General features: G+C 33.9%; 6 protein-coding genes across 13 annotated transcripts; 3 read left to right on the plus strand and 3 right to left on the minus strand.

Moving 5' to 3' along the window:
• The first annotated feature begins 735 nt into the window (after window positions 1-735).
• On the plus strand, window positions 736-1,314 carry LOC7469121 (uncharacterized). Its single transcript, XM_002306568.3, has one exon. The coding sequence runs from the start codon at window positions 736-738 to the stop codon at window positions 1,312-1,314; it is 579 nt and encodes a 192-aa protein (XP_002306604.3).
• Window positions 1,315-2,263: 949 nt separating this feature from the next.
• On the minus strand, window positions 2,264-7,966 carry LOC7469122 (histone acetyltransferase of the MYST family 1). Of its 2 annotated transcripts, XM_002307375.4 has the most exons (9): window positions 7,590-7,964; window positions 6,671-6,759; window positions 6,439-6,498; window positions 5,810-6,019; window positions 5,278-5,346; window positions 4,703-4,864; window positions 4,265-4,358; window positions 3,537-3,679; window positions 2,264-2,705 (listed from the first exon to the last, which is right to left on the minus strand). In XM_002307375.4, the coding sequence occupies exons 1-9, from the start codon at window positions 7,903-7,905 to the stop codon at window positions 2,502-2,504; spliced, it is 1,347 nt and encodes a 448-aa protein (XP_002307411.1). In that variant the 5' UTR covers window positions 7,906-7,964; the 3' UTR covers window positions 2,264-2,501. The 2 variants fall into 2 exon arrangements, with proteins under 2 accessions (XP_002307411.1, XP_024458038.1); XM_024602270.2 differs by lacking the exon at window positions 5,810-6,019 and having other exon boundaries at window positions 7,590-7,966.
• A 10,643-nt stretch (window positions 7,967-18,609) lies between these two features.
• On the minus strand, window positions 18,610-33,674 carry LOC7460927 (uncharacterized). 7 transcript variants are annotated; one of them, XM_024602105.2, is made up of 20 exons: window positions 31,966-33,674; window positions 28,785-28,870; window positions 28,454-28,598; window positions 28,209-28,351; window positions 27,973-28,056; window positions 27,484-27,870; window positions 25,006-25,057; window positions 23,437-23,581; window positions 23,208-23,314; window positions 22,849-23,097; window positions 22,414-22,661; window positions 22,090-22,311; window positions 21,793-22,008; window positions 21,639-21,692; window positions 21,379-21,444; window positions 21,149-21,289; window positions 21,018-21,071; window positions 20,303-20,362; window positions 19,512-19,910; window positions 18,610-19,413 (listed from the first exon to the last, which is right to left on the minus strand). In XM_024602105.2, the coding sequence occupies exons 1-20, from the start codon at window positions 33,353-33,355 to the stop codon at window positions 19,246-19,248; spliced, it is 4,416 nt and encodes a 1,471-aa protein (XP_024457873.2). In that variant the 5' UTR covers window positions 33,356-33,674; the 3' UTR covers window positions 18,610-19,245. The 7 variants fall into 7 exon arrangements, with proteins under 7 accessions (XP_024457873.2, XP_024457876.2, XP_052308674.1 ...); XM_024602108.2 differs by having other exon boundaries at window positions 28,209-28,598; window positions 32,146-33,674; XM_052452714.1 differs by having other exon boundaries at window positions 18,610-19,373; window positions 23,437-23,560; window positions 28,209-28,598.
• Window positions 33,675-42,556: 8,882 nt separating this feature from the next.
• Window positions 42,557-45,099, plus strand: LOC7460928 (uncharacterized). Its single transcript, XM_006383419.3, has 4 exons — window positions 42,557-42,894; window positions 43,001-43,088; window positions 44,133-44,285; window positions 44,784-45,099. The coding sequence occupies exons 1-4, from the start codon at window positions 42,762-42,764 to the stop codon at window positions 44,815-44,817; spliced, it is 408 nt and encodes a 135-aa protein (XP_006383481.1). The 5' UTR covers window positions 42,557-42,761; the 3' UTR covers window positions 44,818-45,099.
• Window positions 45,100-47,771: 2,672 nt separating this feature from the next.
• LOC7469123 (glucan endo-1,3-beta-glucosidase) lies at window positions 47,772-49,521 on the plus strand. The gene is made up of 2 exons (XM_002306570.4): window positions 47,772-48,122; window positions 48,331-49,521. The coding sequence occupies exons 1-2, from the start codon at window positions 47,972-47,974 to the stop codon at window positions 49,272-49,274; spliced, it is 1,095 nt and encodes a 364-aa protein (XP_002306606.3). The 5' UTR covers window positions 47,772-47,971; the 3' UTR covers window positions 49,275-49,521.
• Window positions 49,522-50,188: 667 nt separating this feature from the next.
• LOC7460929 (uncharacterized) lies at window positions 50,189-57,168 on the minus strand. The gene is made up of 5 exons (XM_024601565.2): window positions 56,074-57,168; window positions 55,195-55,943; window positions 55,011-55,100; window positions 51,028-51,738; window positions 50,189-50,728 (listed from the first exon to the last, which is right to left on the minus strand). The coding sequence occupies exons 1-5, from the start codon at window positions 56,180-56,182 to the stop codon at window positions 50,600-50,602; spliced, it is 1,788 nt and encodes a 595-aa protein (XP_024457333.1). The 5' UTR covers window positions 56,183-57,168; the 3' UTR covers window positions 50,189-50,599.
• Between the last annotated feature and the right edge of the window lie 14,339 nt (window positions 57,169-71,507).

Consider the following 71,507-nt stretch of genomic DNA (forward strand, 5'->3'; position numbering starts at 1 on the left):
ATAATTAGTCTCCTACGTTAGCATGTTTGTCATTGTATATTGTACATTTCTCATTTTCTTAATAAAAAAAGTCATAAAAGTATTTTCTTTATATTTACAACACAAAATAGTTTTTCTATATATTTTTTCTTAAGCAAGATAACACTCTTTTTTAATTTGTTAGCTACACGTTAATCTAGAACACAAGGGGACATAGACGGGGTCAGCATATGATTTTTTTACCAGCAGTAGTAGGTTAACTTGGCACAAGGGACCCTTAAGAAATCATCACCCTTATTTGGCTATCTTTCAAGTTCGAATACTGCAATGTAACAAAATAATGGCCCCTGTCTGTCTGTTTGTGTGAGTGTGTGGGGTGGAATTTTCAACAATGTTCAAGAGATTTGAGTTCTGACTTCTGTGTTTAAGTTCTTAATCAGGAGTTAAAAGACTTGGTAAAACAGAAGAAACAGGGCAAAGTACAATACACTTTAATAATTCAAATTAGATAGTGGTGGCAGAATCAAGATAAGTAGCCACATATTGACATTAAACATTAGCCTCTTAACTCTGGAAAACTCAGCTCCTATCTCTCCCCGCTTATGAAAATAAAAAACTAAAAACATGAGGAGCTCGATGATGTCTTTTTAACAACCCTTCCCTTTTCACAGTCTCCAAAACTTTCTAGTCCTGTTGGCCTCTTTTTGTCTCTGTAAAGGCTTGAAAGAAGGATCAAGAGGAGCAACAAGAAAGATCATGGGTAATGGATACAACCACCATTTTCACAACCAAAACCTTCACCTCCAACACAAGAGCACATTCTTGCCTATGTTATGCTCAGGAGCAACCATCAAAGATGTGACTCTTCCAAAATGGGAATACCGGTCCATGTCCATCTCTAGTACTGACCCTTTATCTCCAGAGATCGGTTGCATGGGGCAGGTCAAGATAAACAGCAAGATAGATGGCTTCCCTACTTCTAACAAGCTCACAGTTACTAGCAAGAATAACAATAATGTCAAGTACTCCAAGCTCAAGAGGATCTTCTCTGGCAAGAATCTTCCTGGCACCACCGCATCAATAGCCAGTAGCACTGCTCATAGAAGAAGAGAAGTGAAGGTGAATGGTGCGAGTGGACCCAAGATTGATGATAGTAAAGAGAATTCTGTTTCAGTTAGCATAGAGAATATGGATCCTCCTTTGCCTGTAATCAAGAAGGTCCAACAACCAGCAGATGGTGGAGAAGCGAGTAGTCTTTGGAAGAGGAGATCCGGTGGGCTAGCATTGAAGAATTTGCAACTTAATAGGAATAATCTTGCACCAACCACTGTTTAATGAGCAGCTCCAAGCAGCAGGGGAGTTAACATAAAGCACAAGCACACATAGGAGATGTATATGGTTATTAATGATGTATTTGTAAGTCCAGTTTTGCTGTTATTAATTTCTTAATCCTGCGTTGTAAAAGCAAACACAGTAAGGTGGTGCTGTTAAGGATGTATATGAATCATCTATCAATGATTAGATCTACAGACTTTTACTGCACTCCCCTTTTCTTGTGAAATATTCGATATTTAGATCATGTCAGTTGGATTTCATGCCAGTAGTTTGGGTGTCAATTGTGGGTCATATTCAACACAGGGACTTGAGCTTCTATTAAAGTTTACATCGTCAAGTCACAGACCTAAATTCACATAAAAATAGGGGTAGAAAGTTTCTTAAATCATGTCATCATGAGGTGACGATGGTGGGAGAGAGAAAAATGGAAACGTATATATAAATGCCGACGGAGCGAGCACAGAGCACATGCCTGTAGAAGAAACAGGGAGGTCAACATTCAAATATTTTAAACACCACGCAACTCATGAAACAAATAACCAAGTAATTTTTTAAATATCAGTGCAAGCGGGCAAGTCTAGATCACGACGAGTGCATACGATTGCTCGTCGACCATATCCAAGGTTTGGCCTTCTCGCACCCACACCTCCGAGACCCCCTGGCATCTCATATATGAAGAATGGATTAATATCACCAGCATACTAATAAAGGTCATAAAGGCGGGGTTTCCTCTGTCCTGTCAGTAATTTTCCGAATGGGTAAATGGGATCACTGTTTCTGAAACTGTTATACGAAATCTGGCCGGAGCCTTTTTGTTCCTGGTCAGAGGAAACTACAGAGTTCAGCACCTTAAAAAAAACAAAGCGCCAAGATCTTGTGAGGATTAAAGCTTTGGGATATCTAAACGTACCTTAAATTCAGGCCACTTCTTGAGAATGAAAAAAAAAAATTTCTCAGAAGCTCAGGTATCGAAACATCTATTTTAAGCATAAAGTATACAGATTATTTTCATTACATGTATACCAGATACCAAATTGGGTGGTGTAAGAGAAACGGATTAATTCACCATAAAGCCAATGGCTCAGCGATCATTACATTCTCCTAATTTAATTTCGTGGCATCTACATTTATACAGCTAAAGGTACAAGTCGAAGCACATGGCAATCGATTAATACGAGTATCAAACATCAACCTTGTTCTTTGTAAGGAGTCCAGATCAATTTGCTAACATCAACCTCAAGACCACCCCGACCAGCAGCTTTTAGATGACGATCCAGGACCTTCGGATCCGCACATATCACATGCTGCCCTTTCCTGTACTGAATCAGTTCTAGGCTCTGAAGGGTAGTCAAAATATCCTCTGCCTTTATTGCTGTCATGTCACTAAGCTCCTGAGAGAGTATAGAAGTCACTCAATAAAGAATTAACATGGCACCTGCTACGTGATCCAAATTGATGGGAAAATATGTAAAACAAAGAAGAAACTATTGGAGATGATTTACCGATACTCAGCATCAGAATGACACTGAAGGAACATTTCCTTTCCTCTTCCAGTAAAACTTAAATAGAAGTCAAACCTATCAAGTAAGACTACACTTGCTATACAGCACATTTATGGTGTCTTTGCCAAAGTGTGTAGGCATTGACCTCAGATTTTCAAACTTGGTCAGTTATCTCTTGGTTACCAGGACTGTCCATGGACCAAATGCTGGTAGACAGACGGAAAATTTCACTTAAATTCAACTGAATGTACCAATAGCTGAACACTCTGACAGCTGATCAGAGGTTGTCCAACATGCTGTCAAGTGTGACTGGATGTGGCATCTTTTGGTCACAATGAAGGCAATAGCAAACCCCCCCCCCCCCTGGAAGCCACCGACCACTGACATTCTAATATTTCTTTTTTGTTCAAGGTGTGGTGCTGGCAACCAATCCATACAGTGCACCACCTTTTTGTTTTTACCATCCTCGAGCCTCACCTGCTCATGCACACACAAACACCCACAACCATTGCTCCTGCCTGATAACTAAGTCCAAGTTTATAGTATAATTGTTGAATATCGAAGGTCCATTAGGAAAGGCAAGAACTTGCCCACAATGCTAGGGAAAACAGAATGGACGGTAACAGCCATGAATTTCTCAACACAATCCAAATAAGTAGATGATGGCATCAGTAGAACTGCAGAAAGAAAACTGTCTTGAGCTCTCAAGAAAACGCTTACCTTGATAGAAATATTGCCCTTGTGCCTTTTCAAGATGTCTAAAAGAACTCGGGTCCAATATCCTCTGTAGCTCAACAACCCCAGGTCAGAAAGGGGTCTTTCAGGTGTGCCAACTTTACCTTCTTTCTTGGAAAGTTCATATGCTGTACCATGATAAATACACATCAATCAATCCCATATACAAAAAAATATTTAAAATAAACAGAATAGCCATCTTTGTGCATGATGAAATGAAAACCATCAATGTGAAAAAGGATCTTAGAATTTGGAGTTAGCACAAGAAGGTGTTTGCTGGATTATTCAACTACAGCTACTATGATCCACTTAAACAACCAAAGGGTTGTCACAATCTAAACACTCAGTAGCATAGGTGATAACTACTCTCCTAATAAAGTTGTTTTTCACATTATAGTGCCTTCCAAAGACCTGCATCAATGGTTCTGGATAAAAAAAAAAAATCCAGCTGCGGATAATTTACAGGATTCAAGCAATCCATATTGATTTCTCTATCCAATGGTAAATTCATCTTTTCCAATTTACTATTCTCTTGTCTTCCATAATTTAGATAAGAATTGCTTACAGCATGCCACATCTTATCTCCCAACAACACTAATCCCTTCACTCCTCCCCACACCCAATACAAAAGGACAAAAAAATGAAATTGGACACATAATCACAGTTCTATATTCGTACAGTAACACAGGATATTAAAAAGGCGGAGAGCTTACAGAAGGCAATTAAGAACTTTCCATAGCCTTTCCTTTGATAAGGAGGAAGGGTGAGGATACATGCCAAATTATAGGATTCCTCAGAATGCTTTTCCTGCATGATCCATTAAATACAATCAGCTACAGAATTATTTAAAGTTTCTGAAAATAACAGAACCACGATTTCCAGGAATTCTATCTTAGAAAATTGCTTTGCTGACTGATCAAATGTGATGAATACAGAGGATTTGCAAAAAAGAATGATCAAATGAATATCCAGTCCTTAAAGCAAAAGAAGCTGAAACATTAAAGGAAAACAGAAGGTGCGCCAATATGCACGACATGCTTTTCATGTCAATTTTGGTGTTCCTTGAAAAAATTTACATAGAAGCTCTGAGATGTAATTTTTTTGGTGCCACATGCACTATAGCATAAGAAATTACAAGCAGCAGCATTTACCTTGGAAAAATATCCAACCATGTGGCATCCTCGATCGTCACATTCGCACAAAACGTAAAATAGAAATAGGTCAACATCATAATAAAGGGTCTTGTGATCAAGAAACAACTTCGCCAAATAACAAAGATTCTGCCCATAAACCTTGTTCTTTTTGCCATCTATCTGAATAAAAAAAAAAGTAAAAGAAAAGTCAAATCAACTACAGAATTCAAATAACTGAGTCATAGCATGTGGGATAGCAGAGATTGAGGGAAAAAAGAACTGGATTACTACATTTTCATAACCAGAATCACCAACATAATGCTTCAAGGTCAATTGGCTTTTTTGCAACTTGCAAAAATCAAAATCAACTAGGTTGTGGTGAGTATCATTTATGCTGTGAGAAGTGTAGATTATAAAAAAGAATTGAAAACCACCAAAGCAGGAAAATATAAAAGAAAGAAAACAATTGAGAAAAATACTAGCAGTCCAGTAATGTGCTATGAAATCTGAGCAGGTACCAGCAAACTCAGAACAAGATATTTAAAAATCAGATGAGAGAATAACAACATATAATCAGCAACATTATGACATACCTCAAACATTGATAACGTGCCACTTCGATAAATTTCATCACCAGGCGGGTGCTTGAGATCACACTTCTTCTACATGAACCATATAAAAAAATTTAAAAAGACAACCAACATCATAGCATCTTATGACTGTCAAAAATAAAGATGCTGATTTAAAAAAGAAAGTGATCAAGAATTCAAATAACTGAGTCAAAACATTTCAATAAAAATACTGTTTCGTATACTATTTCAAAATTTTGACCTAAGCATAATTAGGCCATTTGCATGCAGAGTACATAGTGAAGCTTTTTGTGAACTAATAGAAATTTGGCTTAATAAAAACTAATTTTTTTGTCATCATTTCAAACAGATCAGTGGCAAGAAGCTGGTTAAAAGAATAGCACAAAAAAAATCAGGAAAATAATATCTACAAGCAGACAGATCAAAGAACACTCAGTAGTCGGTACTCAAAATTTAAAACTCTATTTGCAACAGATATACCACAACTGCAGCACCATAAATCAAGGCAAGCACAAGAATTTGAGGTACGGCTCACCATATGCCTTTGGAGCTGCTCTTTACGCTTCATGAAATTGAGGCAAAATTCACAAAAGTACAGCTGCAGACAATCATTGTATTCTGGTGGGAAAGGCGAGAAGTACCATGTCTCAATCTCATATCTTCCAAGCTCAATCGTGGCTATATTTTTTACTTTTGTGAATTCCTCATGCTCACGTAAGCTGGCAGCATCAAGCTCCTCATGGCCCTAAAAATTTGAGAATGATATCTTCAAATTATAAAATGCAAAATCTCAATAGTACTTTGATGGACCTACATACTTCAGAGGTTCACAAGAACTATACATTAACAGTCAATAGTTTGCTCTGTGCCTTACTCCATCAATTAAATCATGAAATTTTGCACGGCAAAAGTTATTGTGGACACCAGTAGTTGTATGTGACATTCAGACGTTTGCTTATGTTAGAAATCATAGAATATGTAAAAGGCCATATTTTGAAAGGTAAAATTTATGCATCATATATTGCTTAAGCTTCTTGCAGGTGTGAAGCATCTCATTTTTGTGTCTTGTAAATAAATTGAAGACATGCTTCCTATGGTAAGTAACTACCAGAATAATTCTATAAAGCAACCTTTCAACAAACAGTTAAGAACAATTTAAGATACCTCCACATGTGTCTCGTCAATCTTCCGTTTCTGGTGGCGTGTCATTTTCAAGCTTGTTACCTGGAATATCAATCACAACATTTTCTCCAATCATTTCAATAGAAAAGAACGATAGAGAATACTGCAAGCAAGATTCTAGAGCAAATGGGTCTCAGAGATGGACAGCATTTAATGTCAATGGCAAGGGGCACATCAATGACTCATAAAACTGTAAAGAAACAAAAATGATTACCTTGTCCTCCACCTTTTCATCAACAACAGTCTCTACTGAATCAAGATCTAGTTGTTCAAGTTTCACCCACTCATCAAGCCTCCTATTGACTGTCAAAGAGTAAAAAAGATTGACTTGAATAAATACAACTCCCAAAATCACTACAGTGTATGGTAAATAAACATGTAGAAAATGAGAAAGTAGGCACACCAAATAATTTATCACTGTAACAATATTTGCATTGATGGAATTCCAATTCACATCTATTTACTAGCTAAACAGAGACAAGAAAATGAAATTATATCCCAATACTACTGGAAATCGCATGCAAATGCACATGCCAGTCTGAGCGCATAGGTTCATGTGCATCAACTTTTTGCAGTTACTGTCTTCCTATGGAATCGTGTGACACAGTTCTACCCTTGAAGGTGTGAGCAATACGACTTTGAACACGCACACCGAAGAACTCAAGGTGTAAAAGCTAGAATCTTCCACCGTACATAATATTTTGCAAGCAAAATCACACATCTCAGATCTGAATATCATGACATTTTCCCTCCACTTGAGAGGGGGAAAAAAAGAGGATGGATGTAGCTGGTATTCACAGATTCTTCACACACAACTCTTAACAGGTGTTATTCTGAAGAAAACTCCAAAGAATCAGTTCCTTTTTAGGAAAAGACATTTTCCCTCAAATGCAGCAACCATTCTCTTCCGTACCAGAATTTGCCCCAAATCATACTCTCATAGAAATATAATTAGACATTACAAGTTGATAAACCAAGTTAATTCACGTTCTAAGTTTCACTTGCATAAATCAGAAGAATCAAAGGCCAAAAATGACTCCCGCATCAATTAAACAAGCACCTAAATTCCTAAATTCAAATACAAAAACCCTAACTCTAACCATTGAAAATGCGCAATTAAAACCGACACTTACACTCTGTATAATGCACGTAATACTCGTAATCGTTGGTCCCACCAGACTGCATCTTACGGCGCTCGATGACCTTAACCGGATGGTATTTGCAGTCTCTCCAACGGCACAAAACGCGAGTGCCTACCTCGAGCGGTAACATACTCGTTTTCCTCTTCTTAACCACTTCGGATTCGACCGGAAGCGTCATTTCGGTGACACGTGGAGGCATTCCGTTAGTAGGGTTTTGATCGCCGTCGTAGGTAGCGGAAGCGTCGGTGGTGGGAGGCAGAGTTGTGGAGCCGTTCTCTGGATTTTTGGGGGTGTCAATCGAACCCATAATCGGTTGGTGATGAGAATTTGAGTGGGCTCTTCAACCCTTTCACAAGATTTCAAAAGTTTGAGAGACCTTGTGTCGGCTCCTGGGCCCATGGTTGTTCCTCTTTCTTTCTTTCTTTCTCGGATTACAAATATGCCCCTCAAGCTTTTTTTCCTCTTTTTTTCCCCAACTAATGTTCGATTTTTATTTATTCATAAAACCGAGAGTTTCTTGCTCTATTTTTCTTTAGTTTCTTCTTTTGATCCTCCTTAGATTTGAATTAAGTTTATAATTTAATTAATAATTATAACAAAATCCAATTCAATGTTCATTTAATTTATAAAATATTAAAAACAAATAACTAAAACCATTTTTATATATATTATCAATCATTTTATTCAACTTTTTGATCCTTATGAAGGATTTTCTTTTTTTTTCTAAGAACATTATGAATTTTATAATAATAACAAAAAAAACATTAAGTGGATGCACTCTTTTGAATACAAGAGTTAACAAACATGAAATAATTTTGGTAAACTGAAGTATATACAATAAAAATTCTTAGCCAAATTTCAAGAAATTGAATTTATTATTATCAACGAAACCACCACAAAACACATTATTATATGAGATTATTCCAACAATATCAATATATATATAACAATAAACTATCATTTAATCCCTTTATATTTAGGAACGTAATGTAAGTTAGTTATGGAAATGGAGAGAGTGCATGATTCACTTGAATCAACCTTAACAATTATTCATCATTCTTCTTATTATTCTTTTTTTTATAAATTTTATTACATATAAGCCAAAGTATTCTTTAAAAAAAAAATGCAATTCTACTCGTTTATTAAGCCAACACATGGCATACATTATGGGATACTAATGAAAGGAAACAACTAAATAAAATGATGTGTTATACAATACATAAACATGAGATCACAAGGAATGTAACATAAATATTCATTTGAATTAATTCTTCTTTAATTCCTCATTCTCATTCACTAATGTTCCCTTCTTAGAATAAACTTAAGACAATTTATCCTCCTTCAAAGTACCTTTATCCTTAAGGGAGATTTTAGAAAACCTCAAATACAGATCATCAATAAACTCTCGGGTTGCATGCGACGATAATAGACCTTTCCAAAGAACTAGGATCTGTGTGGCAACCTAATTCTTTATTTTCACCATTTTTATGTCCAACACAACTTGTGGTTGAGAAACTAGAGCACAGGGCAAAACTGGTAAGTCAGCTTGTACCATTTTATTTTCCACATGCATTTTCAATTAAAAAACAGGGAAAACATGGTAAATTGCAACAGAAGAAGGCAAACACAGCTTGTAAGCCATTACATCAATTCACTTCATAATCTAGTAAAGGCTATAATACTTAATTGCTAGCTTTTATGAGCTTCTCTGAGTCACTGATTTTTATCTATAAGGTTGTGATTTAAAGTAGACCAATCTCCAATAGCAAATGCCCTCTCAATTTTATTTTATTTTATTTTATTTGTTGATTCTTGCCTATAAGGTTGTAATTTAAGGTAAACCCAATCTCAAATAATAAGTTCCCTCTCACTTTTTTTCTTATTTGCTAATTATGACAGTGCGTTAGCTAATTTCAAATTACTCATGATTAGCTTGACCATATCCTCCCTTTTAGTTAGGAAATCGTCAATTGAAGCAATTTGGTCAAAGGGAATTATGGAATATGAATTGGAGGAGTCTCACTACAGAGAACTTCGTAAGGAATGGATTTGGTTGTGGTGTGGCAATTTGTATTATATCACCATTCAAACAAGGGTAACCACTTTGACCATTGAGCAGGGGTCTCACCAGTCATGTATCTTAGATAGTTCTCTAGGAATGTTTTTACTTGTCTCTGTCTGATTATCTATTTAGGGATGGTAAGCAATAAAGTAATGCATTTCCACACCTTGTTATGAAAAAAAAATCCTTCCAAACCTAGCTAAAAAACATAGTGTCTCAATCATTTACTATAATGGCAAGTAAATCATGGAGTTTGTAAACATTCTCAATGAAAGTTTTAGCTACTATAGAAGTAGTATATGGGTTAGTGAGAGCCATAAAATATGCATATATACTTAAACGATTCATTATCATATAAATGACCTCTTCACTATTGAATTTAGACAGATCCTTCCACAAAACCCAATCTAATATCAGTGAATGGTCTATGAGGTATGGGTAGAGGTTGCAATAACCCAATAGTGAGCACATTCTTAGTTTCAATTTTTCTAGTAGATAGGGCACTCCCTAACAAACTGTCTCATGTGCTTCTACCGTTTTTTACAATAAAAAAGACTTCTCATCTTTTTACAATCATAACAGCACCAGAATGTCCACTAATAAATGAGTCATGATACATTGAATCACCACTAACCACTATCTCTCATTTCCTGTTTAGATGGTCATTCACCTACTTATAATGGGGTAAGAAGTAGAATCCTTCTATAAATAAAAAGAAATGATGGTTTGTATAACAATATTTTTCTTCATGACCTTTTGTTCTCTTTTATAATGTTATTAGAGATTGTAGACACTACCATTGCATAAACCTCACCACTAGAAATCTTAGAAAAAGCATCAGTTACTACATTCTTTTTTTCATTTCTTGTACTTAATCTCATAATCAAACTCTAATAATTTAGTTAACCATAAGTGTTGAGAAGGAAAAAAGATATCATTTATTCTAAGAGGTATTTAAGACTAGCATAGTCTGTGTGAATTTTAAAATGTTTATCTCATAAGTAATTTTTCTATTTTATAATTGCATATAGTAGGGTCATCATCTCCCTCTTATAAATAGATAGAGCATGTTTTTTTAGTCCTAAAAACTTGTTAATATAGGTTATAAGATGTCTCTCTTGCATTGACAATGCTCTTATACCCACTATTTAAACATACTCCACTGCAGCCAACTTGTTAAGATTAGGTAAAGCTAAAATAGGTGGTTGAGTCACAACCTCTTTTAGATGTCCAAAAGCCTATAAAACCTCATCAGACCATACAAAAACATCTTTTCTCAATAATTGGGTTGATGTTTACATATAAAATTACAGCCCTTTATAAATTATTTGTAGTACCTAGCGAGATAAAAAAAACACACAACCATTTAATGTTTTGAAGTACAAGTCAATCAATAATAGCTTGAATCTTTATGGATGAATAGCTACCTTTTTTTGAAAATTATACGGCTCAAATACTCTTTTTAATCACTACCAAAAACATATTTGCTCTTATTTACAACTAATTAATGAGATTTTAGTAGCTCAAACATTATTTTTAGATGTTCTAAATGGTCTACTATGAAATTATTATACATTAGGATATCATCAAAGAACACTAGTATAAACTTTATAAGATGCCTTTTGAACACATTATTCATCAAACTCTCAAAAGTGGTAGGTGCATTAATTAACCTAAAGGACATGACTAGGAACTTGTAGTGACCATTATAAGTATTAAATACAGTCTTGAACACATCTTATGAGTCATTCTAATTTGGTGGTAGCTAAATCTCAAATCTACCTTGGAAAACATTATTGAACCAACTAAATCTTCCAACAATTCATTCACCAATGGTATAGGAAACTTATCTTTAATAATGAGTTTGTTAAAGGCCCTATAATCCATATAAATTCTTCATGAAAGTGTTATTCTATTGAATTATACTTGATTCCAACATTTCAGAACCTGTTTTCTCTATAATATCTTTTTACAACCCAGAATACCTATAAGGTCTCAGGTTAATAGGTTGAGCTCTATCCTTAAGTGAAATAGTATGGTCATATGCTGTAAACCCCGGTAAAAATAAAAATAATATATATATATATATATATATATATATATATATATTTGAGAAAAAAATGGTCTCAAGAATTGAGTAAATTAATTGATATGACTTGTACAAGTATGAAATATAAAAATTTGAATTTTTGATGAAAAATCACAAACCGGCTAATTTTACATTATAGCACATAACTTTAAATCTGGTCATCAGATTAAGTTGAAATTTTGCATGGAGTCTTATAAAATATTATTTTAACTTAGGTTAAAGTTTTAAAATTTTTGGAGTATGATAAGATTTTTTTCAGATAAAAGAACAAATAACACAAAAGAGTGTCTAGAAATTTCTTTAGGGACCAAATTGAAACTTTGCCCAAAACAACCCTCTTTATAAGCTGCCAGCAATGAAAAAAAAAAGAGGAGTGTGCAGCCGGCCAAGAGAAGAAAATGTGAAAAGAGGGCTTTTGTCATTTTTCATGGAAATTGCTTGAAACAAAAAAGAAAAAAAGTGTAAGATAGAAAGAGTGTTAAGTAATTAAAGAGAGGGTTTGATACACTAAAGAGACTACAAGGAGTTTAAAGATTTTAAGTGTGCTTTTAAAGAAGGTAAAATTGAGCTTAAAGGGAAGTGTGAAGGAGAACTTGATTCAACTTGTTTTGGCTTTTGATTCTTCATTCCATAAGGGTAAGAAAACTCTTCATAATGATCCATTGTGTTGTTTTTCATGTTTGTTCTTGGATTGAATAGAATTGGTATTATGTGAAGATGGGTTCTTGATGTTAGGGTGGTTTGAACGCATGGATTTATATTGATTATATATTTGTGGGAATAAATGTTTGGGCTTGTCATTAATTATGTTAATTTGTATAAAAAAAAAGGAAGAAAAAGGAGAAAAGAAAAGAAGATGGAGGGGGATAAAGAGTGGTTTCCACCTTGGATTTGCTATTGATCCCTTATTATGTTATGAGTATATATGATCTTATTATGTTGATTAGTGAAGTTTTATACACTGATACTTAGTTATTATTATGTGTGATTATGGAACTTTAAGGCTTTGTATTGATTATCGGCAGCTTAATAAGGTGACGGTGAAGAATAAATATCTGTTACCACGGATAGATGATCTCTTTGATCAACTCAAAAGAGCCAGGGTGTTTTCAAAAATAGACCTAAGGTTAGGATATTATCAGTTGAGAATTAAGGAATTGGATGTGCCAAAGACTGCGTTTAGGACTCGTTATGGATATTATGAGTTCCTAATAATGCCATTTGGATTGACGAATGCGCCAGCAGTGTTTATAGACTTAATGAATCAGGTATTTCGACCATATTTGGATAGGTTTGTAGTAATATTTATTGATTATATTCTGGTCTATTCTAGTTCAGACCAAGAGCCCGAGCAACATTTGGGATTAATACTGTAAACTTTAAGGGAGAATCGGTTGTATGTTAAGTTAAACAAGTGTGAGTTCTGGTTGAGGGAGGTACCCTTCTTAGGACATGTGATTTCAGCTGATGGTATACTTATTGATTCGTGGAAAGTCGAGGCAGTATTAAAATGGGAGAGGCCAACCAATGTAACTGAGATTCATAGTTTTCTCAGATTGACGGGATACTACATGAGGTTTATAAAAGGATTCTCCACCATTGCCATTCTGATGACAAGATTGACTGATTATCAAAAAAAAAGATGACAAGATTGACTCGGAAGGGAACTAAGTGAGAGTGGACCAAAGAATGTGAAAAGAGCTTCTAAAAGTTGAAATAGAAGCTAACTACTACTCCGATATTAGTTCTTCCATCAGGGATAGGGGGTTTGTAGTTTATAGTGATGCGTCAAAGAGGGGACTTGGACGTGTGTTGATACAACATGGAAAGGTTATTGCTTATGCGTTTAGGCAATTGAAGCCTCATGAGGTCAACTATCCAGTGCATGACCTAGAGTTGGCTGCAGTTGTGTTTGCCTTAAGAGTGTGGAGACATTATCTATAAAGGTCTTAAGTACAGATTTTTACTGATCATAAGAGTTTAAGATCTTTGATGACTCAGAAAGAGTTGAATAAGAGACAAAGACGTTGGGTAGAGTTAATTAAAGATTATGATTGTGTGATAGACTACCATCCGGGAAAAGTTAATGTTGTTTCTGATACCCTTAGTCGTAAGAATAAAGTTGTAATAATGGATTCAGATGAATGTGATAATAGAGAGCTAATTAAACTGGAAAAGATAAATGCTAAAATAAAGGTTGGGCTTGGGGATTCTTTGTTGGCTCAGTTAAAAATAGGTCAGTATTCCAAGATAGAGTACTGGAAGCGCAAATAAGGGATGCTGAGGTTAAAAAGGTAAGGGATAAAGTAGAATCAGGAGCTGAAACTCCTTTCCAAGTACTGAACGATGGAATGATGGTGATGGGAAGGCGAATGTATCTTCCTGGAGATAAAGTGTTGAAAGAAGAAGAAGAATTTACCCCAAATTTTTATATTTAACTAAGAAATTGTCCCGAATAAAATAGTGGGAGTCTTACATTCATAATCTAAGTTTTTATTGTTTTTCTTAAAATTAATTAACTTTGCAAGTTATGTAAACCTTAATATTATTTATGTATTTGTTTTTATTGATTGCATCTTTATTATCGGATAATACATGTCTATTATTTTTGTGATGTATTGATTGGGAAAGAGGTTCAAGATGATTGGACCATAATTATGATATGAATTGTGTCAGGAATAAAGATGTCGATAACTTGGTATGATCCTGTTACAAGGGAAACTCTACCGAAATTTTTGTTAAAAAAAATTTACACCGAATAAAAATTAACACTTATAAATAAATATTTTTTTTTTGTCGTGACATATGCCCTTGATAGTGGTAAGTAATTTGGTTCCTTGATCTCTTCTTAATATGACATAAACAACTTTTAAGGCGGGGTTTTTCTACATACTAGGTGATAAATTAGCAAATATTTAATATATTGCATTATTAGCCTCATCAATAACCCTTAAGCTATATAGGCCGACTTTTGTTAGTTGTGTGGAACTATTAAGTAAGCTATTAAATTGTTCAAACCTAATGGTTTATATCTTAGCTAGATTATTACCCTTAAACAACACTTCATAGCATTATTAAATGAATGAAATCCACAATTCCATGTAGTTAGATGTTTTCTAGCATGACCAACCATTAGATTCCCTATATCGTATCATAATTGTTTAAATCAACAATAAACAGATGAACCACAAAGTTAACTCCCTGCATTTTCCACCTAATGTTTTTTGCATATAGTTGTCAATTTATTATTCCACCATTTGTTGCCTTTGTTGTCAAGGGCTCAATGGTTATAAGATCATTTTGTATTTTGCTGGCTATTTAAATGTTAATGAAGTTATGAGTGTTTTTTGAATCCACCATAACAAAAACTAGATGCTTATCCACCTTTCTGGTTACTCTAATAGTATGAAACCATATGATACCCTCCAAAGCATTAATTGAGATATGAGGAATGATTGTTTCAACAATAAATTCATCCTCATTAATACCATCTTCTTTGGTTTCATTTTTATCTTCTAAAATACATCATGAATAAAGCCTCTTGTTTTTACAATTGTTCACATGTATAAACTTCTCATCACACCAAAAACATATGTTATTTGCTCTTCTTTCATCTAACTCCATATTCTTTAAGGATTTTGTGGGTTTAATGGTTGATTTATTGGTGTAGTTTTGGGTTAAGGTGGATAATAGGCTAGTTTGGGGTGATTTTTAAGAGTTAGTGGTTAAAAAAGTTAGGGTCTTGTAGTGCATTTGATATGGATTAAATTTGGTTTAAGTGGACTATGTTACAGTTTGAGAACGTATTTTATGCTTCTCTCGTGGGGACGTCTATAAGAAAATATAGTCTTTTATAAACATGCTAGATTATAGACTTGCTTCAATGCTTTAAGCTCAAACATCTTAACCGAAATCTTAATATAAACCTCCCATAAAAAAACATCAGAGCTTATTTCTCACTAATCTCTTCTATATTACACCATATGTGAAAATCCTGAATATAGGCCTCTAAATTCCCTACTTGCTTAAGAACCTTAATTTATTCTAATGGGTCTTTGACCCTTAAATCTACAACACAATGCATCCACATATTCATTTGAAGTAATTTTCTAGGCTCCTCATAAAATTTTGGTGCTAGTAAAGAGTCATACCATTAAGGTAATATGAAACCAACATAAGCCTTTTAGAGTCATCAATTTCTTTAACATCAAAGTACTAGTTAAATTTATAAAGCCATTTGTATACATCATCACCATCAAAATTAGAAAATCTATGTTTAGGCTTATGTACCTTGTTGTGGTAATGTCTCTCTTCACAAGTTAAACATGTTCTTGAAGCAAATTCATCATTGTGAGAGGCTTGTTTGTCCTTTGTAACACTGGTTTCACCTATAAACTGTTACAACTTATATGGAATAGAGCTTTATTGATAAGATATCTCATTAATGAGGTCCTTTAGTTCCTCAAATTTAGATTTATACCTAGATTTAGTGTTTTCAATTTTCCAACCATATGCTTCCATCACCTTTATTACTTACTCATACTTTTTATGCATGCTTTTTATTAGCAGATTCAAAGAAATATATCATCTTTTGAAATATTGGGATCGAGTATCAGGTGTCATGTTTTGAATCCAAAGATTTATGGCTCTAGTACCACTTGGAACAAGCTTAATATCAATGGACCTAACTTGAAGTATCTCCATGATTGTTTGGATGGAAGGAATGACTAGTAACCAATTCCATAAGTGTGAAATGTAATTTAATTATGGAAATGGAGAGAATGTGTGATTCACCCGAATCAACCTCAACAATTACTCATTATTCTTCTTGTTATTCTCTTCTATAAATTTTGTTACATATAAGTGAAAGTATCCTAATAGAAAAAATACAATTATACTAATCTATTAAGCCAACGCATGGCATACATTATAGGACACTAATGGAAGGAAACATCTAAACAAGATGTTGCGTTTTACAATCCATAAGCGCGAGATCACAGGGAATATAATAGTCATATGCAGTAGAGTTAATTCTTCATAATTCCCCATTCCTATTTACCAATATTCCATTCTTAGAATAAACTTATGACAAGTAATTAGTTGAAATCTTTAATTTGAAAAACCTAATATTAAATCCTTAAATTTTTCTATATGGTTATGCGACTTTTATTGAATGTTCTATAACAATTTAATTGTTTTTTCTCTGAAATACCCTTCATTGAGCTTTCCATAATAATTTAATTGTTTTTCCCTTAAAATGTCTTATATCTCTAATCACATTTTTCAATCTCACTAACTATAAACAAAACCAAAAATGTATTTAAAATGGAATTTATGGGTTTTTTTATATATAAAAAAAAGAGGAACAATTAACTTGGTTAAGGGACCAACAAATAATTTTCAAAACTATACTATAATCCTCTAAAAAAAGTATCATGCCTCGAACATCACATATAATACATATAATAAAATGAAAGGAAACTTCATCTGAGAAGCTATTTGTTTTGCATAAAATAAAATAAAAAATATTTTACATAATATGTTTAACGGAGCATAAGTAATAACATGATAAATACAATGATAATGAAATACCAGTGGAATGATGATGGCTAATAAATAATTATGCTAGTAGAAGTAGAGTAATGACTGGGGATAAAGTAAAGGTTATTATAGGTGGAGAGGTGGTGATAGAAAAATGATTGGTTATTGTTGCAAAAGCGAAATTGGTGGCATTGAAAACAATATAGGAGACGTTGGTGTGATGTTAGTTAACGAAACAAGATGATTTTGGAGTGAAGACTGACAGCATCAACGATGATAGTGGTAGGATACCAGTGGCAAAGAGGGAAAATTTAAATAGTTCGTTGGGTAACTAGATTATTTACTCGTATTATGTTACCAATATATTAATTTTTTAAAATAAATATTTAGATATTGTTAATATATTTTTTAAAAAAATATTTAATCATATAAAAATTAATCCGATATAACCTTGTTAATATGACAAATCCAAAAGCACTATATAGGAATTGACTTGATGTGACTCAATTAACTTGATAAGCTCAAAAATAACATAGACAACTTAAAAAAAACATAGATCGACTAAAAACAATTTCTAAATATTTTTTTTAAAATATATATATTGAGATGAGAATATATTGGATTGACTCAATTCAACTTAGATTAATATGTAAATTTTACGACTTGGACCATGAAATCAAAATAATCTTCCAGAAAACAAATTGAAAAACATATTGAAACTTAATTCTAAATTAACTTGAAGAATAAATTTGAAAAAAAAATAATTAAAAATAAATAAATAAACTTGAATCAATCCTGGTTAATCTGCCAAACTTGAATTAAGAAACAAGGATAATTCAATAAAAAACAAATCAAAACAAATTATAAAGCTCAATTCTCAATTAATCCAATGTTTAAAGATGAAATTAAAAAAACATATTTAAAAAATAACAACAAAAACAAACCGACAAAAACATTAACTTTGATTATGAAACTAAAATAACCATATAGAAAACAAACAAAATAAATTATGAGATTTAATTTCTAATAACTCAAATATTAAAAGATAAAATTAAAAAAAAACAATTACAAAAAAAACCCAAATTAATCAGGTTAACCCACAAAATCCACAACCTGAATCATGTGACTATAATAGCCTCATAGAAGAAAAAAAAATTATAATACTCAATCCCCTATATATTAAAAAAAAATAATTTTTTTTAAAAAGCTAAATTTAATTATTATTTTTAAAATCTATTTCAATTAACAATATTCTGTGAGAAGGGGAATAGTAATCTCCCATCCTAATAATTAATAATAACAATCCAATAAACAGTAGATGAAAAAGGGAATTTCCTTTACCACCAAATAATACACTGTTGGATTAACAGGACCTGGCACAAATCAGATGCCATGTTGACAAAGGGAATGCAACTTCCTACAAAAGAACCACTACCTATTGAAACTAAACCTGATTGAATCACTAAAAAAACCAGCAGACAATGAGTAGGTCACAATGGGAAAGATAACTTCGACGCTCCATCAAACTAGATGAGCGAAATTTCTTTTGAGAAATAATGCTGAGAATATTTACATCGACGTTACGGCGAAAGCCCAGCAGGCAACACCTTCTAATTCCTTGGATCAGGATACAAGAAGCGTTGCTTCCCAGCCAAGAGGGACAAGCATCTACTTGATGAAATATGAGCCGCTTGGAATACATGGTGTAATGGAAGAGACCCTCACCTATTGTACAGTTATTCTCATGATGAATACACAACAACGATGCCAACCACTCTCAGAACATTACATCCAGCCAAGCTGCTACACAGCCCAGAAACCCACCTTGGCATCTTTCTGCCATTCTCCCTTCATAAATCAGGTAAATTTGGTAGCTCCAGGCAGAAAGCAGTTGTCCACAATAGACAGCTGTTGATTTCCAGTGGGCAAGTCCAAAATCCAGAATTGGCCCTCTTCTACCTATCATGTTCCAAGGGTTCACCAGAACAAGCATCCTGATTGATCTGCTTCTCCTTTGGAAGGCAATCAACAGGAATATAGAAATATCCTTTAGGTAATTTCTGGTTCTTCATCGATGCTTCATCTGAAGTCATTACCAACTCTTTCTCAAAAGTCTCATAATGCTGTTATTTGATATGGTAGTGAGTATTGGTCTCAATTTATCCCTAACAGAGAAAACCTCGTGGAACAAAACAGTCAATGATGCAGAAGGAACACGCACCTTTGATTTTGAGCTCCATTCTCCCTCTTCCAAAATACTATAAGATGCAGAAGAAGGTCTTTGAGGTATTTGCTTCCCAGCAAAAGGCATCCTCTCTGAAGGTTTTGGAGTAAAATGACTTTGAGATGTGGAGCTGTCATCTGTCTTTTGGTCAGTGTCCATGGTCAAAGTCACCTTAATTCTGTGCTTGACAGAAATGGTGCTGTCTACTGTGACATCATCTGACCTTTGGACAGCATCACCAAATGACTTGTACCCATCTGTATTCCCTTTGAGGGATGTTGTAGCTGATTCTGAACTAACATCTGTAGGGAAAAAGGGACTGCTAACAAGCACCGATCGAGCAACTTGGTCTCGTTTGCAAGCAAGTATGCTGTGTGAGCATAAAACCAACTCCCGCTGCAAAACAATTATATGTAAAAGGCACTGCTATAAAAGTATATATTCTTCAGAGAATGGTTCACTTAAAACTGAAGCAGTAAGCTAAAAAACAAAATGAACTTCTAGCAAATGAATGTACTGGGGTGAGTGTTACTCCAAAGGATAAAAATACAATTTAGCATATTTTACTCGGTTCAAAGTGTAAATATCAAGTAAGAATGGGAAAAAATTCACCCTGAAGTCTCAACAAGGATGCAGGAGGAAGTTCGAGAGAAGTTAAAAAATAAAGAAGCAAACACAGACTTGAAAGAACACTTTCAACATGGTATTTTCTTAGCTGACTTGCCTACATAATACTGGGTAAAAATAAAAATCACTTGCAACCACTTTGCTGTTACTGAGAAAGTTACCTTTATTTTTTCACGTCTAACAATTCTTTCACAAAGAAGACGCAATCTCTCCAGTTGACCCTATAGAAATAAATTTAAAAACAAAGTTAATTAGGTCACCGTAATTCTACCCCCAAGAATATGATTAAATCTGGACTATAGTACAAATGCAATCAGAAACAAAGTATTGGCTATGAACTTCCTATAAACACAAGATGATTCCTTCACAATCAATGCACATGACATTAGGAAAAATTGCTTAATGTTTCATCAGATTGGAAAGAAGCAAAGCCATAGATTTAAATCAACCTCATGAACCAGTTGCAAGAAAGTTATAATGCCAAGAAAAATAATTAAGCCACCCGGGCTTTCATAGAAAATAAGACCTCAACCACACACAAAAATAAAAAATCACTTTAAAAGAAATAATGTCATGACCAATGTAAAATGTTATAAGAAATAAGTTGACGAATCGCAATGATCTTATGCAGTACATGCCAAGAGGATAGACATGTATACAACATCTATGGCATTAAAAGTTCTCAGAAAGACATTTTTCTATTCAATTTTACAATTCAAAATAGTAGACCAGTTCCAAGGAAATAGACCACTGTAAACATACAAAAGTCATTAGCATATATAGTCGAACCAATCTTGGAACAAGAAAAATAGACCTGAGTAAGCATTAACATCCACCTGAATGAAGATTACATGATTAATCAGAGTGCATGCTTACCCTGACTTGCCTCATGCTCTTTATCTCCTCTTCTCCATGTTTTTGAGTTCCAGTCTACATAAATCAAGCAATGCAAAATTATAAAATGACAAGCTGTCAATACTTTTTAGGTACAAACAACAAATTCAGACCTTTGCCTTCTGCTCCAAGCTATGCTTTTCACAATATGCCATGTGCTGCATCTTGCCATTAAGAGTCTTAACATTCATGTAAAAACCCGCACTTCTAGCGCAAGTTGGATGAAATGTGGTCTGACAGTGACCAGCGTTACACTGCATAGAACCATTAATATTTTATTATATGACTTGATGCTATAGAAAAGAAAAGGGTAAGTTCTGAAACAATCAAAGCTGGAACTCACTTTTATGCAGACACCATGTCTATGACGGCAGACACAACAAATGTTAATCTCCTTTGCAATCGTTTCCTGGAATTACATTGCAGATGGTAGCAAATGTCAGATAAGAACAATACAAGAATGGTCATAAACATGCCTAGTCAGAAAAAAAACAAGTTAAATTAAAAATATTATATTCCATCCCAAGAAATCTTCAGAAATGTATTCAAAACTCAATGGACTTGAAAATTTTGACAATATGACCACCTAAAATATGCACATACCATTCCTTCAACAGGATTTACTTGTCCCCTTCTGAATGTTGGTTCAAAGACCCACTATAAGAAAAAATAGAAAAATAATCATAATAGCATTTCAACGAAGATAAGAAAAAATAATCATGAATTGGCCATTGAAGGGTCAAAGCAAAAAATCAACCTCTGCACAAAAGGCATGAACCCATCTACCATCAGTAGATTTCCTGAAAGCACCAGTAATACCACCACATAAACCACATTCCGCACTATTTGCCCTGTCCCAGAAATTGACAGGAGCTCCAGAGCATCTAGATGACAATAATTCTTCACATAATTCACAATGCCATGGACCATTAGATTCCTTCCCACAACGATAGCAATCCAAGTGAACCTCAACCTGTTGGCATAAAAGCTTTTGTCAACAAGAAGTAAGCAGATTGTGCACCCTTAACAGAAAAGATGGTCCATTCTAGAAAACCTTGCAGCCAGAGCAGACTAGGATGTGGTTCAGTATTGTCTCAAATCGTCTGCATATGTCACATGATCTAGGATGATCTTTAGAAAAACCTGAAACTGACTGAACAAAATCAGAGTACTTCTCTAATGAAATCCTTGGAATAGCCACCCTTGAAAGCATTTCTTTTGGACGTCGCGTCAACAGAGAAGAAATGCCAGCCCTCACACTAGCAGTGTTATATTTCTGGAACCAGGTAAAAATGATAAGACAGATTACTGCATCGAATAATTGCAAGCTTTCTTTCGAAGGCAAGAAAAAAAATCCAAAAGTGAATGAAAAAATTACCTCCTGACAAGCAGATTCATCAAAGGCATCTTTCCTAAATGATGAAGACCGAGAAGAAGCTGCTGCTGCTGCAGTTGCAGCAGCTAGAACAGCCTGGGCTTCCTTGTGCCTTCTTTCTTTCCTGCCCCGCTTCTTTGCTTCTCTAACATCACAAAGATATTGGCTAACAAGCACTTCATCCCAACTTTTCCCCCTAGCTGCATCCATCTCCTGGGGTAGATGCCTGGCAACCTTAGATATTAAATTATCTGCAAGCACATTTCATCAGATAAAAAAATGTCATGTGGATGTACATATCAATATGAAGCTGCCTTTTTCTTAAATAATTTGGGATGGAATATGAGAATAGTGCAAGAACGGGATGGTAAAAAAGAGTGCCAGCATATCACATAAAAAAAAAAAAAGAGGAAAGATAAAGGCGAAAAAGGAAAGGACCAGTGAAGTGCTTCCTTGCAACTGCATTGCCAAGTAGCCTCTTCTGAAAATAAATAATTTCTCCTTCCACTTCATCCACTGGAGACAGTTTGAGAATTCCCAGTTTCTTAGCCTTAGCCAACTGCTCTAAATTTACTTCACTTGAATTACAGATCAAGTCATTGCATTTTGAGTGTTTATTCTGATGATTACAGAAGACACTGGGATTGCAAGAGGCCTCCAAATGAGAGATTTCTCTGTCTTTTGAACCTGTGCAGTTAGGTTTACACGTCATAAAATGGTAAATAAGCTTGCAATTATAAGCAATAAAACAGAAGTACAATTCTTGACCATAAAATTCATGTTAGCGCAGCTTCTACCTTCAAGTTCAGAAATTCCTTTCTGTAAAAGCATTCCAATTTGTATCTGTGACAGCTTCTCATGGACACATGAATGGACATAAAAATTAGAATATTCTTCTGGTTTTCTGCAGCAAGAAATATATAATTTTGCATAAGAACTCATCAGATATTGTTAAATCAGTGTTAGAGCTTCCAAAAAGTATCAGCAGCACAAAATTCTGCATTAAAGAGCTTTCAAAAAATTTACATGAAATTAGGGATGACTAAATTAACATCTGAATAAAGAGGAACTCCCCCATCTGTGTTAATTGAATTGCTCTTCTCTGGAATAGCTGCATGAACTGGCTTGATTTTTTCAGAAAGGCTTCCACCTGAGACATTATCTGAACTGCCTGAGCAACATAAAAATGCCAACATGTTCACTTTCATACAGAAGGGGAAATCGGAAAATACATGAAAATTATGGCCTTCTATTATCTTTTCTTTCTTCCATTTGCTTTTGGTCATATTAACAGAAATATCTGGCTTTTAATATCACTAAATCACATCAAGTAACATATGAACTAAGGAGCAAACAATACTTGACAACTGAAAAAAAAAAAAAATCTTCATATGCATATCGTCATCCATGAAGAGAGAAAGGAATAGATGAGAATGAAAACCTCACTTCCTCAATATGAGATGCATACTTGTCATCCTTCTAGAATAAAAAGAAACACTAGGGGTTTCCAATCCCTCCAGAAGGACAGCAAGCCTCCTCAAAATCCCCCCACTATCATACTCCCTAGCAAGTGAAAACAAGAGAGCACAAAATATTTAATCCCATAACAATTACCTCATGATTGATCCTAGACGATCATAAAATTCCAATCCCCCTCCCACCAAAAAGAAAAGGTGTTTATCACACATTTTCACAAGATTATAAAAAATGCCAAACCTTAAAGTATGTGCATACATAAGATTTCCTTCTCAATTTGGTACCCGCCCAAAACTCAATCAGAAAGATGAGGTCTTGCAAGAGAAATTTCCATATGAAGGGAGCCCATAACTAAGATGGTGTTAGTTAAAAAATCACCATCTCATTCCACGACATTTTCACCTAATCTATATGCTTGATCCATTCCCTTGAAAGAGGAAGATGGCTGGATTTTTAAAACAAGTAACATTGCTCTTATGTTCACCAACTTTATGAGTGAAAAAAGAAACACGATCTGATAGTAAAATTTAATTATATCCTAGACTGTCCAAACACTCATCCGATCAGTGCAGCATTCGAATTTAATTATATCCTTCTATTCTTTTTCTACTTCATCTCTAAGCTTCTTATGGAGGAAGGTGGAGGTTTGGGAGGAAATGGTTGTAAATTAGTTAGAAAGTATCTAGTAAGCTTCCCCAAGGCATAGAGCACCCTTTCTAGAGCAGGAATATTCTTGTTATTTTCTCACTCCAACAAAACAAATCCATCAAGGCAGTAAGGGGCCAACAAAGAAATACATCTGCTTGGTAAAACATCAAACAGCCAAAGAGGATGCTTTCCTAATTTATCAGCAGTAGCTTTACTCTAATGTTAAGACTATACCTTGTCATTGTCAAGAAAAGTAAAGAACAGGTTTAGAGAGTTGAACTCTTCTTCGAACCAACCAATTTCCAGGAAGTTAAAAAAAAATCAACTGCCTTCTCAAGTAAAGAAAAGTAGAAAAACTCACAAAAAAGCAGTCCAAGCAAAACCAATTAACCAGGATAAGGCAACCTTCTCCAATAGATAGGGCATTGATTGGAAAAACCAAATGCAAAAAGATGATTCTTACAATCATACCTTCACTTTTAGGCAAATGCACCACTGAAGAGTCTTGAAACGCATCAGCGATCTGCTTAAATAAAACAAAATGGTAGAAATATTATTAAAAGAGAAAGGTAAGCAGAAAGGATTCATCTATATAAGCACTCAAAATCACCAAATGGTGAGTAGAACCTAAAAGCAGAAGGAACGAATAGAACATAAAGGCAGACACATTGGATCTCAGTACAAATTTACAAATCGCAGTAACTTCCACTTCTGTATAAGATAACCGCACCCTGCTTCTTCCCACTCCTTCCAAGATGATATCTTAAAGCAGATAAGTGATTCAGAAAAGGAAAATGATAAATTATACCATAATCACCCTCTCCCAGTCCAGCATAAAATAAACCTCACTGCTTGCTCTTATCGCCATCATTACAAAACCTTCTGAAAGTTGCACATTTAACTTGTCTAATGAATGGACAAGGCATCAACTCTATGTCCAACAAACCTCAGATGAGAAACCAGGAAATGTCCATAAAACAACATAATGGTTCTTCGAGAGGATTTCACTACCCAAACTTCTTTCGACACAACACAGCATTGAACACTTCAATTGCTACATGCTTTTTTTCCTTCTGTTTTTGCGTGCATATTTTGATGCTAAAATAATTCACAATTTAAATTTAGCAATTCTTATTCTCTCTTTTTCTATTTGCATATCAAAAGTGTGATGACAGCGCATTCATAAGTTCTACACTGTTCACAAGTGTGAATATCATCTATATTTTAGCAAATACAGCTGAATATATGGATGCTTAAGCAATCCGAACAACATATGCACAGGTCACAACTGCCTTAGCTCACAAATGATAAGTTGAACAATTTGGGCAGAAACAATAAATAGACAAAAGAATGTATGCAGTCTAGCAAAACAAATTGCTGAGCAATCAATAACTAGGAAATGAAAAAAGAAGCATAAACTATCAGTAGAAAAGAAATAGCTTCAGTCCCTAACACCACGCCATAAAATGATAGATGGAAGACATAGAAAACCTAATATTTTATAGAAATGAACCACAAATGGCAGGTGCCTCTGGCATCAGTTTTGCAATTGTACACAAGCATACACTGTTAATAGGAGAAAAAATCTAACTACAGGCAGATGAAAACTACAGTCTATTAATTCATACCTTCAACAAATACAAGTAAACAAAAATATAAAAATAAATACTACACATTGAAGCATACAAAAATTGAAAGGAGGATAGTGCTGATGTGTGATAGCTTCTGCATTCTGCCTCATACACGAGGGAAAAAATCGAGTTCACAGGTGCCATCAACAATGTAGTAGTCACCAAACAAGATTGCTGCAAGGGCCATATGGAAAGTCAATTTTGTTCTCAATCGCTATGCTACAGATGTTTTGGAGGTGTTTCCTAACAATATTTCAGAGAGACTGAGGAGCTTTAGTATTTTATCTTGGTATTTTTGTGTTTCAGATTCTCTTTCTGCTTTGGGGAAATTCCCCTTCTTTTTCAACAAAAAGTTTTTTCTATATAACGATGTTCTGGATTACCTAATATTTTGAATAAACAAAAAAACAAGTCACTTGAAAAGAAATATAAAAAGCATGACATGAAAAACAAACACTCTTCAAGGTTCTTCTTGGAGCCTTATAGCATAGGTAGATGAGAAGATTTCAGGAGGATGGAGGATGAGGTTCTTAAGAAGGAAGATAACTGGCAAAAAAGAGTTGGCAGAAACCAACTTTCCAAAGACATAATAAATCATATACTTACAAATAGAATCTTCATAATATAGACATCAAAATTAATATCTATACCATTGATTAGGAAAAACAATTACAAGAAACAGAAGCTACCAGAGTTTTCTTTTTCCTTCCAAATCAATGTGGTAAACACAGAAATTTCATTTAAGCAATGGAAAAAACATGTGGTGGTCATATCATCCTTGTTATGCAAAGTATTATTTGTATTATAACAAGAACAAGTTAACATGAAAGAATATAATCAGGATACTTTGAGAAAGGATGGCCTACCATTAAGAACGAGTTACAGTAAGAGAAAAAACTGGAGGAGAATCAAAACACAAAGGAAACCACTCCTTAACATCTTCACCACATTCGCATACACAACTGCCAAATTAGAGATCTTTTCCGATACTTTAGTTGTGTGACACAAAGGTAAACTAAGGCAAACAGGAGAACCTAAATAGCACTACAGTTATGAACTGTTTAAGGGAAAACAACGGGACCAGAGAAAGGAAAGATATCAGAAAATTGAACTAGAAAATATGCAGAAAAGGAAAAGGCTTACTAATTCAAGTAGTTAATTAAAAACAAGCACAAAAAGAAATTCCAAACACAAAATTAGCTCCTAATCACAAAGCAAGTCACGTCTTCAGATGGTGACTCAAAACAGACAAAACAAATCAATTAACCTCCTCCTATAAGAATCTTTGTAGCAAATAATTACAGTGCGATAGGACTACCTTTTCAGATACATCAGGGAAGGATGCTTCACTAGATTTTTCAGGTTCTTCACCTCTCAGCTGACTGACAACTTTCATATCTTCCATTAGCATACTGTTGTCACTAAAAATTTCCTCTTGTGAGCAAATTACTCCGTTATCCCTCAAAACTCTAAAGTTACTTTTGGTTCTTCTCCGAGGGGGAACTGATTTAACAGCAACAGCATCTGTAATATCAGTCTCAGATATAGTTATACCATCAGAATGGTCTGCTGTTACAATCTCAGCCTTTGGTAAAATCATGGATTTTAGTTTAACTTTCAAATATTTACGTTGACTGGCCACATAAACATGATTCTGAAACCACTTGACTAATTTGGACTGAAAATCAGGGACCAAATTAACTTCCTGCAGAGAAAAGGTCAAGAAGCAAAAAGTCAGCAATGATTAATGATGAACACTTGATTCAGAAAATGAACAGAAAGTGAAATTCATGGTCCAGTGCATTACAGCCAATGTTGAATTTATCAAATCAGGTGACATGCCAATTTCCATTGCCAACTCTTCAGCATTGACTTTTCCTTGGTCAATTAACTACACCATTAAAATTTCCAAAGAGGTCAAATAAAACAATAAGAGGGAAATAACCAAAGAGAAACACTACACGGATGCATGTATGCAATACCTATATATCTCAAAAGTCAAAACCCATGCAAAAAGCATGAAAACCTAAGTTTTTTCAGTACCTTCTTCAAAATCAGCAAAAGATTTCGGGAGTCAGTGCTAGCACCCTCATAGCCACCTCTCTCAAATATCCCTATATCAATGAGTTTGTCCACGTCCCCAGATTCTGACAAAGGTTCAGCATTTGATCTGGAATCAAACAATCCTATTTCCCATAACTCACCATCACCAGGTTTACCAGAATTAGTATCAGAAGTTTCTGTGTGGACTGCAAGTTTGTCTCCATTTTGGCCAATATTTAACTTACGCTGTTTGTCCATTTGCAACGTTGATGGATTATGGCTGGCAACAGAGCAGTCATGGCTGGCAGGCACAAAAGCCTCTCCTAATTGATGGGTATCCCTATCATTAGGGAGTTCAGTGTGCTTTGAGCAAAAGGCTCGTAATTCAACCTGTTGACATATACAGTAAAGAAATTTAGAGAAGATGTCTGACAAGATGTCATAGCATAAAGTCAATAAAGTTCTTGTAGCACTGGTGGGTATGGTGGTGGTCACCGTAGTTGTTGTAGTAACATTAGTACGAAAATAGTTCGCACATTATATCTTCAGTGTGATGAAGAGAGAGAAAAGGCTTACATTATCAGTACCATATTTCCCCCAGACCTCCATCCTATGTCTTGCTTCCCTTGCACATATAGGATGGAAAGCAGTTCTACAAGTTCCTGAATAAACCACATGAACAGAAAGGCATTACCAGAAAAGCTAAAAGTGCTAAAGCTAAATGAGACAGAAGGTAACATTGCTAAAGCTAAACGAGACAGACGGTAACAGTGCTAAAGGTAACATTATACGACTTATTGATTAAAGTGTTTCAAAAATAGCTTTGGAAACGAGAAAAGCTGCAGCTATCAGTGCAAGAATGGGCAAGTTAGAGACCTGAAAACTAAGGACATAACATTGGCTCATCAGAGAGACAAGCAAAATGAGCACAAGTGACAATTGGATGAAATGACTTCGACGTTATATTGTTAAGTGATCTCAAAGATTCCAGAGCAAGCAAGTATATCTTTGAGTGATCTCAAAGATCCCACAGCAAGCAACCCTCAGCAATCAAAATGCCCCCATTGGATGCAGTTAAAGCATATTATGACAGCTTTGTTTCCCCTCAGTTTTCTACTTCACACCATAATGCAGATTTATCATCATTCTTGAAGGAAAAAGCAAACTCATCCTTCCAAGACTAAGACAAGACACTGGCGAATGTAACAACTAAATTAAGAATATTACACACTACAGGTAAGTGAACAGCCACAGTAAACCATCTGTGGTCTCCATTGTGAACCAGGGTGCTTGTGCAAGATCTGCTTTCAATTCTAGTGGTGAAGTAATCATAATCAGAGGTCTAATAACTTAGATATTAAGAATAATGGGACTCTGACAAACACATACGTACTTTTACAAGAGCACTCACACATAGAGGGGATAGATAAAGAGCAGTACTAAAAGGGCCGCTGGAAACTAACTAGGAACAGAAGAACAGCAAGCAGCAGGGCCCTTAGTGGTTTACAAGAGAGCCAAATCCACACCAACCCTTACTAAGAATAATGGCAACTAATGCCAAAGGCTTTAAAAAAGATTTGAGGATAAAATACCACAAGGAATAAAATAGGAATGGTGGCTGGTAAAATAAGTATAGGGAGATAATATAATGAGACATCCAGCATATCTTAGCAATGCAACAGCCATAATAGCCAAGATTTTTTAGGTAAACTCTCAGGCTAAAAACTGCCGAAGGAAGAGGGAGCAGCATCCAAGACTAGCACAACAATGTTAGCAGTCATCATCTCGATTGGAAAAAGGTGAAAGGACCATGGAGAATTGACTCAAGAGTAGAATCAGGAACAAAGAACAAGCCCCACATTTTGTCCCGACAAAAGCCATTACACAGAGTCCAAATCTCAGGGTGTAAAATAGCAGCAACACCAGCTAAAAACCTTAGCAAGGCCCATGAAACAGATGTTTCCATAACTTGGTACATACTAAAAAAACTTGACCACCAGAGAGCAAGATCCTAACAGGCATTCATTAAAATAACCAGGGCAAGAAAGTAAATTCATAAGCCAAACCTAATCACAGCTAGAGATACAAACATCACCAAACATCAACCAGTGCTAAATACATCACCAAACATTTTACATAGCAAGTCCTCAAAGCACCCAATCAGTGTGTTCTCTGTTAAGAAAATGCAGAAACAGGTCTATTAAAAGTATTAGACTTTAGACCAAGCCCTCCACCTTGTTTTTGCAAAAGTTTCAAAAAGAACTGTGTTAGAACACACCAACAGACTTCATCACATATGAAAATAACTAATGTCATTAAAAATGATTAGATTAATCGACTTCGCTCACAATTAAACAAGATTCATGTGATCTTCCAGATTGCCGATCATTACGTAAATTGTGGTAATAATGCGGGATGTTCACCTAACAGAAATTTTTTTATTAATTAATTAATTTTATTGATCAAAATTTAACATGTGATCCAGCATTCAGCAAAAATGTAATTGCAATCAGTAGGCATTTGCATACAGGATAGAAAGATTCACAAGAGACTAAATTCTAAGATTTCAAGCAATATTGAAGTTGGGCCTATTTATGTCAGATTTCCATAAGTGTGAGATATTTTATGTTTTTTTTTTTTTTTTGAAAGTCACATTGCCAGAAACAAAACATTCCTGAAGAGCAAGCATTCCCATCAAAGAATGCACGAGTTACTTTCCTGGTAATCTTACAGTCCTGTAAATGGCATCTTTTGCATCCTTCTACAAAGCATTAAACTGTTTCAACCCCAATCCCTCTCCAATCTCCTCCCAGCCTCATGAATATGCAGCAACAACAACCATGCCTTAATCCCAAATTATTTTGGGATGGCTAAATGGATCCTTTTGTGCCATTCCGCATGACCATACACCAATTGTCCCATGAATCCAGTTTGAAAACCAAAATATTGGATAAAGTAGCCAGGCTTTAAAGGTAAGTGAGTTAAACAGTGTATGAAGTCATGAATCAACAACCTGATTGCACGTCCAAGGAGAAAGAAGCAAAAGATTGAGAAATTTACTTTGATGGCACCATATGATTCAGTTCAGAAGCAAATCACAATTTAAATAAGCCTATCAAACGTGAAAATCATCTACTTGACTTGACAAAATAACAATAAAAGGACATTGTCTTTTGCGTACAAGAAAAATAAGTGAGATCAACAGTGCTATCACAGATAAAAGGAAACTGATTCAATATCAATAATCATTATATATTTTTATAACAAGGGGCATAAATTATCTGTCTGACTGTTGTTAAATTTCATTTTCATTCCAATAATAACTTGAGCTATAAAATTCAAAAGGAATTCATTCAATGTTGGAGAGACATTATCTCTTATTGATTACTATGATTGTATCCATCCCTTTAAGAAAGAAATACGGTGCACCATTCTATGATTTAGTCCAGGAAGAAAAAACCGGGAGAATATGAGATGCAAATGAATCATAGACACATAATCGTTGAGAAATATAAACCAATTATAAGACAAGAAAAAAATAACACTTCTCATCATTCTTTGATTCAATAAAAGACAAATACAATGTAGATTAAAGAACAAAAAGGCATTTGCACAATATAACAATATGACTTGTAAGCTGCATTAGACACTGGCTCTGCTGCCAAACAGGCAAAAGTTGCAATAGACACCAACCCAGTGTACCAGAGGAAAATAATAAATGCATAATGGCATAAAATAATGGAGCAACAAAACATACCATGACTGCACCGAACACAGGTACCACACTTCACCTTGCATACATTACACACTAATTTTCTTCGGGTTTCCTTAATTCCACTCACATTCATAATTGGCTCCATCTTTGCTAAATCCTCTATATAGACCTCAGGCATCCACTGGGAACAAAACAAGTGCACAAAATCCAGAACAGACTTACCATTGTCTACATCAACAGGTTTCAAAGCACCACCCTGCTTCGGACAAAGTACACAAGACTGCTTCGCTAAATCATTGCCATCACTCTTCTGCTTGCACCAGGAACACAACCACGACTCGCTTACATCTCCTTGCACACCGTAACACTTAGGATGAACAGCAACCTTGCAAGAAGAGCAAATAATCAACCGGTTTGAATCATTACCCATCTCGCTCTTGCAGCAAAAATCACATAATGGCAAGTTTCCTTCACAAGGACAACCAACCAAAACCTTCTCCAACCCTGCATCACTGCCTAAAAGTTTCCGCTTCTTGGAAGGCTTTTCAGAGGTCAATATATCCCTATTTCTACAACCTAAAAGCCACTCTACACTGCTAGACAAATCAGAAACAGAGCACGTCTTTGCTTTCTCCTGGGGCAAACACACAGCTCCATCACTTTGAGTCACAACGTCGATTTCCATTAACTGCTCATCCTCTTGATTGACTTCGTCTTTCAAGACGAGTCCATTTCCATTTCCACCCATACAATCCATTTCAAAGTTACCATTTGCATTCTCCACATTGGCCCTTGTGTCGGTTTGTTCATTAGTCTCGCTTTCTTCAAACTTCCCATTCACATTTTCCCCAGTTTTCACATTTGTCACAATGGTCTCGATTCTCTCAGTTTTCTCATTTCCAATATATGGAATGTAAAAACACTTACTATAACCTAAAGAATTAAATAAAGAAGATAACTCAAACAAATCATCAATATCAGGCAATGTCAATTCCCTAAAGTAATCTTCAGTCTCAACCCAAATATTCCCTCTTTTAGACCCGTCACTTGGCCTCGAAGAAGACTTCTTATCCGCTCCAGAATGAGACCTTTTATGTCTCTTTCTGCTCCCATTTGATTGCCTCAACAAACTAGCCAACCTGCTTGGCAAAGTAGACGCACTTGGAAAACTCGAAACACCAGAACCAGACGCATTCTCTGCAGCATCAAATGGCGAGCGCACGCTTAAGACCTTGTGAGCTTGGGAGAAGAAATCAACCTCGAGTGGATTCGATTTCTTTACTTTTGGTTGAGGTATTTCAGACTCCTTCATGAGGGAATTGGATGCCGGAACCCTAGAAATTGGACGGCAAGACCTCTCGCCAGTGCCGCAACCTCCGTCAGGACCCCTACCCATCATCTTCTTTCGCCGGTGGCATCGGCCTCCGGTCATTCCCGACACCAGCCACAACAACCTTCTTTACCACCGTCGCGTTCCATCACAAAACCACCCTAACCCTAATTTGGCCTCTAGTGAGGTTAATACTTCACGTGCGTAGAGACATGTGGAGAGACAGAAGGATAAAGAATTTAGCGGCTAGGTTTAGGGTTTCAGTTAGTCAGGTTCGTGAAGTTGGAGATCCGTTTTTGTTTTTTTTATTTTTTTAATATCCCAGTGGTTTTTGTTTTTTTATTTTTTCTGGATTTCGCTGTCGAAGAGAGAAGAGAGAGAAAGAGCGATTAGCTTTTTTTGCAGGCGAGAGAGGACTGTCAGTTCTGGGTGTAGATATTTTTATACTGGGTTACAATACTATGGAGTGACGCGATAAAGTTGTACCAGTGTGGCTGCTGGAATGATCCACGTGGCATCGTGTTATATGTTAGTGTGGACAAACGTCTGTGACCAATAACAGTTTTGTGGTTTCTTTTTTATAATAATTTCATATCCGTTCTTTATTTTTAGAAGGTTTCCTCCATTTAACTTTTGGAATGAAGTTTGATAAACCACGGTATCTGTTCAGTAGCTGAAAAATAGTTTTTTTTTTAATAAATTAAAAAATATGTTTTGGTTTTTGACTTGTACATATGAAATAAATCGAAATATAAATTTTTAATTTTTTTATATTTTTTTATATTTATTAAAAGAATAAGAATGAAATTTGATATATACAAAGGCTCAACAAGGATAAAATTAAAAAAACAATCAATTTCATAAATTATTTTAAATAAAATAAATAATAAAAAAAACATGAATCAAAATAGACACATAAAAAATTGAAAGATAATGAAATTACAAAACAAGTTTTAATTTTATAAATTATTTTAAATAAGATAAATAACAATTGAAAGACTGAGATCGGACTTAATAGATAAAAAAAAGTAAGATAAAAACAAATAATAATTAAAAAAAATAAAAACCATATAAAAATCAAAATAAATCAAATTTTAGGGGATAAAATTAAAAAGAAAGATTCAATATATATATATATATAGCAATCAAAAAAATTCAAAATCAAACTTGATATAATTAATAAATAACAGGATATTTTTTTTATTTTTTTGCAACTTCTGAAAGTTTATTACGCCTAAAATAAAAAAAAAAACACTTTCTTCAAAACCAAGCTAATATTTTTTACTAGAAAGTATTTTTGATTGATTAACTTTTTTAATGATAAACAAATATGAAAAATTTTGGAAAGTGGTTTTTAAAGAACAACTTTCTATTAAACAGTAAGGGCCTAGGATTAAGCAATTGTTTATTTTGCATTTGAAATTATGTTTAAGTGTGTTTTAAAAATTCATTTGGTTTGAAAAAGTATCAAATTTATGTTTTTTTTAGATATTTTTAATAATTTTGATATGTTGATATTAAAAATAAAAAATATAAAAAAAATTATTCTATTTTTTCAATAATTATATATAAAATATATATAATTAGAATAATTTTATATCAACAATTGTTCTAATCTAGACTATTTTTTCATAGCATTATAAAGATTAAATATAAAATCACATCTAATCAATTTACTTATTCTATTAAAAGAACTCTCGACATGTATAAAAAGTTTTATTAAAAAAAAAGTACCCTAATTATCCGATGAAAAGAAAACATATAGCAATTGAGATGATTTTTTCTAACTTTTAAAATCTCGGATGCTGAAGAGCATTTTCACCGTAAAAATAATTCATGACATCACACCATTTATCAATAGAATTGACTAGTTTTTTTTTTTTTTTTGGTAACAATCAAATTTTTATTATTATAAAAAAATAAATGTGCAATTATTGTCAACATATTTTTTAACATTGAAAAAAGAATTAATTGTGAATCAAAAAATATAAAATGTATATATTTGATAAATAAATAAATAATTATATGTACCAATAAATATAAAAAAGAGTTGTAAATACTAACCCAAAATTAAATACAAAAGTTGAATGATAAATGCAAATTAAATTATCTAATCTTACACCACTAGAGCTCTTAATTTATTTATTATTTACTTTATTATATGGCAATTGAATGATTTTTAATGAAATATAATCTTATCTATTTAATACAAATATTTCTAATTAAGCTTTAAGAAAAATACGAAGAACCATATAAAAAAAAAGCATTTTGTAATATTAAAGAAATTATTAGAACCTTATTTGAAAATAAATTTAAAATCAAAAGCATTTAATGGAATAATATCCTAAATATTATTTTAATTATTTTAACCTATTGGATTTTATATAAGAAAATTTAAAAAATTAACATTCATAAATTGGGGGGGCCAACCCCTAGCTAAAAAAGATAATGTTATGTGCATGAGGTTTTGTAAGGCTAGGCCTGCTAGCCTAGCTCTCTAGTTTTTTTAAAAAAAATGATCAAACAATATGTCGTCTTGAAATATACAAAACAAATTATAACAGACAACCAATCATGTGCCGAAGAAATGTTTTGGCCATGAAAGGTGACCAAGAAGTTGGGCCAAAGGTTTTTTTTAACTTTATAGCTCATTTTTAGCCTATTTTTACCATAAAAAAATATCTAAAATACCCTCATAAACCTAAAAGCTTTCTAGGCGTAGATCTCTTTTTTGGTATTATTGATGAAAAAAACTAACTACCAATGAACTCTTTTCTCTAAGAGGAACTCACTAAAACCAAGTTTGGTTTTTTTAGTGATCAGAATATGGCCGACGAAACATTCTCTCCACTCGTTATTTTCTGATGATTATCTCTCTCTTCTCTCAACCTCGAAAATTAAAAATGAACAAAGTAATGTATTTGACCAAAAATTAAATTTCAAAAACTAAATGAACTAAAAAGAATGAAAAGGAGATTGTTGGATCAAAGAATTTTGTTTTGTGCAAAGTTGTCATTGGCTACTAGTTTCTTTGTTTTTTACAATTTAGTCATGTCGCTTAAAATTTTGACTCTCAATTGCAAATTACAGAAAATTGGTTATTAATTTGGTCATAATAGGATGCAATAAAAGAGAAAAGAACTTTAAGAATGAAATAATTAAAAAAAAACAATGAACCCATAATGTAATGTGTTTGTGTCTATAATGAATAAATAGTGAAAACTCACAGTGCAAAAAAGGCATGTTGTTCTAGTTTTTTTTATAATGGAAGGAAATTTATTTTCTAAAGAAATGTTGTTTTAGATTCATTGAGACTTATTAAATATGTTGTTTTTACTCCCCAAACCATGCTAATAATTTCTTATTCCTTTACTCTTCACTCATTTAAAATCTTTTATTTCTGCATGCAAACAAAAAAGGTAAATTCATAGCGCCAAAAAAAAATCAATAGTCATTATAATTTCTTATGTGTTGTTTTTTTCCATAAACCATTCTAATAATTTCTTAGGCCTCTATTCGCCACTTATTTAAAGTTTTTGTTTCCACGTGCAAAAAAAAATCAAGATTTTTATCAAAGAAATCAATAGTCGTTAATTTTTTATATATATTGTGAATAATCAATATAATTATTTATTGGCGATATTGTTATGATCTAAAAAAACTATAATTACCTAGTCTTTCATAGTAAACATAAGCACAGTGCAATGTGGATTTGCACAATGCATTCTTTTTTCTTATTTTTTCTCTCCCGGAAGACATGACTTAATGATCGCCATGCATATTTTTTTTCCTTTTTTTCCTCTCTTTCTCTCCTGCCAACAAAAACAGATAAGTGTTTACTTTTCTTTTTTTTCTCCCTCCCTCTTAATACTCTTAACACCAACAGAACCTATCTTTCTCTATATCTTCTTTGTGTTTTTTTTTTCAATTTATTAGTTGATATTGACGGGTTTTGTATTTATTTTTGTCGACATGGATAATCAAAGAAAAAGAAAGGCATCTTTATTTAGCCTTTGCCATGGTTGGAGACATAATTAGAGTTGTCTATCTAGAATCTCTAGCTTTTTCTATCATGGTTAATGATTAAAACAATGATACATACAACATGTATAATTTGTTTAGATTGTGTTTTGGGTTTCCCTTTTATTTATTTTGGTTGTTTTCTAATTTCATAATCGAAAGAAATTACAGGTTTAATAGGTTATGACGGGTATGGAAAGAGATGATGAGGCAAATAATAGAAGTGGGGTGGGCATGTCAAATCGAATGGAAAAAGGTTAGTTTTGGTATTTCTCTATCTCTTGTAATCAATTTTAATTTTTTTCTTTCCTCAATTTGACCTATACGGAGGACAAATTATATTTATCATTATGGCTTTTTTTAAAATGACAGTGAAATTTCAGAAAAACTCTGTAACAAGCATTTGGTATTGCCTATTGTTATCTACCTATTATGGGTTTCTCTCCCATCCCGGTACCTTTCCTGCCTTCTTCTTATGATTTAAATTTGGATTAAGATTGATTATTCTAATTTTGTTTTGGTTAGTCAAATTTCATAGATTTTTATCTTTTGTAATGTTTAGAGTCGTGTGTCAATTTGGGTTGCAATTAGTTTTTGCTCTATTTGATTTGTGTTTTTTCTTTGGAATCATAGATGTTGTGCATTTTTTTATGTCTTCTTCTTGCACAGTTCATGTCTGTGTTGGTCTGTAATAAGTCACCGAATTTGTTATGTGTTTTTGGTTGATGTTCTAATTTTGATGTGGTTTTATTTATTTGTAGAACAAATAATTTAAGATATGATATTATGATAAAGCTCCAAGTCTATCACAAGGTCTATGCATCTTGAAATTTAATGATTTTTTTTTGTAGATATTAATATTATATAGTCTTTGTTAATTGAGAACTTAACTCCTATTCTTTTAAGCATTTGTTTGTTTTTCTGTTTGATGAAAAATTTATTTATTTTTGTGTTTTTACATGCATTTCACTTCAGTTGTCAACCTTTGAGTAACATACTGGTGCACCTTTATCATGCTCTTTCATTTTTGTTTATTACCTTTTCATGTTGTCTTTTCAGCATCGAATGCATAATTTTATATGTGTAAAGGACGCTCATGTTTGTTTGCTATTCTCTTTGTGTTTCATTTGCTTGCATATATATTTGTTTTTTCTTGTGTGATTGGTGGTCTTTCCTTGAATGAAGATTCATACAAACATTATATACATAAAATGAAGGTAAGTGTAAAAGTTCATGGAAAGACAATTAAGTACAATATTAAAATCTTTAATGTTCATATTTTTCTTTTGTTAATGCTATTATTGTGTGCTCTTGCTTAGTTATTTCTGACATATAATTGGCTAATATAATTTCATACCAAGGTAAAATATGGTAGGGTGATAAATCTAAAGCCAATTCAAGGTCTATAATATACTAAGGGGAAAAAAGAATGTGAAATATTGGGATCAAAGGCTGATTCTATAAAAATGTTGTTGGGAATTAGTTTTTTCTAAAGAAATATTGATTTTTATGTGATAAAAATCTAACGCTTGATTTTATAAAAATACTATTGCTTGATTTGAGAATAAGTATATCCACGTTGGACATGGAATTTTAAAGAAAATATTACCAATTTGTAGAGTTTTAGTGTAGTTGTGTTATACTAACAAGGAATAAATCGACATATAGAAGCATACTTTATTCATAAAAGCTTAGTACATCTCTTTAATTAGACATTGTTTAAAGAATGAAGAGCATAGGACTATATTTTGGTGAGTCAAAACCAGATTGTTCTATTGACATGAAATCCAAGAATTGCACTCACTTATTATTAATATGGTCGCAAGTCTAAAAGTTAAGGAATTTGAAGATAATTTATCAAAACTTAGTTTGTTTCAACTATTTAACCTTCCAACAAAAGTAAGGTAGAGTGAAGAAGGAATGCGACCACCTTTGCATTAGGTAGCAAGCAAATTGTACTCTAATTGCTTTGCAAACGAATTTAAATAAATGAGAGAATTATGACAATATAACACTAAGATGAAAACAAGATGCATTTCACCTTTCCCTAGGCAATTGAATGTATAGTCATAAACATTTCAAATATATCACTTTTGATTTTCACAATTAGAAGGTTAACATGTCCTAACAAAAAGTAATGAGAATTTTGAACATTTTTTTAATGAAATTCATAAAAATATCAAATGATATCACTTAATTCAACCTTCTTTTTCTTCATCATCAACATTCATTTTTTCACATTTATTTTTAATAGAAAACCTTAATTACAATTATTAGAAAATAATCTAAAAGAGGTGGGGAACACTATATAGCCACACACATAAGCAATGTGAATTGAAACAATGCTTTCACTTTTTTTTTCCTAGTTCTTAAAGCAATTTATACTTCAATTGCTGAACTTTTTTTTTTCAATTTTATTCTTCCACTTTGCATTGACTGGGAATTCGGCCTAATAATTTGTCTCGATTAGCTTGTTATAAGATTATCGCAACATTAAAAAAACTTCTCGATATTAAGTTAATGCTTTGAAAAATAGATTTCAATTTTATTTCTTAAATATAATTGAAACTTCAAGGATTAAATTCGACATTTAAACAAAAAAAAAGTCTTTTTTTTTATTGTTCAATTTTGATCCATATCTATTGAAGTTTTGATATTTAAGTCTTACATTTTATTTGTTTTGCATTTCAATCCATGGTTTTTATGATGGGAAAGAGAAAGTCACCGAAAAATAATGGAGAATAGAGAAAGTAGACGGTTGGCCAAATTCCAGGAAAAGAAAAAGAAGCCAAATTTGGTGTAAATATGTTCTCTTATTGAGAAGAGTGTCTTTTAGGTGTTTTTGAATTTTTATATTGCTGAAAAAAGTAGATCGAGGTCAATAAAGATTTTTATTTATTTAATCTTGTGTTTTTTAGTTGATTTAGGGTTTTTTTAAGGTGAAAAATTGGTTTATTGAGATTTTTAGGGTGTTTATTAGGTGTTTTTATATGAAAATAGGTTTTTAAATCTAAAAAATATAGAACCTAACTTTTCAATCTTCTCTTTTAGCGTTCATGTTTGGAAGCTAATGATTTCAGTAATCTCAACTAGATACTATTCAATCTGGAAACCTTACTTGGATGCCAATTATTCCAACATTTTCATTTGGAAGCCAATAATTCCAATAATTTCAACTGGATACCAATCAATTCTGCGACCTTACTTGGACACCAATTATTCTGGTAATCCTAACTAGATACTAATTAATTCAACAACCTCACTTAAATGCCAATTATTCTGTTTTTTATTATAATTTATTTCTTCGACAAATATATTGTCAACTACTATGTTTTCAATAAAATCTTGAAATAAAAGAAATCTTCAATTACTATTGACTTTTAAAGAAATGATTTAATAGTTATTGAAATATTCAGAACCTACATGAGGTTTACTGTCGTCTAACTGTCCTCGATGACCATGCAACTTCCACTGTCTCTCCTATATCATTATAATAAAAAAATCATTTTAAATTCAAGGTCATTATCATAAAAGTCTCAATTTCAGCTTTCGTTCAATTCTCATCTTATATCTAAAGAATTTCACAATTGTTTTTACTATAACCATAAATGCTTTCATTTTTTTTTCTATCTCTAGGCCAAACCTAGGTTTAATTGGTTCTAATACATTATTCTCAATCTTTTCATGAATTTTTTCTTCTAATTTCATTTCATAATATACTACATCATTTCTTCCTTTTTGTTTGGCCAAATGTCATATAAAAAAATCGTGGTTTCCAATTAAATTTTTCCATTTAATTTTAAATAACTCATGCCTAAGTCATTTTCTTGTTACACGTTTGAATCGTTCCAAATTCTAGTGTTTCAATTAAAATTAAATGTCCTCTTGATTTACCATGTAGGTCAAACCTACTTCTTTTTATCTTTTTTCTATTGAAAGGTTCTCATTTTTTGATTCTACATAAATTGAACTTAAACTCATTCATTTCTCATTATATTATTTATTTAAATCATGAAACGAATCCATCTATGTCAAGAACCCAACCAAAACATCAACCTCTTTTATTTTCCTTCTAGGTCGAAGTTCTCTCTCTCTAAATTAAATAGAGTATGTTTTTCTTCTTTAATTCTTTTAATTAACATCTTTTTCAATGACTTTTCATGCTTACTAACCTTAATCTAACATACAAACATCAATTTTATCATTCATTCATTCAAACACAAATTTACATGACACTTCTATATGTAAAACACACATTTTTTATTTATTAATAATTCAAACCTAGCTTAAATCAAGGTTCTTTACCTCTTAAGCACAATAAATTGAGGGAATAAGAATAAGAAAGAACAAGTTTTATTCATTTCTTTTCCTTCTTTTCTCCTTCAAAACCACCCCCTCTAGTTAAATAAGTCTTGGAATTATTCAACTTTTCTTGCTTAAATCCCTTCTCAGTCTCTTTTTAATCCTTTAATTAATCACTCTTCGGTGTTTTTAGCAAGAATTGATTTTTGATCAAATCTTTACTCTTTTTCTCTATAATGTGACCGACCAACTTGGCTTCCTTTCTATTTATATGTCTCTCAGAATTAATATTTATGACATTTTTATTGTTCTTTAATTCAATTATTTTTTTGTTATTTTTTTTGTTTAACCGAATATCCCGTCTCAGACTACTTTTAAAACTTATCATACCTCAAAGTTTTAAGTTTATAAAACTTCATTTTTGATAATTTAATTTACACATATTTTTCTATTATTATTTATTTCTTTTGATCACCTGGTTAAATTTTCAACACTTCACCAACACCATAATATTTTAACTGGGGTTTTATATTTTTTTTATATTTACAACAACGCCACTCATTTAATATCTCACATGGTATATCTATCAAATCTTCGATTATAGTTATTTTTCACATATAAATTTATTTTTTTTATTTTATCCAAGGAATTTGTACCAATTAACTAAGAATTTTCACCACTAGTCATAAAAATTCTTTTCTCAATTTATTATTTTTTAATTGGAAATTATATTATTTAACATTAATTTACAATATTTTTTTCATTAAATAAAAGATAATAGCAATTATGTAAATAATCATATATTTTTCTTTATTTTTTTTCTTGAATGTCAAGGGTTAATATGCGAATAAAATTTATGATACAAACTGTAATTTTTTGAAACTCGGTATAATTTTGACCAAACTACAGGACATTGTGGTAATTTCCTTTTTCAATTTACAAATAAAATTTGCAGGAAGACAAAAAAATGTGTTGACAACCTGACACCATCACTAGCGTATCGTGTAATTGGCCAGTAATCATTCTATTATAGACAGCAAATTAAACGCAATTCATAACAGCCTGGAACTTCAAGCAGCAACAACAGTCAATCCCTAACCAGCGTCCAGTGTTTGTTTGTTTTTTCCTTTCTTTTCTTAATTTTACATAGTAGCCAAAAAAAAAAAGGCAATCGAGAGAGAGGAAAATGGATTTACCGGAGCTGTGGGCAATCTTCGGTCCTGGAGTCGCTGGCGCGGTATTTGGCGCGGGATGGTGGTTTTGGATCGACGCCGTCGTTTGTGGCTCTGTTACAGTCTCCGTCGTTCACTACCTCCCTGGTCACCCCCCTTTCTCTTTAATTTTCTCTCTCTCTCTCAATTTCAATATACAATTACATGTGTTTTTATTTAGATTGATTGATTTTTTAGGGCTTCGCAACTGCAGGCATATTTGCATCTATTGCTTCTCTGATGTTTAATTGCGTTAGAAAAGAGGATATTGATTACTCTCCTTACGAGGAAGGCGAGTGGAGGTCTGCAATTTTCCATCTCTCTTTGTTTCTCAGTTGCTTATTCCTCTTTTTGTTTCCTTTAGCTGATGTTATTTTAATTTTTCAATTATTTTGATTTTCTTCTGTTAGAAGCCCCAGTGAAAATTGGATTGTCTTATTAAATTGATTTTTTTTATCTGCTGGTTCCGGGGGCTTTACTTTGAAGGGAGATTTTTGAACTATCAGTTTATGTAGCACACCGTGTCTTGTAACACCACGAGCGTTTATTTACTATTCTGATAATGATTTTGCTATCTTGTGTTGATTCCTGCAATGCTGATGCGTTAAAAGCTGTGATTTTAATATAAATTAGCGTTACCACTCTTAGAGTGGAGTTTAGTGGTGACCATTGCACATATTTTCTCCAGTGTATTTCTTAAAACCCACTGCTATGCTTGGTGTTTTTTAGTGGACTGCCTGCCTGCGGATGGGCATCACAATCTTTCTGATGATTGTTTTGTTTTCTCTTGTTGTTTCAACCTGTACTTCTACTGTTGCTCTTGAGATTTTTGGTGCTGTTTTAATCTTAGTAAATGATGGCTAAATGGGATCTTTACCACGTAATTGAATACTACATTGATGTGATATACAAGTATGACCCTGAGAACTACCTGTTCTCATGTACAGGAATTTCTTATGTTGTTAATAATTGTATGAAAAAGAACAAATAAAGGAGATATGGCAGTTTTTGTTTGAGTTTGATGTTATTTTCTCTGGAGCATGACTGCTAGAAGCTCTTGTTTTTCCTTCCTTTCCAAGGGCAGAGGTTCTCAATGGAATTGACCGTGGTTATGTTAGAATGATTTGAAACCTTTGATGATACAGCACAATTAATTTATTATGTCTATTCTTTTATGATAGAAGATTTGGATAAAAAATTGAGACTCTCTCCCCCTATCTCTTTTTGAAATAATTGTGAATCTCTTCTAGCCATTGCCACATTTGTTTCATTCTGTGGTTTCTAGATGGAAATGGTTTAACTTTCCATTTGGCTTTTGGGCTTCCTAATCCTTCTCTTAATTGCAGATTGAAGCTCTGGCTTTTCTTTGCATATGTTGTCTCCTTCGTCTCTTTAGCAGCATCAGTGGGCTTATTGATACAAGATTCCATTGTCAAAACTGGCCCTTCAGTGTGGACAGGAACTGCTGGCGTCTTGCAGTGCGTGTTTGTGCTGATCAGGTAAATGGTTTACTGGCGTCTCTCATCTGTTGCATATCTTTAGGTCGTGATGTTAGCGCCTTTGCTTAGCCATAAACTGCTTCTCCTTTGCCTTTATTTTTTAGAAGTGCCTGAAGAATTTCCCGAGTTATTCAGGTTCTTGGTCTGACATCTTTGGATGGTCTTGTTAAAGTGGTCCTTTAATTTTTCTTTCTCATAATTACTTTGCCTAGCCTTTGATAAACATGCAGTTTTAGAATTTAGATGATAAATCTGTGCATGTTGATTTGAGCAATGAAAAGGTTGCCATGTGGATCTGCTGGTCCACCTCTCTGTGTGACAATAACACATTCACACAGGAGACACAAGTAGGCATAACTCCTGCATGGAATTCACATGCACAATCATGTCCTTTTTAGAGATGTTATTTGACATTGCCTGAACGAATTTGGATTTACCATTTTCCTCCTGTCTTTCTCATTTTTAATCGACATCTCCATTCTTTCTTGTTTTCTGCAGTGGGCTAATTTGTTGGACTTCATACTCGGAATGAGTTATGGTGATATGTGCTGCCTGTTGGAGCTTGGAATTATGACAGAGGGAGTTGGCTGTGTATGTTTCAGTAATTATTCAATCCACAGGACAGAACATAGTTCCACCTCGTGCAAATGTTTATCCTGTGCTCCCATTCTCGAGCATAAAAAAAAAAAACCCGTGCAACTTTTCTGGAATTTGAGATGTTTGGTACATAAGAAAGTGAAATCTCATAAACTCTGGTGTTTCTTCAATGCTGCCTTTGTGCAGAAGCCAAATTCAATTGTTTTCAGGTTGGTCACACGAATCATTAGTCTCAGTTAGAACCGAGAATGCTGAAAATAGCCATGTCCACTTTCAATCCTCCTTGGATCTCATGCTCTTATTCTTGTCTGTTCCCTGTTTTGTAATGTCGTTTTTGTTCTTGTTATGGCCTTTTCATGTGAATTCTAATTGCTGGTATCTTTTTCAAAGCTGCAACTTCATATTCGACAGCCAAACCCCCCCTTTCCGGTGGAACGAGTATATGATGAAATATTATATCTTGAATTCCACTTTTGCGCGTGAAAGAGTTTGATTCTCAATTTTATAGTCAATTCGTAGATGTTGACATTAGCTATGCGGCATGGTCGGGTTCTTTTCCCGTAAAAAATCTTATTTAATCTCTAAAACACACAATTAAAATTATGAAATTATTATAATTTAAAAGAAAATAATATAAATAAAACCTAAAAAATAAACTTTTATTAAAAAAACTAACATTAATAATAAAATTAAAAAATAAAATAAGTAAAATAAATAATGTCAACTCGTGTTAACTTTCTAAATCCATAACTTCCATCCCACCTGAAAAAATTATGAAGTCTAATCCCCAACCAATAAAATATTAAATAATAAAATTGAAAAAAAAAATTTACAAAAGAATCAAAAATAAAAAATATCAATTAATAGAATGAGAATCTAAATTGAAAAAATAAAAATAAAGGACAACTATTTTTTTTATTGAAGGTAAAATTGAATCAATTAAATGTTAAATGATATAATTGAAAAAAAAAACCATACCAAAGGATCCAAAATAAAAAATTAAAATTAAAATAATAGGATCAATATGGAAATAAAAAATAAATTAAAGGACAACTAATTTTTTTATTGAAGGGTGAAATTAAAAAAAAATCAATTTAGTAAAAGAAAAATTAAAAAAAATGAGGATCAGAATTGAAATAAAAAAATAAATTAGAGAACAATTATAATTTTTTTATTAAAGTGTGAAATTGAAAAGAAAAATCAATTTAACAAATGAAAAATTAAAAGCATGAAGATAAAAATTGAAACAAAAAGTGAAAAAAACCTCTAAGCGTTATTTTTAAATTTTTTGCTTTAAAGAGTAATTGAAACATTTTATCATGTTTTAGAAAAATATATATAAAAAATTATTCCTAGTCAATTTAATAATGATTAATGAACCTTTCAAAAAACTTCATTGTCTCTAATAGCCCATTCGAGTAAACAACATAATTAAAATTAAATCTGGGTGATCAATATTTTTTCAAGGAGTTTTAACTTTTGTTAATTAAGAGTATGTTATATATAATTTTTAAATTATAATTTTAAACTTTGAGTTACAATTAATTTTTTTTCATAAATAAATTATATGATAAAAATGAGTTTAGTTACAAATATGTTTGGTAACAAATAATTTAAAAAAGAAAGGTAGTATAAGGTCAAATTTATAAGAACGAAGTTAAGATTTTTAACTTTTGATTAAAAAACATTTTTAACTAAATTTTGAAACAAAATTTTAATTTAAGTCTAAAATTAATTCTAACCAAATATACTTATATCTTCTTTTTTTGAATCAAAATTTAAAAAACAAATTAAATCAATTTACAAAAATCATATGTATAAATTCACTACGATTCTATTTCCAAATAAAAGTCGTTTTGAGAATGTGCATAATAGACAAAGTGATAAATGATGGATGAAAGAAGCATTTTACTAGTTTTGGAGGAGTTAAATTTTTTTATGTAAAAGATGTGTTTAAATTCAAAATTTCAAGTTGTTGTATGAAATTCTTGAAATATTTTATATTTATTTTTTAATATGCATCTTCAAGTAAAAGTATTTTTTAAATTTAAAACTTATATTGATCTATTTGAAATTTATATAGGTGTATCATTAACTTATAATAACTTATAATGAATTTTTAATTTAACATAAATAAATAAAAATAATCTATCTCGAATGTCAAATAATTATTTCAATTTTTTAATTTCTACTATGGTTACGATACTATAACTATTTTAATATGTTGTGTTGTATTAGGACTAAAGTCACCTAATTATTTAGTGATTTATAGTCATAATAATCAAATTAAAATTACTATTATAGATATAACTTAAATTTAAGATTTTTTTAAAAATAACAGCACGAATTCTTCTTTCATTGACATAATAAAATTTCTTAAATAATACAAGTAAAAAAGAAAAGAAATACGAGTTAAAACATTATAAATAGGAATGGTGTCTAATTTAATAATTACTTTTAATGACAGAAAGAATCTATCAAATAAAATAAGCGAAAGAAGAAGAAGAAGCAATAATTAATACGTTACATGTTTATGTAAGTAAATAAAAATATTGTATAGTTTAATTAATATCATTTATGCACTGTTTTTTTGTTATTAACGATTTTTAACGTTATTTCTATCTTTTAAATATAATAAATAACTTTTTATCTAAAAAATCATAATTTCTCATTATTATCAAACGAAACTCTAGAATGATTTGCTATTAATTCTTTAATATTATTTGGATTTCGGTTTTTGTTTATTTACTGATAAATCATTTCCAGATGGTCAATCCAAACAGGATAGACTAAGGGCATGCATGCACCTTACAGCATTAACAGCTCGATTGGGTACAGCTTGCTCTGTTTTCCTTGTAAGCAAGAACGTAGCCAATAAATAGTTAAATTTCATAATGGTCTTGCTAGAACTGGCACTAAACTTAATTACTCATGTTCAAAAGCAGAAGATAATGATTCAAGGATGTGCAAATCATTAAAACACATAAACACACAATCTAGAGTGCAAGCAATGACATTAAATTGTCAGAAACAGCCGTCGACAGGGGTAAAGGGCACCCCTCCTCCTATATATACACTGCTAAATGTAGATGGAGAGGCATGCGGTGTTCAGTTACATCCCTCGCATGCTTAAATTAGAGGTTGAGGCTAAAAATAAACAGATGGGGTTGATGAGCTCAATGTGCAGGTTGATTCTCGTTACAACAATAATACTGGCGGCTCACCAGTTTTCTATTTCCAGTAAGATCTCTCTCCTGCAACTAGTACTGAAAACACGCTCGACTTTGTTTTAACCAGATAATCACAAGTTTTCAATCTCTTGTTTTCACATAATTAATTAGTTTATCTACCAGCATTAGTACAGAAAGAGTTTATATCACAGATTATCAACAGAAAGATACTTGGTTGGAAGTTCTTCTCTTAACGTTTGATATATGATATGTTGCAGGTTCTCTCCCCATTGGTGTTTGCTATGGACTAAATGGGAATAACCTTCCACCTCCAAGTGAGGTGGTAGGTCTCTATAAGAGATCTGGAATCGAATTCATTAGACTTTACGAGCCGAGATCTGATGTGCTTGAAGCATTGAGAGGATCAGGACTTGCTGTTGCTTTATGTCCTACAAATGAAGACTTGGCAAACATTGCTCAAAGGCCTGATGCAGCCGACGCGTGGGTCAACACAAATATCGCCCCTTACATGAGTGATGTGCTATTTCGTTGGATTATATTAGGCAATGAAGTGATCCCAGGCCCGCTTGCCAATTACGTCCCCGCAGCAATAGCCAACACCCGCAATTCACTTGCAGCAATCGGGCTGGCTAATGTCACAGTGACGACTGCAATACCAGGAAATGCACTTGAAGCCTCCTACCCTCCATCGGCTGGCGCTTTCAGTAGCGATGTAACTGATGTTATGATCGCTGTTGCTGGCATCTTAGCCAGTTCTGATGCACCACTCATGATCAATGTGTATCCTTATTTTGCCTATGCCTCAAATCCATCACAAGTTCCCGTGGACTATGCCTTGTTTGCTGCAACCACTCCTGTGGTGACCGATGGGAGCTTCCTCTATTATGATCTCTTCGATGCCATGGTTGATGCGTTTCATGCTGCGTTGGAAAAAATTGGCTATCCTGGTTTAAGAGTTGCCATAGGGGAGAGTGGATGGCCAAGTGCTGGGAATGATCCTTACACAAGCATTGATAACGCAATGATTTACAATCGGAACCTAGTGAATCATGTGCTGACAAACGGGACGCCAAGGAGGCCGGGAGAAATCATGGAAACGTTCCTGTTCGCAATGTTCAATGAGAATCTGAAACAAGGCGCAGTTGAGCAAAACTTCGGCTTCTTTTATCCGAACATGAATCCAGTCTATCCGTTTTGGTGAAATGGTTGCAGTATTTGTTGGGAAACGACCACCTCCTTCTAAGACTTTGTAATCAGACCATTTTAGAGCAAATAAAAAAACAAAATAACAACAGTTTTTCATGTACTCGTGGTTGAGTCAAAGCACTTCCATTCTTGTGTGAAGATATTTGAGCTGGCATCGGGAAGTAATGGTTTAGTTGAAATCTTTCTAAAAAGAAACTTTAATTTTTCTAGTCAAAATTAATTATTTATATATTTTAAAATTATTTTAATATATTGATATTAAAAATAATTTTAAAAAAATTAAAAATATTATTTTAATATATTTTTAAACAAAAATAATAAATAGGGCATCGTGTGATTGCTCGCTAATGAGCTTTGGAGGCTGAAATAGATTTTTTAGATCAAAAAGCCCATAACGTAACCTCCCCGACTACCATAGGTTTTTAGAGACTGACGAAGCTTTTTTGTCCCAAGCAAATTCATGGTTAAAATGTTCAGATTTTTTTCATGGTTGATTATATTCTTCAAGAAAATGGTATTAACAATCACTTGTTAAAATTAAACTAACATGGGAAATTTATATAAAAAAAATGCTCCTGGATATTTATTAAAAATAAAGTATTTATTTTGTTTTAACTTTTTTAGATTAATTGTTCTTCGCCTTTTCTTTTATCACCATACCTAAACATGACCTGAACAAAGGAGGGTCGGCACATCAATCTCTGCGAGCCAATTGAGATTTTTTTTTTTATTATTTGTTTTTTGGGGGGGGATGTCTAAGAACAATAGGGTAATATGATAACGGAAAATAAATTAAATTTAGGAGTAAGATTTCTTCTTATTCATGTGCAATTTGTGCCTAAAAAATATTGACATGATTTGCTCAAACTGAAACGACAGCACCAAAAATACTTGGTATAAAACATGAACTAAACTAAAAATGGAGCCCTTTTGATTTCCTTTTTTTTTTTTCCCGTAAAATTGACAAAAACACCATAAGCTTTTCTTTGTAAAATCAAACCCTCTAGAGATGTAAAGTAAAAAGACCAAATACCCCCCCAAATGACGCAGCAATCTCTCCCAGACAAAACAGCCTCTAACCTACCCTCTCCCGAACCAACCGTAACACCTTGAAAAATTACCCTCTATTGGGAAGGCAGGATTGGGGCATCTGTAACTTATTGCACTATTTGCAAAATGCAAGGGTTCCAACCAAAAATCCACCCCCTTCTTCTATTCGCAACTTACCAGCCTTCTTAAAAAGAAAGCAAAGGGAAAAAGAAACTAGCCACCTGTCATCAAAAAATGGAGTTTCTGGGTCTACTATTTCAGAGAACAGCATTAAGCATCTGATCCAGAGTCAGAAGAGCTGGATGCAAGGGAAGATCCACCCAAACTCGCAGCATGACATTCATTCAGCTTTAGTTCCATGCCTCGACACACTTTCAGGGATGGCTTCTTTGTAACATACTGCAAGGTGAAATCATGAAAATGAGTACAGCAGCACTTAAAGATTCGTAACAAGAGACTTCCCAATACAAGCCCCTGACCAGGATGATTTTAAAAAAAATTCACGATCACTGTTCCAACTTTCACCCCCCGAGTTAAGTGACTACACTTGGTTGCATGAAACTAAAAATGGGGTTGACAAACTCCACATAAAATATCAAATGGGCATTTTTAAACTTCTTAAAACCTAAGCAGAACGAGGACACCTAAGCAGAGTGATATCTTGATGGAAAAACAAGAAATAAGCTCGTGGTATTTACCTCCTGAATGAAGGCATTGATTTCTTCCTCTGTGAGTCCTTCATCCTCCCCTGAATTTTCCTCCCACCCAAGAGAACGAAGGAACTTAGCCTCTTCTTCCTCGGAAAATCTTTGAACCTCTTCTAAACTCCCACCATTGCTAGTCAATTCAGCACCATTCTGAATAGCATGAGGACTTGTCGGGGCACTGACAGCTTCCCTGTTTACTTCACAAGAGTTCTCACTGGTGGTAGACAAAACAACAGACGTTGAATATGCAACCGAAGAAGTGTTCATAGCAGTTTTCTTCTTCAGGTCATTAAAGAAATCATTCCTGCTCTGGGCTCTCTTTTCCCCACCAAATCCTGAATTTAAATTCAAGCTAGTTGGCTTGCGCTCCCCTAGAGAAAGCTTTGGGTTGTTTGGACTCCTCACAGGTGCAGATGGAACTGAAGGAGCAGCAAGTTGGCTATTCGCAGTTCTGCTGGAAGTATTTGTCGGACTAGCAACATCCTTTGGAGAAGGGGAGACACCATTTTCCCATACTGGTTTGAGAACAAAAAGCTTCCCATGAGATGTCTTTGGAGCATCAGATTTGACATTTACCCCTACAGAAGATTGATTAGCAAGGTGCAATGAAGAAGACTGCTGGTGTAAGCTCTTGGCAGCCGTATTCATCTCAGCAGGTCTGATTCCTGTTTTAGGCTTTGATTTATCAGAAGAACTGGGAACCTGAGGAAAGAAAATTAGCAAACGGTTACCCACAATTTTTGTGGTTCACAAGGTAAGGAAGAAGAATCAAGGGCTGCAGTAATCACAAATGTCAAATAATCAGTGTCTGCATGTGTCATCATTCAAACTTGGTTATTGACATCTTGGACAACTAGCTAATTCCATACAAACCGATGCATTGACATTCAAACATGGTAAGTTCAGTGTTGTTAAAGGCGACAGATGTTAAAAGGTGCCAAGCATGTAAAATGCCCGAGGCACTCGCCTGAATGAACCAAGGTGATATGCTATAGATTAAAAAAAAATATTTGTATAATATTATATTATATTATATAAATCTAAAATATATATCTTCCCAATTAAGATTAGATCATTAACAAATCAAAAGAGAATATAAAATACCATAACATTGTCGTATAAAGTTATATTTTTCACCCTTAAAACAAAATAGGTCAAAACATATATCAATTAAAAGAAAAATTCAACATGGAAAAAGAAGTATTTCAATCAGGCGCTTGCTTTAACACCTAGCGCCCACTCACGAGGCGCTTGCCTAGGCAGCGCTTCGTTGAAATTCATTGCCTGAGGCTAATAAAGGCGTTGTGGCCTCGCCTGGAGCGCCTCGTCTGGAGGGCATCAAAGCCTCTTGATAACACTGGGTAAGTTATAAACCTGAATCATAAAGGTCAAATACAAAGCAAAAAAGGAACCTACACAATTCACGACACGGAACAATCAAGCAGGAGAAAAAGGCTAATTGTAGTAGACAAGGAACTATTGTCTACTATAGATAATAGTTCCTCAACATTAACAAAGTTTTCATACTTGCACAAACAATACACAAGATCTGTTCGTGAAAAAAAAAACTTTATACTATCCTCCAAACATCATTCTGTACTCCATATACATGGATATATAAACCCATACCGAAACTTGAGAATTAACATAACCTAAGCATCAATGCAGAAAGGCAACAGAAACTCAAAGGTTTGCAAAAGACACAAAAGTGAGAACATGCTTCAAGCTTTACCAGTCAAAAACACACAAAAAAAGACGTATTAGAAATCAATGACATTAATTAAGGTTTCATGTCCCATGCTTGAATTAGGGATGAGCAAAAAAACCGAATAACCGATTAAACCGAAAAAACCGGAAAAAAAACAACCAAAAGAACCGAACCGAAAAAAAAAACCGAATTAACCGATTGAAAAATCACAAAAAAATTCGGTTCGGTTTGGTTTCGGTTTTCAAAGTCTGAAACCGATTGAACCGAACCGAACCGAACCGGTTCAACCAAGCCAACATTTAAAAAAAAAAGTATAAATAACATGTTTTTTTTGTAACCCTAAACCTAAAGTAACATTCTAAAGACAGCCGCCCCCCTCCCCTTAGTTTGCTCTCTGCGTCTCCCACTCTCTCCTCTCTCATTTTTCTCTGTACTCCACAATCCATATCCCACAATTTTTAAGAATTGTTAAGCTCCTGCTTCTCCATGCTTATTTGTCCTCATATCAAAGGCACACCTTTCTTCACTTGATTTTAATTTTTTTTTAGTTCAGCCACGCCTCTCTTTACCTTTTCTTTTGCTTTTAACTTTGTAATTGCTATATAATTTTTCATATCCATGTAACCGAAGAAGATTGTTATGTCAAACCAGTGAAAGGTTTTTCTGTGATTTTCTTGATGTTGGTCTCGTGAGGACAACAACTGGACATCGAGTTTGGTTATTTATTGAAGAAACCGAGTATAAAAACACCACACACTCAATAGATGGTGTGGATCTATGTAAAAATTTGTAATTAGTTTCTGATTGTTTTGGTTTTACATTTGAATAATACATATCTTTTGATCTTAATTTTTTTTTTCCAGTGAAATAACTTCTTTTCTTTCCTTATGTTTTGTGTATTTTTTGTGCAAAGATTAATTTTTGAGCAAGGATCTAACAAAAAGAAAACTGGGGTTGGATTTCTGGATATTCCTAACCGGTTTAGCTTGTTGAGAAAGCCAAGATTTCTCTTATAAGCACAAAGCTATGAAAATAGAAATAAGACAAACTGGTTTAAACGGTTTGGAAGGAAAAAAAACCGAACCGAACCGAACATAGTCAGTTTGAACCAGTTTTCGGTTCAGTTCGGTTCCAAAACTTCAAAAAAAATAATTTCAATTTGGTTATTTATTTTGGCCCAAAACCGGACCGAACCGGAAATGCACACCCCTAGCTTGAATATCCTTTACTTTCAGTGGTATAATAATGAGTCCATGCTAAAAAAACCTTCAAAATAAGTAGATGGGGATACAAAAAGAGTTGAGCATAAGAAATGCGAGCTAATGAAACTTATCCCGATCATTTCTCTCCTTTTCAATTAAAAAAAAGAAACTCAAATGAACACTAGAAAGAAGGTTTCCACAAAAGCCAAAGCAAATCAAACCCAAAGAACTAAGAGACTGAAGTGCACTAGAAGCCTAAACTTCCAGCATTCTCAGAAAAACATAATTTGAAATCCCCCACGGCAGTGTGATCATACAACAGAAACACAAGCATTCAGGTCTATAACAGAGCATCAAGCTAGCAAAATGCATTTAATCATAAAATACCGGCAGGACGTTTGAAGATGGAAATGTACAGTGCAGAGTGCAGCATGCATGCACGTACACATTGCATGTATAGATGAGTGCAAACTACATGGAGAAGAGAGCAACAGAACATAGTCTCATACTCAAAAGGATAATCGGGTAACCTAGATAACATTCCATTAAAAATAATCATAACAAGGAACTACAGCAATCATTCAACTAATCCAACTAAAAGGTATGCTGTCAAAAGCAATTGTATTTGTGGTTTTGATCAAAAGTAGTTTTATTAGCAGGCAAAATTCAAGATCAATTATAGATCAGAATTGGCCTAAATTCCTCGCAAAAGGAACTACGGCAATCAATCAACTAATCCAACTAAAAGGTCTGCTGTCAAAAGCAATTGTATTTGTGGTTTTGATTAAAAGTAGTTTTATTAGCAGGCAAAATTCAAGATCAATTATAGATCAGAATTGGCCTAATCGCAAAAGGACTAATATCCAAAGTTCCAGATGAAGACCGGAATCTCTATTAGTGAATGCTGATCAGCATGCAACATACAAGATGTTGAAAAAAGGTAAATTAGCAGATAAAATGTAGAGCACATGGTATGATGATTTATCAGTGACCTACAAGGTTAAACTACCAAATGGGACAATTATGAAACAAGCTCTCTTAAATATCAGATGCTGTTCTCTTACCAAATTCTTAGGCATCGAGGGAGTCACAGGTATTAACTGCCTTGATTGCTTAATAGCCAACTCCTCAAGCCTTTGTGTCTGGACAGACAGCTGTGGATTTGAAATATATCTCATTAGACAAACTATGGTCTATAGTTATGAATGACATGATAGAAGGAAAGGCATAGGAACCCTGCTCAGTTACCTGTGGTGCAGTTCGAGTTCTTGATGGAGCCTGAGTCAATGTTTCAGCCATATTGAGACCAGCCATTCCACTTGAAGTCCCGGATGAAGAAGCAACAACAGTCTGTGCAGCAGATGAAGAACTTGTACTGCTGTTTGCAATAATAGCCGGCACCTCTGCCAGAGCTGATGTCCATCCCTCCCCACCGATCAAAGCAGAACTGCCAACAGGCAAGCTCTGAACACTCGAGCTTAAACCAGGAGATGAAACTCTTGCTATATCAGGCACTCCTTGCCTATCTTCACTTCCAAGTGAAGGAAAATCCTTTTCAAACACTGCCTTCTGACTGCTACTACCAAAACTACCCCCGGAAATCAAACCATTGCCGTTGGTGTGAGTGTTGCCACTCCCATTTTTTAAGTCTGATGCAGCTCTGCGAGGCATCAGCTCAACATGTTTCCTCGATACCAATGAACTGGAACGTCGCAAGGTATCCTTCTGAATCCTGTTGGTTAATAAGCCTCCCAAGGGATCAGAAGAGTCCCTGTCCCAATTATCCATAAAGCTAGACCTCTCTTTGTCCCTTTCTCGATCTTTATCGCGGTGACTTCTACTAAAACTACTGTAAGGATGCTTTGCAGATCCATTGCCAGAACTTCTTCGTGAATTAGATGAAGATGTCCGGTCCAGAAAACCAGGGCGAGGGGAATCAAAATCATTTATGCTCTTAGAGCTCCTATTTCTCGTGTGATTTGCCAATGAAGGGACATCTATACAACAAATTAACCAATTAGCACCCATAACAAAAGCTATCAATTAACGCAGGCCACTTAACATGACCAAACACAAAACACGAAACAATACCATATGAAATTTATCTAACACAAAATTGCAAAATACCTGAGTGAGAAGAAGATGATGCGAAGTGGTGGGCTAAACTGCCAGCCCCAGAGACAGTGCCTGTACTTTTCAGCCATTCTGGTACTAAAGAGGGTTCACTTTTTTCCATAAGGACGAGCACTGACCATCATCAGATTCAAAAAGAAAAAAAGAAGACACTTCTTCACCCCCTCCAAAGAGAACTATTATCCTTCCAAAGAGAACTATTATCCTATACAAAACCACTACCTTGTAGCCCCTAACCCTACTTTTCTCCCCTAAAACAACCACCAATCTGATTGAACAATCACCAACTAACCAACGCACAAATTATGTAGCCTGTGGCAGTTTCCACCACAAATTAATCAAAAGCAAACAGAATTCAAAACCGGCACCACGCCACACTCTCTCTACACCTCTATCTTTTATCAAAAGATGTATTTGCAGATGTATATAATAACACCACACACTCAACAGGCCCTCGTCTTTAACAAGAGTCCCAGTTCAGCAAAAAGCCTAAGGCACCAACCAAGGAAAACCAACAATTATAAACCAATAATAGTTCACTTGAAATTCAATGAAAACCCCCAAAAAAGCCAAAAAAGAGAGTAGAAACCCTAGCTAATACACTTGAATGTCTCTATTCGCGTAACTGCAATGTTCTAGGGTCTGTTACACGAACAAATTCAACAAGAATTAGAGAGAGCGAGATGAAGGCACAAGGTCAGAGAGATAACAGAGAGAAGTGCTAACCCTAACACAAGGAAGGCTAAATCCCAAAAACGCAACCGTTTAAATAACCGCTCCACAAAAAGTAAAGTGTGGGTATCTTGTATTTTAAATATTCTCCCTCAGAAATCTTTAACCAATAGGTTTCGGAAGAGAGTTTCAGTGTTATAGAGAGAAATAACACAGACAAGGAAGAAGCAGATTGCAGTGTTAACGCGAGAGACGATGGGTTTTCTTTTTGCTGTTGCTGTTGCTAAGAGGAAATTAGGGTTTTGTTTCGTTTGTGTGCTTATATGAGGAGGGGGATGGAGAGAGGCGTAATTTCTGTTAGTTTTGGATACTCAGAATGGAACGTATGAAGAACAGCCTCCCCTCTTTCTCTTCTTCTAAAATATCATTAATTCAAAGGAAAAAAAAAAACCATATTTTTTTATGGTTTTCTTTTTTTATTTGTTTCTTTTATGGGCCTAGTCCGAATATGTACATTAAAATTGACCTGGACTTTCTGGATTGTACTGATAGATTATTATTTGTTTGATGAAGTTGGTTTTTATTTTATAAAAATATATTTTTTTATATTTTTAAATTATTTTGATGTATTAATATTAAAAAATATTTTTTAAAAATAAAAAATATTATTTAAATATATTTTTAAATAAAAAAATATTTTAAAAAACAATTACTATTATTTGTTTTGATATTTTTCATGGAATATATTATTATTTATTTTAATATTTTTATACAGGAAATAAAATCCAATTATAATATGGGCAGTTTTTTTTATAACTAAAAACGGTGGCTTGCATGGTGTTAGGTCTAAATAGGTGCTTGGCTTAAAAACAAATAATGGATGGTTATCTGTTTGGTTAATGTCGTACATGAACTTGCACGTGCATTGCACGTGCCATGATGCTGTGCTGGTGTGATTTCGTTTTGTGGTGTTAGAACTGGCTGCGTCTGGTTTTCGGATCCGAAGATTAACCTGTGTTTATTAACTAAAAAGGTAGTGAATGGTTGTAATTAATTTCAGCGTCTTTTGTTTGTTTCTTCAGTTGGCAGAATTCACCTATGGATGGGTGAAATAAAGTTAACAGTATAATGATGCTTAAATTACGATGTTTGAAAGGCTATGTTTGTTTTCTAGTTCGTGTTTTTTAAAAGATTTTGAATTTTTTTTGGTTTTAGATTAATTTTTTTTTGTATTTTTAGATTATTTTGATGTGCTAATATTAAAAATAAATTTTAAAAATAAAAAAAATATTATTTTAATACATTTCTAAGCAAAAATCACTTTAAAAAACAATATTTATCACATTCTCAAGTGCTGCCTAAATTTTACCATGGCGTTGTGTTTCTAAGTCAATAGAAGATGGCGGTATAATCGGTTACTAGAAATGCAGTAATACATTAATGGCAATGATTTTATTTATTTATAATATAGCTGGCTAGCGCTCCACTGCAAATAAAACCAAAAATAAATTTAACATAAGAAAATATGTTCAAGTATTGCCCATGAATTTTAAAGATGCAAAAAATATCCTCGACTCATATCATCCATTAATTATATGATAAAAAATTAATAATAAATGGATTGAATTTAAAAAGAAAAATAATCATGATGACTTGTACAAAAAATATTTGCTAAAAGGAAAAATCACGAAACTCAATTCCAAAACATCTCAATATTAAAGGATGAAATTGAAAAAATTAAAATAACAAAAAAAAACAACCTAAGTTGGCATGGTAGACTCGCGACCTAGGTCGTTAGGCCAGAATAATCTTATAGAAATGAAATAATAATAATAATAATGCCCAATTTCCAACAATCCAAATATAAAATGATGAAATCGAAAAAAAATCAATCAATAAAAAAATAAAACACCAACAAATCCTAATAAGACTGTCAAGTTTTTTGAGTCGGATCATGCGAACATGATAACCAAATATAAGGCAAAACGGAAAAAATATTTATGAAATCCAATTTTCAAACAAAATAAAGTGTTGAAGGGTGAAGTCAAAAAATTATTCAATCTTGAAAAAATTACCTAAAAAAAGATCAGAGTCAACTTAGATTAGCCCACCAAACTAACGACCTAGATCATAAGACTGACATAACTTTATAGAAAGAAAAGTAAAAAAAATCATGAAGCTCAATTTTTAATAAACTCAAAGTTGAAAAAGAAAATCGGTGTCAAAATAAGATCTAAATAAAGGCTAATGTCAATCTGAATTTACATTTCAGACCCGTGACCAATGTTATGAGACCAAGATTATTGCACTGAAAAAAATCATGAAGCTAAATTTCTAACTAACCTAATATTAAAGGATGAAATTGAAAAAAAAAATAATTTCAAAAAGCATCTAAAGCAAAAAAAAAAAAAATAGCAATTAAGAAAATGATGACTAAATTTCAAACAAAAACAAAACGGCAAGACATCTTTTATTTTTTGTAGAGCAGTGGAAATCCTAATGAGAGGAGAATGAAAAAAAGAAGAAGAAAAAGGGGTCGCCACATGCTTTCAACATAGACACTCGCATCTCATCAAGAAGATCTTGCCTCGATCATCCAACACCACCACAACACAGTCGTTATAATTTGCCTCATGCACCGCTAAAGCACATGTCATCTTTTACATGTTGACGCATGCACCACATGTGCCAGCCAAGTTACCCTGCCTACTTCCCTAGTCCACCATATATGTTTTAGTTTTAATTTTGATCCCTTTAACATTTAATTGTTTTTTTATAAACATAATTTTATTTTATTTTTCTAAACTGAACATCAACTGAGCACCAAACTTTTTCATCAACATTGTGAAAACTCCATATCTAGGCAACCACAACAAACTATCATGTCAAATCTCAAATAATGATACGATTCAGGAAAGGTCAAATTCGGATTTTGACGTAAAAAGTGCATCTATCCAGTTTTACGGCAACAATCATAATTCTCAATTCGACCGTTGGATCGGGCTGAAATTTTACGTGAACCATAATTCCAGACTTTATGAGATCGAACATGATTATTCTTGCTTATCACATTACCGATACCAATTTCACTGGTATCATCGTCATCACCCCATAGGAGTCGATGCAAGGTGATCCCCTTACCTGGGATCCTAACATACACTAAATGTATGCTAGCCAATACATGGTGATCCCCTTACCCGGGATCCTAACATACACTAAATGTATGCTAGTCCAATCGTGGCGATCCCCTTACCCGGGATCCTAACATACACTAAATGTATGCTAGTTTACGCCTCAAATCACATTTCTCATATTTCTTTTGTCAGTGATAATTTCATCATTTGGCAATTCACAAAACAAGTTTTCACCTTGAATACACATACATTCAGTAATTCACATTTCATATTGGTAACATAATTAATTCATGGAATTAACTAGGAAGTACATGTGCGATTCACCTACCTGCAATAGAAGCTCTACTCGTGCTCCCCTGCAGCTGCTGCACCACGCCTGTGGTCCCTCCTGCAATTCACAGGTTTATCTCATAAATTTTCCTCACCCAAAGATGTGTTTTATTATAACCATATCAACAACCAATAAGTCTTTCTTTAAGTCATTTCTTAATATTTTACGTTTTTCTCATTTCACCCATTAATCTTGTCATTCTTTGTCCAACCACAGTTATCATTCCTTTTATATATATATATATTAATCGTTTCTGTTTAAATCCCGAACTGTCACTGTCTAGACATTGAATTGTCACTGTCTTGTTTTTTTTTTAAACTGTTACTGTCTCGTTTTTGAACTGTTACTGTCTTATTTTTGAACTATTACTGTCATGTTTTTGAACTGTTTGTTACTGTCTAGATATTGAACTGTTACTGTCTCGTTTTTGAACTGTTACTGTCTCATTTTTGAACTGTTGCTGTCTAGATATTGAACTGTTACTCTCCGACTTCTCCTCAGATTTTTAACTATATCTAGAGTTATAGAACTCCGATTCAAGTGAGATTAGTCTTGTTGGAAAGCTAATACATGAGGCTACAAGTTCTCTGAAGGAAGGAGAACCGAGTTCTACCTCTAAGACAGTCAAAATTTCTCATCAACGAACCAGACCTACTACCCCATAGGGTCTGTCATGACCCAGTCTCGGTTGGTGACCCATAGCTGGAGTTCTATAACTCCAAATTGAGCAAGACCAATTTCATTAGTTAGCCAACATCCAAACCTATAATTTCTAAGAGGAACCTGATCCTAATTCATGCATCCTCCTACCCGAAATCTCTCTGAAAGTCAAGAGACGAAACTGTCCAGATTCGTCAATCTTTCCATTTACATACAACACATGAAGTTCTTTAATTTAGCAAGTCATACTTTTTCCTCAATTCAAGTCTAAGAACTCAAATCTATAAATTAACATCCAGGCATCAATTCATAATCAACTTGAAATGAATCATAAGAGCAGGTTTAGAATACCTTACCCGGTACGAATCAAAGTTTCGATCCCTCATTTTCTTTCTAATGACAGCTGGCCCTTCCCTATTCTCTTCTTGTTCAATTCCTCTTGTTAATCCATTTCCCACTAGTGTTTATTCTACCTATAACCCTTAATCTTGGATAGGTTTTTGAAATTTTGGTGTTTCTCTCTTGATTTGTAAAAATGAATATAAAAACTCCTTTTCTTTCTTTACGTTATCTGCAGATCTGTTTTTGGTGAGAAGAGAAGTACTTAGGCTGTATAATTATTCTTATTTACATTTAGGCCCTATTTTCTTTAAGTGTATTCGTTTTGCCCCCACTTCTTTTTAGTTTAGTTTATTTCCTTTAATTTAATCCAGTCCTTTTTTTCTTTTTCTTTTTTTTTTCTCGGGATTTACATTCTTATTCTTCACCCCACTTGAACCCTACGGATTTCTTAATGATTTTAGTTAATGGAGAGGCTATTATACTAAAGTCTTTAACAAACCTCCTATAGAAACTAGCTAAACTGTGAAAACATCTAACTTCTGTTGTTGATTTTAGTGTAAGCCATTCTTGAACATTCTTAACCTTAGTGTAACAGCCCGACCCAACTTGTCATATATTGTCCGCTTTGGGCCTTACCTCCCTCATGGTTTTGTTCCTGGTGACGCGAGCCCACTTTTAAGCCTAACGCCCCAAAACGCGTATGACAAGTCAGCAACCAATTCTCTTAATAAGGCCAGTTACCACTCCCTCACCTGCCGATGTAGGATATTACAATCCACTCCTCTTAAGGAGCCCGACGACCCCGTCGGCACAACTGGACAGCCAGTGAGGTCGGCTCTGATACCAAATGTAACAGCCCAGCCCAACTTGCCATATATTGTCCACTTTGGGCCTTATCGCCCTCACGGTTTTGTTCCTGGTGATGCGAGCCCACTTTTGAGTCTGACGCCCCAAAACGCGTATGACAAGTCAGCAACCAACACTCTTAATAAGGCCAGTTACCACTCCCTCACCCGCCGATGTTGGTTATTACACTTAGCCTCATCCATCTCTATACCTTTTGTACTAACAAAATATCCAAGAAAAATAATTCTATCCATGCAAAATTCACACCTTTTCAAATTAGCATATAAGGATTCTTTTCTAAGAACATCAAGAACTTGTCTTAAATGATCCATATGCTCACCAAACTCCTTACTATAAATCAAAATATCATCAAAATAGACAACTACAAACTTACCAATGAAAGCACGCAAAACATGATTCATCAATCTCATAAAAATATTAGGTGCATTAGTAAATCCAAAAGGCATAATCAACCACTCATATAAACCATATTTAGTTTTAAAAGCATTTTTCCATTCATCCCTTCTTTCATCCTAATTTGATGATAACCACTTTTTAAAATAATTTTCGAAAACATTTTATAACCATGCAATTCATCCAACATATCATCTAAATTGGGAATAAAATGTCGATACTTTACAGTGATGTTATTGATAGCTCTGCAATTGACACACATTTGCCAAGTCTTGTCTTTATTTGGGACAAGAAGCACAGGAACTGCACAATGACTTATGCTCTCACGAATGTATCCTTTCGACATGAACTCCTCCACTTGCCGTTAGAGTTCCTTACACTTTTCGGGATTACTTCTATATGCCGGCCTATTTGGTATATATGCTTCTGGAATAAAGTCGATTTGATGTTCAATTCCCCTAATTAGAGGCAAACCACTAGGAATCTCTTCTGGAAAGATATCTTCAAATTCCTGTAAAAGAACTTTAACAATACTAGGAACACAGGAATCTAAATTATCAGAGTTAAAGTATGCCTCCTTATTCACAAGTAAAATCATAGACAATTCAACTATCTAGGTGGTGGCCCAGTGGTAAGAGCTTGGGAACAAGAGGTTTGCTCCCTCTATGGTTTCAGGTTTGAGCCCTATGGTTGCTCATATGATGGCCACTGGAGGCTTACATGGTCGTTAACTTCAGGGCTCGTGGGATTAGTCTAGGTGCGCGCAAGTTAGCCCGGACACCCACGTTAAACTAAAAAAAAAAAATCATAGACAATTCAGAAAGATAAGCATTTTAAGATCACTAGATTTTGCAAAGAAATTAAGGTTTTTCCCCATTTTTTCTACACACTTTTCTTTTCTCACCATTTCTTTCTTCTCTCCACTCTTAGCCCCCCTTCTATTTTTTTTGTTTTTGGCCATGACCCTCCCTTAATTTTCTAAAGGCCGAAACTTTGTCCCCTTTTGTTTTCAACTCATGGCTCACTTTATTTTCACTCTTCCTCACATTCTCACCATGTTGTTCGACTTGTTCTTCCGCTTTGACTGAATCTGAGTGCTCCTCCTCATAACTTTTCTTCAACTGAATTTGATCTTCATACACTTGTTTTGGTGTTAGTGGGGTAAGTGTATAAATTCTACCATCCTTCTCCAATGAATACCTGTTTTTAAACCCATCATGCTTGGCTTTTCTATCAAATTACCAAGGCCTCCCTAATAATAGATGAGTAGTATGCATAGGCACACCATTACATAACACTTTATCCTTATACTTACCTATTGAAAAAGAAATAATCACCTGTCTATTCACCCTAACAACACCACATTCATTCAACCATTGAAGCTAAGCTAATAAGGCCTCTCATGCCTTATGGTATTCAATCCCAACTTTCTAACCAAAGTAACACTAGCAACTTTCTTCTCCCTTAAGTTTTTTATCATTGGCCAAAACCTGCTTCTTCATGGACGTAGGTTCGGTAGCTTCAGAAGTCACCAAGGGCTTCAATGGCACACCACCAGCTCTCCTATAGTTCATCTTCCAACCCAAAAAAGACCCTGAATAAGCTCCAGATCGTGTACTGCCCTTCCTTTTCAATTGTCCTTCAACCTTAATGGCTAAATGCACTAACTCTTCCAATTTAACATAAGATTGCAACTCCACAACATTAGTCACGTCTCTATTCAAGCCATTTAAAAACCTAGATATAGTAACTTCATCATCTTCATTAACATTAGCTCTAATCATAGCCACCTTTAATTCTTTCTGATACTCCTCCACACTGTTACTACTCTGTGTAATCATTTGTAAATGATTAAACAACTCTCAATAATAGTATTTAGGAACGTACCTCTTCTTCATTATTGTTTCAACTCCTCCCACGTGCTAACTGGTCTTTCTCTATTCCTTCTTCTTTCTACCACTAATCTCTGCCACCAAACCATGGCATAATAAGTAAACTCCACTACAACTAAACTTAACCTTCTTTTCTTCAGAGTACCTATGGATGTCAAAAATCATCTCCACCTTTTTTTCTCAATCTAAGTAAGCTTTCGGATTTTTTCCCTTAAAGGCTGGGATTTTTAACTTAATACTACCTAAATTTCAGTCTACATCCCTCAAATGATCAAAATCCCCTTTATGCTCAAAATCCCTATGTGGCCAAATATGTCTGCTCCTTGGCCGATTCTCATACCTCTTTCCCATATGTGTACGTAACCCACTACCATGGTTAAGATCATCCTCGGCTTCATCTGTAGAGTTTCCAGCAACACTCTCCTTCTTCCTAGCTCCTCTACCCTTTTTACTACATCCCCCATCAGACCTAGTCTCTAATTTTTCAATCCTAGTCATCAGCTCACCAAACATAAATTCCACCTTTTGTTATATTCTTGAAAGCTGATCTTCTGGGATTTCACCCTTCTATTATGGTACACTATTAGAAGACATTATTTCTCTTTTTTTAAAAAAAACTACACGAAAATCGTTAGCAATAAAAAAAAGTCACACCTCACACACTCGTGTTTCACACAAATTTATAGGCTTTTCGCTCTAATATGCTCCCTACGCCTTTTTCCACTCAAATTGTCTTTCTTTAGTTCTTGAAATAACTTAGCAACAATTCAGAAAAAAAAAACAACCAACTACATAGTGAATTTATAAATTTGATATAGACTCAAGAAGCAAGAAATTTATGAAACTAACAAAACAAAACTACGATGATAAATTCACGAGTAGCAATGCAAATTTGTGCGAGTAATATGACGATTCGAAGACGCAAAATAAACTAAATTGAAGCAATAATACTAAAGAGATTTACCATCCAAACTGAAAATTAAATCAAACAATGATAGAACCTGAAAAAAAAAGATAAAGAGCAACACAAATTCCTAATGACCAATTTTCTTTCCCTAGCTCTAGGCCAAACTCCAGAATGTTGATTTTCTTCTTTTTTTATTTTTTTTACGACAACAATTATAATTTTCAAGATCAAGCCCCCTTTTTTGTTTGTATACCAATTCAACAATCAAGAAAAGAATTCAATAACACATTTGTTTTATGTATATATTGTGGCAAGATCAAGAATTCAACAAGAACACTACCTTATGATTTTGTGTTCAACAATTCAAGAGGATGCAAGAACCCTAATTTTTTTTTAATAAATGTGGCCGAAACTAATCAAGAAAAAATCAAGAAACAAAAGACACAAATTGAAGGATATAACCTGTGACTAGATCTTCTCTGTTACTAACTAATGTGAACCCTAGCGGAATTGAATGGAATTCACGAACCTAAGATCTATCTAATCCAAGTTTGCTGAAAATAACATGATCTTATCACAATGGAAGACCTGCTCCAAGGCAACAAGACTATAAACCAACCCAATCACAACGCCTACACCTGGAGATGAGTAAAAGGAGTATAAATTCACAACAAAGATTGGTCAATTCTTTGAAGAGTTGAAAGTTTAATCAAGAACTAAGATTGACAACAAAGGTCGGCAAAATCAGAATATAATTAGCTAAAAATTTGATCTGAAAAGTATTCTCAAGAGTATTTATACTCCAAGCCAAAAACGCTAGTTTCCCTAATGGGTCACATATAAACTCAATTTAAATAATAATCAACTCAAGCTAAAACTAGCCCAAACTAATTAAAATAAACAATTCTGGAACTCAAACAAGTATTTCCTCATAAAATAAAGAAAGTTTAATAGCCCATCTAATTTAATAAGACAAGTTTGGATATTTTCGCATTATGCCTAGCAGCAGCAAAACCCAACTTCAAATGGATGGTTCTCTCTCGTCTTAAATAATAAGAAGGCGTGCCATATACCATTGGAAAGGTATGGAAGTCTAGTTTCCATGCCATTGGAATCACCTCAAAATTAGACCTGTAGCTCCAGCTATGATAAAAAAAGGTAGCGAAAGGTCAAACTAACCAAATCTAGTATTCTTCTCTCAATCCTTGTGTAATGGTCTTGGTTGCACCAACAAGCCTCTCTTGAACATGAATCAGATTAATCATGACTTGCTTCTTATTATTTAATATCCTAAGATCATGTTTGTTGGACTTCAGGGGAAATTAGGAAGATCTATTGCCATTAGTGGAGTTTACATATAATAATAGCAAACAAACATCTATTGGGATGGTTCCGTACGAAGCATTGTACGGAAGGAAATGTCGTACCCTAATTTGTTGGGATGAAGTAGGAGAAAGGAAACTCCTGAGACCTAAAATGGTACAGATGACGACTGATAAAGTGAGGACAATCAGACAAAGAATGAAGGAAGCTCAAGACAGATAGAAAAGTTCGAAGTTCCAAATAGGGGATAAAGTGTTTTTGAATGTGGCACCTTTGAAGGGCATCATTCGGTTTGGAATGAAGGGGAAGCTTGCCCCGAGATGGATTGGCCCTTTTGAAATCATAAAGAGGATAGGGCCAGTTGCTTATATGTTGGAATTGCTCATATATTTGGATAAGATTCATAACGTATTTCATGTGTTCTTGTTACAAAAAGCAAAGATGAATCCCTCACGAGTGTTACAAAACCAGTCAAGATTATGGAGTGGGGTGAAAAAGTGCTAACGAATAAAAAAGTTCCCTTGGTAAGAGTATTATGGAGGAACTCTTAGGTAGAAGAAGAAAATTGGGAGGGGGAAATCGAAATCAAGGAGAAATACACGCATCTATTTACCAACACACGTATGTAACCTAAATTTTAAGGATGAAATTTCTACTAGAAAGGGAGAATCTAAACCCCAAGAATAAACTTTTACAAAAAAAAAATACAATAATAAAATGTGGGAGTTAATTGTGTGAAAAAATCAAATAAGTTCAATTACTAAGGGGGGATTTTAAAAAATGAAAAGAAGTACAACTCAGATTGTAAAAAGGGGGGAGAATGGACCAAAGTGCAATTAAAAAAGAATGGGACTATAAACACCTCATTCTCTCTTCCATGTGGCCGGCTGCACCAAGACAAGAAGGAGGGGGGATTTCAGATTTTCCTTCACCAAAATTCAGAGAAAAACACCAAAATTACTAGGGCTATACTAACTCTGGACTTCTAAGTAGAGAGAACATTCATTGATAAAGGAATTAACAAGGAAACAAGTGAAGAAATTATGAGGAAAAGAGAAGGAGAGGGTTGGCTGCATGCAAGAAGGGAGGAGCTAAAAATCTTAAACTAAATTTGAGTTGAAATCCAAATTTCCTCCAGATAAGGGCCCTAAACCTAATTGTGAAAACAAATTTAATATTTGATTAGGAATTGTACACCAATTTCAGAATTTAAAAATTAGGGGTCTTGAGTGAAATTTGGGGGAATTGCAAAATTTGTTGGAATTAGGTTAATCGAAGTGTTATAAGTTGTGTTGAATATAAAATCATGCAAGAATACCATAGAAAAAAGATCAATGACCAAGGGACATGAGTGGCCGACCATGTGAGGGTTGAATGGGAGGAAAAGGAATTGTGAATTTTGCTTGATAAACAACCTTTGTGATATGTTGTTATGATGTGAACAATGAGTAAATGAGACAAACAATTGCATGGAAAGGAAAAAGGGACCCTTGGTCCCCTTAGGCCAAGTTTTGGCTAAGACCAAATTAAAGAGAGAGAGGAAGAGTTTTGGGATGTCATATGTTAATGATGCATAAATTAGGTGTGGTAGAAAGTTCACTAATGAGGGAAAGTATGATAACTTGGTAGTATGGAACTTCGTGAGTCAAATGCGTGTGTTACGTGAAGAGAAAACAAGGGTATTAACCTTATGTATAGCCTATGACATATCTTAGAAGGAGTTACGACATGTAGGAATAGTTGTCTTGAGAGAAGAAAGGGAAATGGTGATAATTGAAAGTTCATTTAAACACCGTTGACAAAACTAGGCAGATTCCTCACCCTGGTTCTAGAGAGTATTCGAACCTAAAAATGATGAAATTTGGGGAAGGTTTCTTCATCGGAGTTATAGCCAGGGATGTTAGCTTTCCAACGAGTCCAACCCCGCTTAATTTGGAGCTCTATAACTCCAGGTATAGATAAATATATGAGGAGAGGTAGAGCTGTCACTTCTGCTGACAGATTGGGCAAATTGACAAAACAGGAAAATTTAGTCATGTTAGGGGCAGAATCCAGTTTCTTTCCCCTCAGAAAATGCGTAGCATCATGTCTTAATGTTTGAAAGGAAATAAACCATATTTGAAATTGAAATTGTGATGCTAGTTATGATTTGATAATGAACCATAATCTTAAGGGATGTAATGAAAACACAAATGTCAAAAAACCAATTGTAAAAAGGGGAATAAATGTTGTCGTTATTATGCAAAATAATTGAAAAAACATGCAAGGGACTCACAAATATTTTTAAAATGCCCTTTGAAAAATTTGAATTTTTTTAATTAAATATTATTATATTTAATATATTGAGTTGAACCCGACCTATCTATATGGGTGGGCTAAAACAGGTCCAACCCAACTTAGACAGGTGGGCTGATTGGCGGCCAAACAACCTTTCTCTATTTTGTTTTTGGGTTGGGCCAAAACAGGTCCAGCTCGACTCAATCGGGTTGGGTCGATTAGCAGCTGGACTCGGCCCAACCATCTGGGTTGGGCTGCAAAGGGTCCAACCAATTGTTATTAATGATATTTTTCCATTTGCATGCAGAATGTATTCTGCGTGCAAATGGCTAAGGGGGTTGGAGAAGAAAAGGAAGAGGAAGGCTTGCCTGGTCGAAGGAGAAAAGTTTCTAGAGGCATTCCTGGTGGTGCAAAGAAGTCTGGTGTATTGTTGGCGGCGTTAACAATGGTAGAGGAGGAAAAATAGAAACAGGGGAAAATGACTAATTTTTTTCCAAATTTTGGCTTTAGATTTCTTCATTGCTCAATACCTGGAATCCACCCCTATTTATAAGGGGGTGGAAGAGGGACACTTTATCTATTTTAGGGACTTATCTTGGCCCATGATTCGAACATGAAGGATCCTAGCCGTTGGTTCAAAGTTGCTATCATGGCCTGAAAAGTTTGCAGCTAAAAGCTGCCTGAATTGGCTACTTTGGGGCAGCGTCACAACGGCTGTAGGGCCAGTTGGCTGGTGAGATTAACGTTGGGGTGTAGTACAATGTCTGGCCATCATAATGGTGTATGGTTTGTTCGATTTGGTTGAGATATGAAGTATTAAATGCTCCTGAAAAGTAGCCACCTGAGTAGTTTTTCATGCAAAAAAAAAAAAGAGATGATGAACAGTAACTAGACAACAAGTTGTCTAATCAGTTCTTCTTTTTTTTGTGTTGTTTGGTCAAAACAGACCGTTTCATTTAAATAAAACGACGTTGTTTTGACTTTTGGGGTTTTAATTTAGGGACTTGACCACAGTTAATTTAGTCCATCGACTTTTGATTTCTTTTAATTGCACCCCTAATTGGCTGAAACTTTTAATTTTATGCAATTTTATCCTTGCCAAACTTTAACATCACCTCTGAATTTCAACACTTTTTTCATTGTGGTCCTTGGTCTTGGATTTATGCAAATTGAGCATTAAACTTTCAATGCGCTTCAATTTCACCCCTAGTTTCAATCAATTGACCCCCCAAAGTTCGACGCCTTTTCCAAAAAGGTCCTTGGCTGTGAATTTTTTAATCTAACCGATAATTGACCCCAAAACTTTGATTTTCTTGTGATTTTACCCCTGATTTTAACCAATTAACTTTGTAAAAATTAAGTTTGGTCCTTTAAAATTCTAATCTTCTCAATTAAGCCCAAATTCGGCTCCCAAACTTAAGTTTTCACCAATTAAGTCCCTAATAAAATTAAATTGATCCATTTAAAGTATAATTAAGTCCTTACACTTAATTAAATCCTTTAATTTTACCCAAATTAATTCTTAAATATAATTAAACTCTTAATTTGGCTCATGATTAAATTAAATTGGTCTATTAAAAATCTAATTATATCCTTGGACTTAATTTTTATGCAAATTAATCTAGTAATCATTTAATTTGACCTTGTATCTGCATTGTCTCTCTAGTCTTAGGTACAATGTAGTACGATTAAACTCCTAATTCCATCTAAAATTGCAGTTTGAGTTTTCTATATATTTGAAATCCTCCTCAGCCTGCTTTTTTCAAATTATCATTCTTCTTGCTATTATTATTTATTATTTATTTTTTTATTTTAAAAATGAAAAAGGGTAAATTTTGGGGAATAACCCAAAAATAAGTTATGACAATAATATGCATAAAAGAACACTAACCAAAAGAAAAAAAAAATGACAAAGCTCAATTCCTAGCCGACCCAATATGGAAGGATAAAATTGGAAAAAAAAAAAAAAAGACTGACACAGGTCAACCTGAGTTAGCATGCCAATCATGTGAACCAAGTTATGAGATTGGGATAACCTAATATAAAGCAAATAAAAAATTAAAAAACCTTGATTCCCAACAAATCCAATGTAAAAGGGTGAAATAAAAAAAAATCAATTACAAAAAGAAGAAAAAATACTTGCAAACCTGAGTAAGCCCATTAAACCCCGCTACCCAAATCATGTGAATAGGATAACCAAATAGAAAGAAAAATAAAAAAAAAATCATGAAGATCAACTGTAAAACCGACCTAATATTGAATAGCAAAAAAAAAAAGATTAAATTAAAAAAAACAACCCAAAAAAAACCCGAGTCAATTTAGGCTTACCTGTCAAACTCGTAGTCCAATACATGAGATTAGGATAACCCTAAAAAAAAAGAAACCAAAGAAAATCATGAAGCCCTTTTTTTTTTAAAAAAAAAAAACCCAATTTTGAAGGATAAAATTGAAATAAAAAAATCAGTGAAAAAAATCAATAAAAAAAGACCAATGTCAATTCGGGTTAACTTTTCAAACTAGTGACCTAGATCTTGAAACCGGGATCACCCTAGGATAGAAAAAAAAAAGAAATTTTATGAAAGGATTCAAAACAAAAGATAACAATTAAAAGAAAAGGAACCAAATTTGAG

Source organism: Populus trichocarpa, chromosome 5, assembly GCF_000002775.5.
Source record: "Populus trichocarpa isolate Nisqually-1 chromosome 5, P.trichocarpa_v4.1, whole genome shotgun sequence".
NCBI lineage: Eukaryota > Viridiplantae > Streptophyta > Magnoliopsida > Malpighiales > Salicaceae > Populus > Populus trichocarpa.

What these genes read in the sequence shown, in the direction of transcription:
- LOC7469121 (XM_002306568.3), top strand. Translation starts at nt 736, where the DNA reads ATGGGTAATGGATACAACCACCATTTTCACAACCAAAACCTTCACCTC.
- LOC7469122 (XM_002307375.4), bottom strand. Translation starts at nt 7,905, where the DNA reads ATGGGTTCGATTGACACCCCCAAAAATCCAGAGAACGGCTCCACAACT. An exon ending in TTGACGAGACACATGTGGAG is followed by an intron (nt 6,020 to 6,438) that starts GTATCTTAAATT and finishes TCAAATTTTTAG; the next exon opens with GGCCATGAGGAGCTTGATGC. An exon ending in GCACGTTATCAATGTTTGAG is followed by an intron (nt 4,865 to 5,277) that starts GTATGTCATAAT and finishes TTTTTTATTCAG; the next exon opens with ATAGATGGCAAAAAGAACAA.
- LOC7460927 (XM_024602102.2), bottom strand. Translation starts at nt 33,355, where the DNA reads ATGACCGGAGGCCGATGCCACCGGCGAAAGAAGATGATGGGTAGGGGT. An exon ending in CTGTGTTCGGTGCAGTCATG is followed by an intron (nt 28,871 to 31,965) that starts GTATGTTTTGTT and finishes TGGTTTATTCAG; the next exon opens with GAACTTGTAGAACTGCTTTC. An exon ending in TTAGTCATCCCTAATTTCAT is followed by an intron (nt 23,315 to 23,436) that starts GTAAATTTTTTG and finishes TTCTTGCTGCAG; the next exon opens with AAAACCAGAAGAATATTCTA.
- LOC7460928 (XM_006383419.3), top strand. Translation starts at nt 42,762, where the DNA reads ATGGATTTACCGGAGCTGTGGGCAATCTTCGGTCCTGGAGTCGCTGGC. An exon ending in TACGAGGAAGGCGAGTGGAG is followed by an intron (nt 43,089 to 44,132) that starts GTCTGCAATTTT and finishes TCTTAATTGCAG; the next exon opens with ATTGAAGCTCTGGCTTTTCT. An exon ending in TGCGTGTTTGTGCTGATCAG is followed by an intron (nt 44,286 to 44,783) that starts GTAAATGGTTTA and finishes TGTTTTCTGCAG; the next exon opens with TGGGCTAATTTGTTGGACTT.
- LOC7469123 (XM_002306570.4), top strand. Translation starts at nt 47,972, where the DNA reads ATGGAGAGGCATGCGGTGTTCAGTTACATCCCTCGCATGCTTAAATTA. An exon ending in TCACCAGTTTTCTATTTCCA is followed by an intron (nt 48,123 to 48,330) that starts GTAAGATCTCTC and finishes GATATGTTGCAG; the next exon opens with GTTCTCTCCCCATTGGTGTT.
- LOC7460929 (XM_024601565.2), bottom strand. Translation starts at nt 56,182, where the DNA reads ATGGAAAAAAGTGAACCCTCTTTAGTACCAGAATGGCTGAAAAGTACA. An exon ending in GAACTCGAACTGCACCACAG is followed by an intron (nt 55,101 to 55,194) that starts GTAACTGAGCAG and finishes TCAAATCCACAG; the next exon opens with CTGTCTGTCCAGACACAAAG. An exon ending in CCTCGATGCCTAAGAATTTG is followed by an intron (nt 51,739 to 55,010) that starts GTAAGAGAACAG and finishes TTCTTTCCTCAG; the next exon opens with GTTCCCAGTTCTTCTGATAA.